The sequence below is a fragment of the Taudactylus pleione genome, unplaced genomic scaffold, assembly GCF_031769625.1.
Source record: "Taudactylus pleione unplaced genomic scaffold, aTauple2 ptg000610l, whole genome shotgun sequence".
NCBI classification, from domain to species: Eukaryota; Metazoa; Chordata; class Amphibia; order Anura; family Myobatrachidae; genus Taudactylus; species Taudactylus pleione.
Window position 1 is genome coordinate 2,555,847 of NW_028285012.1, and position 72,089 is coordinate 2,627,935.

Below are 72,089 nucleotides of genomic sequence, written 5' to 3' on the forward strand. Positions count from 1 at the left end.
TCCACTCTGCTCTGTTCTTAGCCAAAGCACAAATCGGAGCAGTAGAACAGGGAGGAGCAGGCAGCAAGCGCTATGCTCATTGACTTATTAATAGCAAGGAAATTGAGCATGGGGTGGTCCTGAAAATTGGGAACCCTCCCCACCTGAGTGTTCATCTGATGGGGCCTCCTACTTGTGCCCTATTTTACCCATATATGCCAGGATCAAGGGGAATGCGGATCCCTAATGTCAGACTTATCACTTGGTTGATAACTCATTATCAGATCTAGGCAATATGTAACCTACTGTATGTGCTATTAACCAGATAATGTGTATGCTGCAGATAGTGAGGCCCAAGGTCTAGCCCCTGTAAGACAGATAAGGCAAGATATACATCTTGGCTCTGCAAATAAGTCATTACATGGTGAACTGCAGACTATAGATCATTTATATTTTGCTTTTGCTGCCAATACACATTTCTGCCTCACTAGATAAGGAGTTTGTTCAGTATATAACCGCCTGCAATAGCTCCTGAAAATATTCTGTTTATATTACAAGCATAAAAGGAATACATATTATTTGGGCACCAGGTCATTCTGACTCCAGTTTATTGGGGCAGTAGAGGGTCATTTTACTAAGCCGTGGCTGGAGATAAAGTACCAGTCAACCAGCAACCAGCAACACAGCCTGTGTCATCGTTAGGAGCTGATTGGCTGGCAGGGCCGGCTCCAGGGTTAATAGCGTCCTGTGACGGCCGACTGCATTTCACCCATTGTCACGCACAACCGAAATTGTGGGCGTGACCTAATTAACATAGGCCACGCCCCTTATGCAACGTTATTTGGTTAAATTGGCTGGCCTGCCAGTGCCAGCCCATGAGCGCATTCACTTACCAAGCGGCGGTCGGTCTCCTCAGCACAGCCGCCCTCGTCGGTCGACGTTTCTTCTCCAGGCCTCCGCGTCCACCTAGTGCTCACTGCAGGGTGCAAACTGCAGACACCCTGAGCGCGGCCCCCACGCGCTGTTCCCATGGCCGGTGGCCATCCGTCCGCTACTACTGAAGCAGCAGCCAGTGCCCACTGCCCATCCACGTGACGTCGTCCACCGCCGCCGGAGTCAGAGACTGCGTGGGCAGAGATGGCGTGTAACGTCACACTCGGCCTGTCCAGCCCAATCTTGGAGGAGGGACTGGCTGGTGGTTTTATTATAGGGCGGCCGCGGCACTGTGTCCAAAGCGAAAGCGCAGTAGTGGGGTGGGTGGGCAGCCCAGGATGACAGCACACAGCCAGACAGTGACGGGCCAGGCCGGCCAGGGAAAATGGCGGCAGAAAATCGGCACCCACTGTAGGTGGCGTCCTTGTGCAGCCGCTCAGGTGGAACATGCCTAGAGCCGGCTATGTTGGCTGGTACTTTATCTCCATTCACTTTATCTCCATCTAAGGCTTAGTACATACACCCATGTATCATATAGGCTCTGTTTGACTTTGGAACTTAGGACTAGAGGTGTATAGTACACTAATGCCGTCTCTGCTACGTTTCTGTCCGCAGCTGCTGTGCAAAAATGTTGCAGACGCCCAGGAATGTACTGAGACGCCCACCTGCAGCTTTGCAAATCCAAGCACCTATGTACAAAGATGCAGCATCGGTGGCAGATTCTTTAATTATCGGTCTCACGAGTAACCCTATGGTCACGCAGAATGGCTGCGGTATTTCAGACGCTGGAGACATCACTCTTGCGTACAGGATCGCCGATACAGTGTGTGACACATACCCGGAATGGCCACAACATACCTGCATTCTTTACCTCCAACTCCCCATTGCCTCCCATAAACGCTCACTGACTTGATGCATGCGCAGATTGTTCTTTATCGCTGATCTGCGAAAGTATCAGCATAGGATACAGCTCGGAGTCAGGCCTTTAGATGTCCTGGTGCTCAAAATAACTGTAGCTCAATAACCTGGTGGCCAACTGGTGGAATCATATTTCCTGGCCACCAAATAGGCTGCTGTCCCAATTAACAGGAGCCCAAATAACCTGCTGCCCAAATTGTGGACCCAAATGGCCAGATGCCCAAATCAGGTGATGCAATTGTAAATAGCAACAGTTTATTTAAATTTTTTAATAATATTTGGAAACTGAGATTCGTTTTTCACCCATTTGTATATGTATCTGTCTTCGGGAGAATGCAGTAGGCCACTGTTTTTTTTTCTGAGTGTTGAAAATAGAACATACATATTTAATGTTTTAGATATTTGTCTATGGGAAAGTTGCGTCTCTCCATTTTTAATTTTCCTTAAGAAAGATTTGAGCACAAGACTTGCCAAGTTATAAGTAATGCATTTGATGACAAGCACACCTGTATAAAGATACATGTAGAATTAATTCTTATTTTTATAAATACAAGAAATTATTTTTGATTGTCTTAATGGCGGTTATTGATACATCTTATAATTACAGTATAATGCCATTGATCGAAGAGACCAATACAGTAGATGCAATTCTACAATCTTACCCAAATGGGTCCCAAAATCTTGAATATAAATAAGCTACTGTATAGCTTAAAAGACCAATTGATGTCTGCCCGTTTGTCCAATGTAAGGCATCTGCCAAATTTGTTCAATATTGTGAAGGCTTCCCCAATCCGTAAATCAGGAGATATGTTTGATTTTGCCTGCATAAAACGGTTAATAAATGCAGGTAATAGCACAAAGCCTGATATATGGGATGGGTACGGTATAACGGCACTCGGGATCTCGGCGGTCACAATCTGGACGCCAGCATCCCGACCAGGTTACAATCCCGATGCCTCTAACCCCTAACCCTACCCCTTCCTCCCCGCAGCCTAAACTTAACCCTCCCTCCCCGCAGCCCAAATCTAACCTCACCGCTAGTGCCTAAACCTAACCCTCCCGCTACTGCCTAACCATAACCCTCTCTCCCCGCAGCCCAAATCTAACCTCACCCCTAGTGCCTAAACCTAACTCTCCCGTTACTGCCTAACCATAACCCTCCCTCCCCGCAGCCTAAATCTAACCTCACCCCTAGTGACTAAACCTAACCCTCCCGCTACTGCCTAACTATAACCCTCCCTCCCCGTAGCCTAAATCTAACCTCACCCCTAGTGCCTAAAACTAACCCCCCCCCTTCCCGCTAATGCCTAAGATTAACATCCCAGTATTTACCTTCAGGATCCCGGCGGTCGGGATGCCAGTGCCAGTTTTCAAATAAGTGTCAGGATTCTCTGAATGCCAGAGTACCAGCGGTCGGCATCATGAGCGCATCCCATGATAAACATGCGGTAACAGCTGCTTTCCACATGTTTTTTGTGAAGAAAAAATACTGATATATAGGTCCACAAGGGACCTATATATTGCGTATGATATGATAGATCAACAATGTTTAGATTGACAGTAAATAGGCTGACACTAGGGGGTAAATTTAAGGTCGAATTACATCAAATGAGGTCAGTTCGGCCGTTAAATGCATATTCTGAATTTACTAAAGGCTAAACTCTGCCGACTTTGCTCCATTCGATGTCTAAAACTCTGCCGACAATACCTGTAACTTGGCCGGTAACATGTTTTCGGACACATAGACCATCGGAACAACTCGGCAGCACTTTGCCATAGAAAGCAATAGGACCTGCAAATTTACTAAGGATTCATATTTGTTTTAACGGCCAAAATATAGCGCAAATCGGCCGCAAAACGCACAAAAAAGACCCCAAATAGAAAACTAAAATAGAACACCTTTTTTCTATTCGAGTTTCACATCTGAAACTACACATATGCATGCATGGATCAAGGAGATCCGTGATACATGCATCTGTGTGTAAATAAACCCAGAAGCACGGACGGGATCGGTAAGATCTGTCTGTGCTTCTGTGTTAAAAAAATTAAAACCAGTGTAAAATTAATCAAAAAAACGGCGTGGCCCCCTCTCCAAAAGAACAACCAGCACCGAGCTTTGGAGACCCAGTACTGGTTGTGCCAAATACAGGGGACTGGAACTAAAAAAAACCTCTTTACGTTCACCACCTTTACAGACAGCAATACTATAAATCAGAGGTTCCCAAACGCAGTCCTCAAGGCTCCCCAACAGTTCAGGTTTTAGAGATATCCATGGTTGAGCACAGGTGACTTAATAAGTGCCTCAGTCAATTTGATTTAACCACCTGTGCTCAACCATGGACATCTCTAAAACCTGTACTGTTTGGGGAGCCTTGAGAACCACGTTTAGGAACCTCTGCTATAAATGAAGTGATTTATTTCTAAAAGTCATAGTATAGCTCAGTGGTTCTCAAACTTGGCCCTCAAGGTACCCTAATAGTCCATGTTTTAAGTATATCCATGCTTAAGCAGAGTTGACTTAATTAGTTCCTCAGTCACTTTGATTATACCATCTGTGCACAAACATGGATATCCTCAAAACCTGGACTGTTAGGGTGCCTTGAGGACCCAGTTTGGGAAACCATGGTATAAGGGAAGGTGAAGTTGAAATATAGATTGAATGATATAAATTGTTTTGTTTAACTATCTTCCAAATTGCTCCAGACATATAAATCCTTGTACCATTTTAGCTTGTTCGGTTTGAGTTAAACAATTGTAACACAGCATCAAGTAATGTAATACAGTGTTGTTTGGGGATGTAGTTAACATACCTACAACCGGCATCCTGACTGACGAAATCTGGCGTCAGAATGCTGCTACCCGGCCAAACACCGGCGCCGGTATACCGACAGTAGTCGACATCCCAACGCCGGAATCACGACAGCCAGGATGCAGATGTCGTAAGTATAGCGGGGCTTGTTAGGTCTTAGCCGCGGGGGTAGGGTTAGATTAAGGCATCAGGGGAGGGGGGGGTTAGGTTAGGGGAGGTTAAGTACCCCCAGGGGCGGGTTTGGCACCACTTGGGGGGGGTGTGTTAGGTACTAAGAGGGGAGGGTTAGGTTTAGGCACCAAGGTAGGAGGGAACGGTTTAGGCACTAATGGGGTGGGTTAGGGTGGGGAGGGTTAAAGTGCGTACACACTACACGATATGCTCTCTGAGCACAGTGAGCACAGCCGCTGAACGATATCATTAACGATATCGTTCAGCGAAGGGCTCTCTCCCCCATTCCCCGACATGCAGCAACCTGACGAGGGCGTCAGATTGTGCTGCATGTTCAGGCGATGGACAATGTCGGAAACGACCAGCGGGAGTGCGCATCGCTGGTCGTTTCTGACATAAAAGTACACAATTTGTGCACGATTACTGAGCGATTGCACGATTACGATGTCGTAATCGTGCAGTCGCTCAGTAATATCGCTCAGTGTGTACCCACCATTACTGTTAGGATGTAGCAGTGGCGTAACTAACACACAAAAAAAACACTTGCCTGAATCCCCGCTCCTGCTGCGCCCGCTCGTCGGTTCTCCCTATCCGCTCTGCACTATGGGAGAGACGTCATGATGTTTCTCCCATCACCCACCGCGGGAGCTGGATCCAATTGGATCCCTGTCACAGCACTTTGCGGAGAGAAATCCATAGGCTTCTATAGGGACCCCATCAGTAGATGGTGCTACCCACCGCATCCAAGCCCCTGAGAGCATTGCAGTCGGAGGCTTGGTGCATATCTGGACGTCTATATATATATATATATATATATATATATATATATATATATGTATATATAATTTTTATTAGAAACCCCCCGCGCCCCCCCCCCCCCCCCCCCCCCCGTTTGCGATTTAAAATAATAGCTTCTTATATTGTGGTAATACTTTACTTTTGCGAGAATCATTTTAAAACTGATGTTTTCTGAAGATCTCCCACAGAAATAGTTAATAAATAAGCCCCTGTATCCTTTTGTTTCTCAAGGACTGAAACTTTGAATTTAACCAGGCATCTCTGTCTGGCAAAGTTATGCTGCGACTTATAGTTCCACAGCAGTCAAAAAGGCAAAAATTGCCCACCTTTTTGTTTACCGCTGTATATGGTATATGATATAAAAGCAGCTAATAATGTATTATGCTAGATCTCCCCGCTGCTCCTCTACGTGTCCTTTAACCCACTTACTAGACACTGGCAGGGTCTGTGGATGACATCACAGGTGGGAGTGACAGTGTACTGTGCAATGCATGCCATGAGCTGGTTACTGTAGCACCCTCAGCTCAGTATTTTATGATTACTACACACTGACTCCACTCATCCACTACCGCAGGATTTCCTGCAATTCTACAACATGGCCAGACTGCTGAAAAGCCTTAGCATCCTAGTGATGAGGCAGAGGAGGCTCCCTCCTCTCACTCACTCAGGGAGCAGTGCATGGAGTAAGACAGGAAGGGTGCATACAGTTGCTGGTAAGATGCATGACATTTACTGCAAGTTGCTATATGGGGTGGGGGAGGGGGAAACTTCACTGCATGAGATGTTATGTAGAGATGATGCGTTTGACTTGAAATCCCAAAGCCTTAGTGCAATCATCTGACTGGCATGCCTTTAACTGCAGTCCTTCCTTTTATGTCATCCCCTAGTATTTTTCCATTATGTTCTTTAATTGTGTTTTATGGGATGCATATGTAACCCCAATGTTGACATCACAACTGTCGACATTGTCGCTGTCGAACTTTTGACTAAACCGCCTTATAGGGCAGAGTTGCAGACATTGTTATTACTGTAGCATCCAATCTTTATAGATTGCTGTGTCTATTGTGCAATGTGCACATCCCACTGTATGTATGGGCTGGAAATTTCCACTGAATGCACCATCTGTGGCTCCTTCCAGGGAATTACATTCAGGAGGTAATTAACCCAAATGCCCTGTGTTTTTAATCAACAAACTTCATGGTTGAGGAGATATCACTTGTACATGTACCACTGGAGATCAGTACAATGAGATCTACCTAATAATGTCATTTATTGATTATGGATTTTATTGATTTGCGGAGCCTGCATAATTAAGTTGGCTATAACTGTCAGTATTACTCAAGTAAATGATCCGGGTGGTATCTGCTTCTTCATCCATGTGATCCGTTAGACGCTAGAGGTACTTTTCAGCAGCACAGAGTGTCAAGCACATACAGTGTACAGGTAGGGAATATTAGGAATAGTGAAATGCTTCCGAATATCTTAGTTCAGGATAATTTTCAAACTCGTTGTTGCTGCTTAGAATGAATATAATAGGTGTCGTCATCATTGTCATCTGTGCACCCCTGGACTGACAACAGCTTCTGACCAAGGAATTCATCTAATGAGATGGGACCTAACTGCAGCACAATTCTTTCACCCTGCAACATCGGACAGGTGCCATGACAAATCACGCAGAAAATAAATCATACATGAAACAAATCATACAAAATAATAAGACATATATAAAAACAGACTGTACAATTCCTCTGTTTCCCAAGTCCCATGTCTAAAACTGGGTGCACACTAAACGATGTGTGTACCCAGAAATGCGAGGGACGACCCCTCGCCGACGGGCCGGCATATTGGTTGCCAGGTATACATTAGACGATCCGTTGCTTGTCGGCCCCTGCCACATCCCACTGCATGGGGTCATCAGCCGCATCATCAGGTTGGGCTGCATGAAGGGCCGACCTGACAATGTGGCTGACGACCCCATGGGAACGCGCATTGCCCGACATATAGCGTACACTTAGCAATTTTGATGATTTGTTGTTCTGATCGGTCTGAATTGGGCAAGTCGTTCAAAATATATCTAAGTGTGTACCCGTTACTCTGCCCTTTTCCTCCCTCCCCCACATTCCGTCCTTTCACAAACCTATTTTATGTGTCTCCTTTGCTGCCCCTCCATGTGTCTCCAGTCTTCATTTGCAGCCACCCCTCCTCTATAGTTCCCTATGCCAGCCGCCTCCCTAGAGTATACTTACTATAGCATACTTATATCATTGCCACTCATAGCTATCCGCTCCCCCCTCCCATAGTTTACAAAGCAGCCCCCTTTACTTACCGTTACTAAAGTTCTCCCTCCAGCGCCACGGCCGTTCCCTCAGCTCCTCTTGCCAGCGTCAACACAGGCAGCCAAGCCCAGCACACTCCCGTGTGATCACATCTAAACCGCCCGCCCCATCCCTCCTCCGGCTCCAATCAGCAAACCCTCTCCGGCGATCCACTGAAATAAAACTGACAGTAGCTTCCCTCCGGCCGCGGCACACTGGTGAATGCGCCGCAGCATCCCAGGATGCCACGGCGCACAGTTTGGGAACCACTGGCTTAGTACATTTGGGACCATTGGGAAATGCAGTAAAAACTGACGAAAATGGCATTTTCGAGGCAGATTTTTCAGTTTAGTACAAGCCGCCCCCTGGGAGCTAGTAGAACTCTCACACCCTCATCATTTTCCTCTTTGATTACTGTAATTTGCTCCTCTCTGGCCTTCCTACCTCCCGCTGTGCCCATCTCAGTCTATCCTCAACTCTGCTACCAGCCTCATTTTCCTCCCTAGTCACTCTACCCCTCTCTGCCAATCACTACACTGGCTCCCTTTACCATTCAGCATTAAACTCAAACTCCTCTCTCACTTATAAACCTCACCGCTCCTTCCTAGATCTCCAGCCTTATCTCCTCACACACTACCTCCCGCCCTCTGCGCTCTACCTACCGCCCCTCCACACCTCCATGATCACTACATTTCCATGCAGCATTTCTCCCGGGCCTCTCCTTTACTCTGCCATGCCCTCCGTCGCTCCATTAGACTTCCATCCAGCCTCCCAGTATTTCAAGTATGCTCTTAAAAAACATTTTGTTTCATTCTAGCTAATCACCCCACCTCCTAACGGGAAGCAATCGGGAAGCCGACTGCCTAAATACCGGCAGCCGGCTTCCCGACTGACTTATCCCGGCATGGGTGAAATTTCCCCAACGCCGGGAGACCGGCACCCGGCATCACGATCGTAGTGATGCTGGGCGCCGCGAGCGGACAACCGCGGGGGGGAGGGTTAGGTTTAGGGCTCCCGGCGGGGACTTAGGGTTAGGCAGCGGGGAAGGGGGTGGTTAGGGTTAGGCACTTAAAGGGGGGATTAGGGTTAGGCACTTGGGGGGAAGTTAGGGTTAGGCACCCCTAAGGAGGGTTAGGGTTAGGGGGGTTAGGTTAGGTTAGTGGATACTTACCTATCCACGATCGGGATTTCCAACGCTTCCGCTGCTTCTAACTCTGCTCCTGTCGGGCTGCCGCAGACGGGATACCGCATGGCCGGCGGTATATCATACCCATTCCCTCCTAACTACAGTCTGCTCTCCTCTACTCTACTTTCTTCTCCCCAGTGTGTCCACCCATAACCCCTATAGATTGTAAGCTCTTATGAGCAGGACCCTCTCCCCTTTGTCTTCTCTATATAAGTATGCTAACTGTAAATATCTATATGCATTTACTGCATACTTGCCTACCCTCCCTATTTGGTCGGGAGCCTCCCGAAAATCGGGTGCCGCTCCCGACCTCCCGGGAAGGCAGGCAATCCTCCCGGCTGCCGCTCACTGCTCCTATCACCCCCGCAATTACCCTTGAAACCCCCGCAGCGGGGGGAGGCGGTGTAGCGATTCACGCTGAATCGCATCATTTTGGCCCCACCCCCTGCTTCACAATGCCTGTAATATTGGCAATGTGTATCGGGGGCAGGGCCAAAATGACACGATCACGTGGCCCTGCCCCTGTCCCGCCCACAAATACTCGTAGTCTGCACGGTCCCGCCTCCTCATGCTGGCCACGCCCCCTATCATGCCGATCTGGCTGCTCCCTCCCGGAAGGAGCAGCCAGAAAGTCGGCAAGCCTGATTTACTGTATATATTGTCTGTATTCGTTTTTACTTTTGGGTCCAGTTGTCAGTATTATTCCCTTGTACGGGGCTACAGAACCTCTGTGGTGCCTTATAAATAAAATATACTAATAATAAAAGTACATTTGAGGTGTTATAGAAAGAGCTAGATATGTACTGTAGCTTTACTAGATCTACATCACTTAGCGTGATCCTATAAGAGTATCCTAGTGTGGCATCACCGGCTTCTACATTCTAATAGTATTCTCTTGAGGATGGGTTCTGTTATCAATGTTGACAAGGCGTTGCTCTATCCTTCTATGAAGGAGCTTCTGAAGCTATGCAGTATCCCCTGCAGGACAAGTCTCACTGTGCATGTGCAGCCATTGGTCACGCCCACACATATAGCCTGAACTCCTTGCCACATTGGAGCCGGGATCTCACTGGGGCTCCAAGAGAAGCCCTGGATTGATAAATAGTTATTTAAAAACATTCCATATTGCCACAATATGAAATGTTTAATGTGATGGGAACATTATGAATATTAATAAATATGCCACTTCAGTGTTCTCCCCAGAAATTTTTTCCAGCCGGGCGGCATCAAAAAGTAGCCAGGTGGGGGCCTTCGCAATTATGCGCGCGCCGGGAAAAGGGGTATCTCCTTTACCATTCCAGCCCGACAGGTCTCAGGCTGCTCCCCCACTGGCTCTCAGTCAAAAGTGCCCGTTATGCATTGCCCCCTGTAGTTTTCCCCTTTTGCAGTGCCCCCTGTAGTTTTCCCCTTTATGCAGTGCCCCCTGTAGTTTTCCCCTTTATGCAGTGCCCCCTGTATATTTGCTTTGCCCTTATGCAGTGCCCCCAGGCTTAAGTAGTGCCCCTATGTAGTGCCCCCAGACTGGCCCCTTATGCAGTGCTCCCAGGCTTATATAGTGTCCCTTAAGCAGTGCCCCCAGGCTGGCCTCTTATGCAGTGCCTCCCAGGCTTTGTGTCCCTTATGCAGTGTCTAAGGTCCCAGAGGCAGTGAGATGCATAGGAGACAGCAGCAGGGGCCAGTAAACCAAGTCCCCAGAGGCACCACTAAGCCTAGCCTGTCAGGAATAAGCCCAGCAAATGACAGCAGCGGAACCAGTGGACGGGAACAAAAAATGGCGGTGAGCGGGAGACTTCCAGCCCGGCTGAATGTGATCAGAGCAGCTGGGTGCCCTCTGGAGAAGACACACAGTCAGGCAAGCTCAGCACAGAAGACTGGCAGCAGTGTCACAGGGGAGTGCAGCACCACGGGGCAGAACTTACCTTTACTTGGTCGCCGCTCGTGCTCCCACTCCCGCTGCCTCGCTCTGACTGGATCTAAGTAGATCCAGCAGGTGCGCGGGGCAGGCTCCTCACGTCGCGGGTGATGTCATGATGTCACCCGCGCACTGCATCACTGGGAACGCTTGCCTCTGAAGCGATTGGAGGCTTCTTTAGCATCCGGTCACTTCAGAGGCCAGCGTTCCACAGCGGGGGTCGGCAGGGGAAAGTGCCGGGCGGTAGGCTGTTTCTGCCAGGCGATGCGCCCGCAGAAAACAGCCTGGGGAGAACACTGCACTTAGACATCAGAAAACCTGTCTGCATACGAACTCCAGGCTGTAATCCACAGCAGTTCTTGCCACAGTGGAGCTTAAAAACATGCAAATTAGAGTTCATTTATGTCAGAAACCAATTAACCTACCAGTATGTTTCTGGATTGTGTGAGGAATCATGAGACCCCATCGGAAGCCCATGCAAACACGAGGAGAGCATCCCTACTCTATGCAGATATGGCCTTGGTGGGTATTGACCCCAAGACCTCAGTGCTGTGCGGCAGTGGTGCTAACCACAATGCCGTGTGTTCAGTCCTATCATTTGCATTACTGGGGAAAAATATACCAATCTTTCTCTGTCTGTCTATATTCCTGTCCTACATTGTGTGCATTTCTGATTGAGAGATGCAACCAATGTCGATGTCTGATGCAGTGAAGCGATTTTTTTGCTACTGTGCATGTGCCAAAGCCGCACTGTGCAGGGATTGGTCAGCATTGGTGGTCGCAGAGCGTATTTATTTGTAAAGTGAATGACAGGTAATCAGCATTTGGGGGAGGTTACAGGGGCTGGACAGAAAAACGCAGGTGTGTCTGACCTTTTTCCTTTTTCTGGGCATGCCCTAATGAGCCACTGCAATTTCGTACGCAGCTGGAGAGGCCCCAGCGCCTTAGCTGAGACACTCATTCTAAAACAGCTTAGGCTTGCTTCAATGTGCGATCCTGATGTTTATGCTTTTCTACGTAAGCGACTAATGTGATAGAGGTAGGCGTCTCTGTGCACAAGATGGCGGCTGAGTGATTAACATATTTTTGCAAGTCCGCTGCATATGGGATCGCAGCACTAACGGGCATTGCCTACAATCAGGCCCAATGTCACTACATACCATTTTACACCTCCAGCTGATGGGCTGCTAATCTTCCAGCAGACAGCCGCTGCTTCCCCAGCAGACGGGCTGCTACAGTAGTGCTCAGGCGGCAGCCATTTTGTGGCTGAACCAGTATTCATGAGATCGTTATTGTTTACAAAAAAAAAAAAACTAGTGCATAGCAAGGAGCTCCCTGACAATAAATAACTCAACTACTGATTACCAAATGCATCAACCAAAGCTAAGATCATGATGATAAGATAAAATAACCTTTTGAAGAGGCAAAAAATCCAGATGTATAGAATTGAGGTCCAGACATGGATTATATTTAATATAGTGACTGCACAAAGTCCATACTGTGACTGAAATCCCTTCCATGGGATCCCTTCATATAGATAAAGTGAACAGCATACCTGGATTAGTGCAGGTAATATAGCAAATAAAAGAAAAGGTAAACGAGAGCACGGCCTCGGATGCAATCAGTGTTTAGTGTGTAAATTGTTTTAAAAAAATCAACGGTAGGTTCCAGTCATGTAGAGGCCAAATAGACTGTTGCCATGCAAGGTCCACTCAGCAACTGCAAACATATATTTTTCTTATATATCACTTTGCCTTTGGTTTAAGAATGTTTATTGTTTTTATATTATGCTTTGGTATGTCTATTTTAATTCATAGAATTAATTAATAGTTATTTAATATCAATGAATATGATTATGCTGGAGGAAATCTTAAAGTTCCCAAACGCGTCATTCTGGCGTTCGATATTTCCCACCATAGTGGGTCATCATTTACTGTTAAGTGGCAATATTTTCTTTGGGCATCTACATGACTGTAAACTTCCATTTTTTCCTTTAGCATTTAGATTGTCAATTTGTAGAATATTATAGGGCAGATCTATCAAAACTTGGACATAAAGTGGAGAGAGAGAAAGTGTTATCCAGTCAGCTTCTAACTGTAAATTTACAGGCTATATGAAAAATGAGAGGAGCTGATTGGTTGGTATTTTCTCCCACCACTTTTTATCTCTCCAAGCTTTGAAACATCTCTCCCTATGTCACACTCTCTTCTCGTTCCCAGGCAGCTACAGACCCTTCCTGTGGAGAAATCTGTCTGATACAAGGGGGTAGTCTCACAAGAGAGGGCTTTTGGAGTCACGTCTCATCTGTGCTATACTCTCTATTGTAGTTCTAGCTGGTTACATAAGTTTCGCATTTCATAATTTGTTATGACAAAACATGTAATTTATGTATAAACTTTAACCGTAGTCTGTGTCTAACCTGACAGTGTTATTTGCGTCCTTGCTGTACATGATCTGACACCCAGCTAAAGTGCTTCTAACAAGATCTGACCTGAAATGACTTTTGCTATTTCTTTCTTTGGAGAATAGTTCTGTACATTCCATGTTTTAACTGTACAGCTCCGGTAACCAATCAGTCACATTACATCCTACAAGTTAGTGAGTATTAAAGTGTACCAGTAGTCTTAGTATTTATTATTACTGTTATTATTGCTGTTGTGTATTTATATCAATTTATTCAGGCATAGGGCACTTCTGGCAATGACTAGTTTTAGCTAGAGAGAACTAGCCGTATTCACTAAAGCTGGCCACACAGATATTCAGCCAATAGCCAGTAAATTGTCTGATGTTGTAATATATGTGGCACTAAAATGTCCATGATGTATGAGTATGACCTACAGAAATAGAACCATTATTGGGCTTGGCGGTATGGCTTGGCCTGTGTGCGGCAATCTTCCTACCAGCCTACAGTGACATCGGTGATCCGGCACTTTGATCCCAGACATGAATGAAGAGACTTCGTCTGATCTGAAATTATGCTTGTAATAGGATTTTACCTGATTTCTTCCATGCGCCATTAAGTATTCTGCCATTGTTTCCTTTCTCTTCCTCATAATTACTTTCTCTCACCCAAGAATGCTTCTTTCAATTTAATTGAAATGTTATAATCTAAGTCTGCGCCCCGTATGTCACTGGAGTTGTGGCTAATTTCAGAAACTAACCTGCTCATGGGGATAACCTGAAACGATGTCCATACACTCCTATAGGTTAGTGTCGAGGGATTACAAGCACCCTGGCCTTAACCCCCCCTAAGCAAGACATTGCTGCTATGTCCTCTCTAGCACTGTCAGTGGGCCCTTTCTTCAGGCAGTGGGATTTACAATGTTTGCTATAAATATACTAAGGGGGTCATTCAGACCCGCTCGCGAGCGGCAGTACGCTTGCAAACGGGTCGATGTTCCCCCACTGCGCATGCGCACGACGGAGGGAGCTCCGTCGTACGCATGCGCGAGACCCGGCGAGCGACAGGCTCTCCATCGCTCCGGGTCTCGCACCAAAGGGGGTGTGCTGTCGATGTTGATTGTCAAATATAGAAAATCTGATCCCTGTGCCCACTTTACCACCCTATTTCATGCCCAAAAGCTTGTTGGCAAGGCCAATTGCAAGTGGGTCATATGTAAGTGACCCCCCTCTGTGGAGTGCAAGTGTCAAATTTGTTGCCCAAGGCTAGTTAACCCTTGCACAACTACAGCTACTTATTCAAATATAGAAAATCTGGTCCCTGTGCCCACTTTACCACCCTATTTCATGCCCAAAAGCTTTGTGGGCCAAGCAAAATACAATTGAAATTTGTGTAATAGATACCATATTTTGTTTATTCAATGTAAGCTTATTGATTCTATATAATAAATATTTTTTATAATAACATGTTCTGAATAAGAAGCTGGAAAATGAATAAGAAGCTGGAGCTCGAATAAGAAGTGAATAAGAAGCTGGAGCTCGAATAAGACGCTAACTTCAACCTCGTTATTGTTTCTTTATCAGAAGTGCAAAGACTGCCCCAGCCAGTTTATTTCAGCAGCAGGACTACACACACGTGACCCAGAAGTCGGATGCATACACAGACCAGAACGCGCGTGGAGGACAGCCGAGCAGGAGCGAGGATCATCGGGCTAAGAACACCTTAGTCACTTTGTACTGCCCCGCACTAAGTGTCTGACAAATTTGGAGCAGCCAGCATAACCAATACTCTATCTTCAAATAATCCAGTCAGATGTGATCTGAAGAACTGAGTTTATTATTCGATAGAGGATCTTGTGTGGAAATGATAAGTAATGATGAGTGATGAGTGATGATAGGTGATGTGATGATATTACAAGTGATGTGGTAAAACTGTAAACAAACAAACAATGAAAAGCAATTACTATATGTACTTGGGAATGCAAGGCAAACATATACATAACATGGGATATGCACACAACATGAAACATACAGTATGCAAAGTATAGACTGTAGTGTCACATAGTACAGCTAACATGCATAACATAACTGGCTAGCAGATCTATGGCACAGTTGAAGCTTAGAACTCACCCTCGGATGCTGTACCAGGTTGAGCATATGTAATGATGACTGTCTGGGACCATGTGAAAAGGAAAATGGCTGCTTACAGGTCCTTTGGCCCAGAATGCATTGCTAGACTGCTATGGAATGTTGAGAAGGACAAAATAAATCAGATGCTGTTCTGACCACTAGGTGGGGCTGCTAATGTGAATTAGTGCAACATAACAAACCCTATGCTGAAGGCATGACACTCCCCGTCTGGTATCGTTCATACCACAAATTTAAACTCTAAGTAGGTAACAATAAGAACAGTTCAGACACTGGTCTGAGAAACAACTTAGTCTCTCCTTGCTTACAGATCTTGATCTCAACCTTACGAACTTATCCGTCCTTGCCTCGGGTGACAATATTCAAAGGCCACTCGTTGCGTTGTGACTGACAATCTCTGACAAGCACAATGTCACCAGGTTTTAGGTTGGGTTTGGCAACTTGCCACTTGGTCCTTGGCTGCAGGGTAGAGATATATTATCTTTTCCAACTGTCCCAAAAGGTGTTTGCTAGGCTTTGAACTTGCCTCCATTGTCGTTTGAATAAGTCTTTGTTGGTGAACTCTCCAGAAGGAGCATAGATAGTCCCGGTCTTCTGAGTAAGAAGAGTAGCAGGAGTAAGTAGAAGCGGATCTTCTGGGTCATTAGAAACTGAAGTCAAAGGTCTAGCATTGACGATAGCTGAGACTTCAGCCCTGAAAGTTGTTAAACTCTCGTGAGTAAGTCTTGCAGTACCTACTTGTAGGAATATGGATTCAAGGATTCTGCGTATTATGCAAATCATCCTTTCCCATGTACCTCCCATATGAGAAGAATGAGGTGGGTTGAAAGTCCATGTACAACTTTGCTCACTGAGGTATCTCTCTACACCTTTAGTGTCGATGTTTGAGTGAATTTGTAGTTCTTTGGTTGCTCCAACAAAGTTAGTACCTCTGTCAGAGCGGATGTGTTTTACAGGGCCACGGATTGCAATGAAGCGTCTAAGGGCATTGATGAAGCTTGAAGTGTCCATCGATTCTATAACCTCAATATGAACAGCACTGATGCTCATACAAGTGAATACAACTGCCCAGCTCTTGCTGTTTGCACTTGCTCCTCTTGTGTGTCGTGTGGCGATAGTCCAGGGGCCAAATACGTCAAGACCAACGTTAGAGTACTGAGGGTCTGTACTAAGTCTGTCTGCTGGAAGATTAGCCATCTTCTGAGTTTGAGAAGTACCACAAAGTCTGCGACAGGTAATACATTTGAAAATTGTGTTACTTACACACCTTTTCGCTCCAATAATCCAGAACCCAGCTGATCGTAGAGCTCCTTCAGTAAACAGTCGTCCCTGGTGTCTAACTTCATTGTGATAGTGCTGCACAATTAAAGAAGTAACGTGATGACTTCCAGGCATTATTAACGGATTTTTCTCATTTGATGTTAAATTTGCTTCTTGAAGACGACCTCCTACTCTCAGTAAATCGTTTTCATCGAGAAATGGGTCTAGCCTTTTTAAGACGCTGTTTCTGGGAATAGGATTTTATTGCTAATGCAGTCGATCTCTCTTGCATAGGTTTGGTGCTGCACAACACGGATAATGAGGTTCTTAGATTGTTGTGTTTCTTCTGCTGTCTAAATATTTTGACAGTGATGCCAACCTTTACATTCAGTCACTCTTAGAGATGTGGCACATTTAAATGAACGGGCTATATGACTTAGGCAGGTAATTGCTCTAAGAAGTGATTTCCAAGTTGAGAATCTTTGGAATCTGTGTGGCTCAAGTTGACAATTTGAGATCATGGTTTGGATCGTTGTCACTTGTGGACGGATTTCCACATCTGTATCTGCGTCTACTACCGTGTTTCCCCGATAATAAGACCTACCCTGAAAATAAGCCCTACCCTTACTTTTGTAGCCTGGTCTAAAATAAGCCCTACCCCGAAAATAAGACCTACCTTAATCTCTTTTTGAGCTGGGAACGCTGCAGAGACCAGCGTTCCCAGTCATGACGTCACCCGCGCGCTGAGGATCCTGTGCGGCCATGCCTGCTGGATCATGTTAGATCCAGTCAGCGCGCAAGTGAGAAGGACATCCTGGACGGCGGCGACGCAGGTAAGTACCGTACTGTACTGGTGGGGGATCAATTACAGGGGGGCTTGTACTGCAATAAGGGGGCCTGCATAAAGGACACTGCTACAGGGGGGCCTGCATAAGGGGCACTTCTACACAAGGGAGGCTGCATAAGGGGCACTGCTACGGGGGGGGGGCTGCATAAGGGGCACTGCTACAGGGGGGCCTGCATAAGGGGCACTGCTACAGGGGGGGCCTGCATGAGGGGCACTGCTATAGGGGGGCCTGCATAAGGGGCACTGCTGTCAATGTTAGTTAAAATAAGACCCATCCCGAAAATAAGCCCTATGGTGTTTTTTGGAACCAAAAAAAAAATAAGACAGTGTCTTATTATCGGGGAAACACGGTAGCTCAAATGTGTCACCTACAGGATTGTTACCATTTGTTTCGTACAAGAACTCCGGTCCTCTGAACCATGAAGTGTCTTTAAAGAGACTGGCTGAGATGGCTCTTGTAGCATGATCTGCATGATTGTGAGCAGTGGATACATAGTGCCATTGTTTTGGATTGGTGGACCTCCTGATCCGTAGCACGCGGTAAACATGGAATCGCCTTGTCTCATTGCAGATGTATCCTAACACTACTTTACTGTCTGTGTAGAATTCTGCTCCCGAGAGTTCAATTGGCAACTCAGCTAATTCTACAGCTAGCACTGCAGCACAAAGTTCTAACCTGGGTATGGTATGCTCTGGAAGTGGTGCTAACTTCATTTTGCCCATGACAAACCCAATATGACACTGGCCTCTAATATCCATAGTTTTAAGATATGCAACAGCGGCAATTGCTTGGATCATCAGAAAATACACATAGTCTCTGATTTTGTACTTCTGTAGAAGCACAGGAGCATATGAACGTGTAATATAAAGGTTAGTTAAGATGGACAGAGAACTTTTCCACTCCTCCCACAAATCTCTCTTCTGAGAGGACAGTGGCGCGTCCCAGTCGGATGACTCGCAGGTTAGGTCTCTGAGCAAGGCTTTACCATGGATAGTGACAGGAGCAGCAAATCCTAAGGGGTCATACAAGCTGTTTATAACAGACAAGACACCGCTGTGGGCGTAGGGTCTTTCCTCACTGTTCACTTGGAAGGTAAAGGAGTCGGATTTTAAGTCCCATAAGAGTCCAAGGCTACATTGAGCTGGTGGAGAATCAATTCCTAAATCTAAATCCCTTAAGTCACTGGTATGATCTTGAGATGGGAAGGCTTCCATCACTCTTTTGCTGTTGGAAGCTATTTTGTGAAGCCTGAGATTAGAGCAGGCAAGCATTTCCTGAGCTCTCTTGAGGAGGCTGATTGCTGTCTCATCCGTTGGCATAGATTTTAAACAGTCATCTACATAGAAATCTTTTTTCACAAGTTGTCTAACATCAGAACCATACTCTAGCTCGCCCTCTTGAGCCATCTACGTCTGAGTCCGTAGATGGCAACTGCAGGGGAAGGGCTGTTACCAAAGATGTGTACCCTCATGTGGTACTCTGCAATGTCTTTAGAGGGGTCGTTGTCTCTGAACCAAAGGAATCTTAGGAAATTCCTGTCACTTTCCCTCACGAGGAAGCAATGAAACATTTGTTGAATGTGAGCTGTGAAGGCAATAGAGTCCTTACGGAAACGTATGAGTACTCCAAGGAGTTTGTTGTTAAGGTCTGGTCCTGTCAGGAGAACATCATTTAAGGAGATGCCTTCGAACTTGGCACTAGAATCAAACATGACTCTGATCTGACCTGGTTTCTTTGGGTGGTATACACCAAACATTGGTAAGTACCAGCATTCATCTGTGTCTTTAAGAATGGGAGCTATCTCAGCATGACCATTCTCAAATATTTTGTCCATGAAAGAGAAGAAGTGATCTTTCATTTCTGGCTTCCTGTGGAAGTTGCGTTTTAGTAAAGAGAAGCGTTTAAATACTTGTTCTCTGTTGTTAGGTAGGCGCCGTCTGTGTGTTTTAAAGGGTAGAGGTGCAACCCAACTGTTGGCATCATCTTTGACTAGTCCCTTTTTCATTATTTCCAGGAATAGATTGTCCTCTATGGACATTGCGACTTGATCATCCCTTTGTGTTCTTTGGAAGACTGTACACCCCAAATGTTCTTGGTAGCTGTCACATATGTGGTTGTCACTAGGAGAGTCTATGACAGTGCAGTGTGGTAGTTCCTTTATGAGGAAGTGATTGTGACATGGTTAAAATAGAGAAGGGTGTCCGTTTTCTAAAGTACAGGTAAGCATGCTGTTGACAGTAACTGGTTTATGCACATTTCCAAGACATACTTCTCCTATCATGACCCATCCTAGGTCTAATCTTTGAGCATAAGGAGCATTGTGTGGACCGTTAATCTGACTTTGTGGACTCGTAAAATATCTCTCCCAATGAGTAGAATTATCTGGGCTAATGGGTCCAGTTCTGGTATCAGATGTGCTATACGTTTCAAATGTGCATGATGGATAGCTGCGTCTGGTGTAGGGATTTCAGACCTATTATCGGGGATCTCATTGCATTCAGTGATAGTGGGTAAGGGAAGGCATGTCTTTCCGTGTAAGGAATCGACTTGATAGCTGATTGCTCTTCTCCCTATTGTCTCAAAACTCCCTGCACAAGTCCTTAAGGAGTATGGAGTGCTGGTTCCTTTGATGTTAAAGGTCTCAAAGAAGGTTGATCTGGCTAGGGACTTGTTACTTTGGTCGTCTAGGATTGCATAAAGTTTGACGGCTTTCTCTGGTTGACCGTTGGGATAGACTCGGACTAAACAGATTTTGGAGCAAGATTTGCCACTAATAGTGTCTTTGCAGACTTCAGTACATTGTGAAGTTATCTCTGGTATGACTGCAGTAGTGTCTCTTTGCTCCACACTGAGCTCCCCGCCATGGTCTGTGTCACCATAACTGTGTTGTAAAGTCAATGGGGAAGGTCCAGGGTGTAGAGCTGTGTTGTGTTCTGTGCTGTGACATTCTATGCAGTTAACACTAACCTTACAATCCTTGGCAAGGTGGGTTGTAGAAGAGCAGCACTTGTAGCAGATACCATTTTCTCTTAGGAATGCTTTGCGGTTCTCCAGGGACTTTTCTCTGAAGGCTTTGCATTTCAGGAGAGGATGCGGTTTGTTATGCAGGGGACACTGCTTGGCAGGATCTTTATCTTTGTTCTCTTGACGAGTAGAATAGGTAGACCTGTGGGAAGAATCTGTATAATGCGCATTAGTCTTGTGAACCGCGACTGACATTTTGCGGGGGTTAGGTAGAATAGGGGTTGAGCTAGTCAGTGTAAAGGCAAAACTAGGATCATTCCTGGTCTTAGCTTGTTGGTGCACAAAGTCCACAAAAACAGAGAATGGTGGAAATGGCACGTTGTGCCGCTGCTTATATTTGGAATCATGGGTGAGCCATTGCTCCTGCAGATTGTAAGGTAGCTTTTGCACTATAAGGTTAATGCCTCTGGCTGTGTCGAGGAAGGCAAGTCCTGGTAAGTCTCCCTCACACTTGGCTACTTGAAGCTCCATTAGTAAGTCACTTAATTCTCTCAGTCTCTGATAACTTTTGTTAGGTAACCTAGGGAAATCATCAATTTGTTTGAATAGTGCACTTTCTCTACTCTCTGGTGAGCCATAGCACTCATTTAATATATCCCAGATCATTTTAAAGCCATTCTCAGGGTGATTGATATTGATCACTCTTAACCTTCTAGCATGTTCAGCGGATTCATTCCCAAGCCATTTAATTAAAAGGTCTATTTCTTCGCTATGTGAAAGGCCTAACCCTCTAATTAGATTTTGGAAAGAGGATTGCCAGGCTCTGAAGCTCTCAGGGCGATCATTGAACTTTTGAGAGTCCGTTTTTGACCAGCTCACGGCGAGCAAGAAACTTGGCAAAGTCTAATGTGTCTTGATTGGCTCTAGGAGATGCTGTTTGTGCATTAACATGGTGAGTAAATGGTGCGTGGTCATACCTGTTAGGATTGTATGGTTCCTGTTGGCTTGTAGCATACCACTTTTGTGTGCAGGTAGTTGTGCCTTTGTTGTAGTTTGCAGATTCAGACACCTGGTGTGGGGGAAGGTTGTCCCTCTTGGGTTCCCTGTGTCTAGAATTCTCTTGTTTGCAAGTTTGCAGTTCACTGTTGACTAGTGGGGGCGCTGCGTAGTGTGTTTTGCTTGTTTCACTGACAAAGTCTGAATGCATGCTTTGTACTGAATGAGGTTTGCTGCTCATTTTGGATGCTTGATTGACATATTCTGATGTGCGTTGCAATGAATTCTGTGATCCAAGCTCTGCGTCAAGCACATTGATCCTCCTTATATTAAGAAGTTCTACAGACTCTAAGAATGCTGCTTCCGCAATAGCAGCTGCTGCCTCCTTCTCTGCAGTGAGCTTCTCACTAATTTCTTCTAGGCGTTGTTTCTCCATAACTCTTTCTGCAACCAGACGTGATCTTTCTGCTTCCAGATATGACCTCTCCATGTCTCTTTCTGCATCCAGACGTGACCTCTCTGCATCCAGACATGACCTCTCTATTCCTTTCTCTGCTTCTAAACATGATTTTTCTATTTTCAATTGCATCTCTTGTTCAGCAAAGGTGGCCCGCACTTTTGCAGCTTCCGTTTCTGCGCATGCCATTATGGCTGCATTGCTGACAGATAAAGATTTGGAGGAACTAGAGACTTGGGACCTAGTTTTGTATGAAGATGTTGTTTTCTGTGACATGATGATGGAATGGAAATGCTTGACTGTGTAGAGGCTGCTGTATTGTAATGTGCAGATAACTGAGCTGACACTGTAGCAGGTCTCTGAGTAGTCAGGGTCTTGGGACTGTTGTTAGGCTGTTTGACTGTGCAGGTACTGTTGTCTTGCCATATGCAGGTGGCTGTACTGACAGTGTGAAATTCCTGTGTAGTCAAGGGCGGTACTCCTATTGCTGAGCTGCCATGGTTAGACTGTATAGAAACCCTTGTGCTGTCATATGCAGGTGACTGTACTGACCGTATGAAATTCCTGTGTAGTCAATGGCGGTACTCCTATTGCTCAGCTGCCACGGTTAGACTGTATAGAATCTCTTGTACTGTCATATGCAGATAGCTCTGGCTGGCAGTGTAACAGATCTGTGAGTCTGTATGTGTCCCACTTGCTGACAGACAAGTTGCTGACGAAGTCAGATATATGCATCACACGCTGGGAGCCCGATGTTTTACTGTACTGCCCCGCACTAAGTGTTTGGAGCAGACAGCATAACCAATACTCTATCTTCTAATAATCCAGTCAGATGTGATCTGAAGAACTGAGTTTATTATTCTATAGAGGATCTTGTGTGGAAATAAGTAATGTGATAAGTGATGAGTGATGACAAGTGATGTGATGATATGACAAGTGATGTGATGATATGACAAGTGATGTGATGATATGACAAGTGATGTGGTAAAACTGTAAACAAACAAACAATGAAAAGCAATTACTATATGTACATAGGAATGCAAGGCAAACATATACATAACACGGGATATGCAAACAACATGAAACATACAGTATGCAAAGTATAGACTGTAGTGTCACATAGTACAGCTAACATGCATAACATAACTGTCTAGCAGATCTATGGCACAGTTGAAGCTTAGAACTCACCCTCGGATGCTGTACCAGGTTGAGCATATGTAATGATGACTGTCTGGGACCATGGTTGCTGCTATTTCCTATGTGGCTAAAGGACCTCTGTGACGTATCCACCACGTGACCGGTGCAGGAGGCTGGACCGCTCCTGCGTTACCATCCACTAGGGCATAGAGGGGGAATAAATATCTGTGGCGAGCGCAGCGAGCCAACGTGCCCGAAGCATGGCGAGCGTAGCGAGCCCGCGAGGAGACACTTTTGGTCCCCCGTTAGCATCCCCGCCCCTCCCCCTTTTAGGCCGGGTCACGTGGGTGTGACGTCCCAGCTTCATCAGCCCTCTATAGTCTAGACCTAACCCTGGGACCATGTGAAAAGGAAAATGGCTGCTTACAGCTCCTTTGGCCCAGAATGCATTGCTAGTCTGCTATGGAATGTAGAGGACAAAATAGATCATATTTAAACTGCTGCTGTCCTGACCACTAGGTGGGGCTGCTAATGTGAATTAGTGCAACATAACAAACCCTATGCTGAAGGCATGACACACATGGAGATTGAGCGGGACGAAGAGGACCGGTGACCCAGAGACGCCCGCACGGTGAGAAGACCATGCGGGAATTGTCGAGCACGGGACACGCGAATCAAGTGAACAGAGGTAAGACTCCGTTAGAGGAGGGGTCACCTGGCTGGGATTCCCCTGGAGGGTTAGTCTACGCGAGGTTGTCTCCTCCCCATACTACAGCTGCAGTCTCAACAGGACGACGGGCAGATCCTTGGGGCAGGTGACCGGCCGCCCATCCAGTTGTTTTTGGGCAGCACAGTCTGGAGACTACCCTTCTTTTCCACATTCCATAACCCCAAGTCTCAAATATACCTGCAGGGGTACCCCGATGTCCCCACCAGTGTGAAGTTTATGCATGCCAATGTTTTTCCAACTTTTTGATCACCAAATTATCATCTGGGTGCAGTTTTCTCAATTAGGATTACTGATTTAGGCCGGGATGTACAGTTTTCGGGGGTTTTACCGCATTTCCATATGTACTAAGACCCGGCCGCACTTTTATCGGTGCAGAGGATAACGCCAGAAAAACATGGCGTTACCCTACAGAAGCCTATGGGCTTCTTACCGCACCCGGCTCCCGACAATTCGCCGCCGCCCTGCCGCCGCCCAGCGCTGGCCCCCCCCTCACCTGCTGTCCATGGTCACCGGCCCGCGCTCCTCCTGGGTTCCTCCGCCTCCTCCTAATCTTCTTCCGGGTGCAGGGAGGAGGCCGGGGCTTCCTGCACAGGTCACCAGCGGGAAGCCCTCGGAGACCCCGTCACCCAGCTTCGTGCTGTACATATGCGATTAGCAAGGTTGCAGTGACTGGCGGAATGGTCACCGCAACCTTACTACATCCCGGCCTTACTCCTTTTTTCAGTCTGACGCAACATTTTAGATGTGTGGGACGCCACACCCCTTCAATTTGTTACCAATAACATTTATTATATAATACGTTTTTTTACTTATGTAATCTTGTAAATTTTGTCTAAATCTACATTAATGCTTATGTGATACACTTATCACTTATTTTTACCTTGTCTATTTTATACTACACACGTTATCCAAGTAAAAATCTAAGGCCCTCATTCAGAGCCGCTCGTTAGCAGCAGTACGCTCGTTCCGAGCGATGTTTGCACATCTGCGCATGCGTACGCTTTTTAGTACGCATGCGCGAACCAGTCAGTGCGGTCGAAAATCCTTTGTACGCAATATAGCGAGTGCCTGCTATTTTGAGTGACAGAATGAGGCGTATGTGGGTGGTAACAGGGGAAGGTGCTTGAAAATGGGGAGTGGAGATCCGAACGCAGGCGTGCTTAAAGGTCAAAACGGGCGTTTTATGGGTGTGTATATTTAAAACAGCAGCGTCATTGACCACGTCACTGGGTTATTTTATAGCCAGAACTGCACGCAAATTTGTGGTAGCAAACACCAACCACAAGAATAGCGAGCAATTCATACGCTGGTCGATGTACTCGATTAATCTAATAAATAGCGGACATGACGTAGGATGCGTGTGGCCAGGGGGCGTTTTTAACAAATAAACGAGCGTATGTTTTGCTCGTTCGTTCAGACTTAGAGGTGTGAACAGACTGCAATGTGCGTACGGATCATTTGAATAGCCACCCCTTGTTTTTAAACGAACGACCGCAAATAGCGAACGGCTCTGAATGAGGGCCTAAGACTCTATGACAGTTTTGTGTGTATAAGTTATTGTTTGTCCCAAGACATACACAAATTTTATTCTGACTACAGAGTTAATGAAGTAGAACGTGTGACACATTACAAGGTACCAACACTTACCGTATATACTCGAGTATAAGCCGAGTTTTTCAGCACAAAAAATGTGCTGAAAAAGTACCCCCTCGGCTTATACACGAGTCAAGTGTAGCGCTGACCGGACGGAGTTCGGTCAGCGCTACACACTGCCAAACACACAGCCGCCGGAGCCGGCAGCTGCGTGTTTGGTGTAATCAGCAGCCGCTGAGAGTCTGTCAGACTCTCAGCGGCTGCTGCTGCTCCCACTGCGGGAGCCATCTTCCGGCTCCCGCAGTGGGTGATGGGAGACACGTCGTCATGTCGACGTCTCTCCCATGCAAAGCGGCCGGAGGAGCGGACAGCGGCGGGACCAGGAGCGGGAGTTTAAGGTAAGTGTTTATTTTTTTTTTATTCTTTTCACGTCTCTCTCTACTAGGGGGGGGGGGACTACAGGGGGCGATGACTACAGGGGGCACTACCAGGGGGCATTATCAGGGGGCACTACCATGGGGCGATTACTACAGGGGGCACTACCAAGGGGCATTATCAGGGGGCGATTACTACAGGGGGCACTAAAAGGGGGGATTACCACTGGGGGAACTACAAGTGGGGGATTACTACAGGGGGCACTACCAGGGGGGGATTACTACAGGGGGCACTAAAAGGGGGGATTACCACTGGGGGAACTACCAGGGGAGGATTACTACAGGGGGCACTACCAGTGGGGGATTACTACAGGGGGCACTAAAAGGGATTACTACTGGGGGTACTACCAGGGGGGGATTACTACTGGAGGCACTGAAAGGGGGGATTACCACTGGGGGCACTACCAGGAGGGATTACTACTGGGGGCACAACCAGGGGGAATTACTACTGGGGGCACTACCAGCTGCTGCCATTTCCCACACTAGGCTTATACTCGAGTCAGTAAGTTTTCCCAGTTTTTTGGGGTAAAAGTAGGTACCTCGGCTTATATTCGGGTCGACTTATACTCGAGTATATACGGTATATTAATTAATTTCAGGCACAATTTGTCAACCTATTTAAAGCTTACAGATGTTGGATCACTACAATCCCCATCACATCACGGTTGCTGAATTTGATTATAACATAATTTTTGTTTTTTAAATACTTATTAGTCAGGTATGCAATCGGGAAGCCGACTGCCTAAATACCGGCAGCCGGCTTCCCGACTGTCATATCCCGGCAAGGGTGAAATGCCGGGCGTCTAGATGTAGATCGTAGTGATGCCGGGTGCCGCGAACGGACAGCCACGGTGGGGGGGGAGGGTTAGGTTTAGGGCTCCCGGGGGGGACTTAGGGTTAGGCACCCCCCCGGGAGGGTTAGGGTTAGGCTAGGGGGAGGGAGGGTTAGGGTTAGGCACCCCCGGCAGGGACTTAGGGTTAGGCACCCGCCCGGGGGACTTAGGTTTAGGCAGCGGGGAAGGGGGTGGTTAGGGTTAGGCACTTAGAGGGGGGATTAGGGTTAGGCACTTGGGGGGGAGGTTACGGTTAGGCACCCCTAAGGAGGGTTAGGGGGGTTAGGTTAGTAGATACTCACCTATCCATGATCGGGATTTCCAGCGCTGTCGGGCTTCCGCTGCCGGGATCTCTGCTGATGTCGGGCTGCCGCTGCCGGGAATCGAACCGCCAGGCCATGCGGCCGGCGGTATTTCATACCAATTCCATTAGTCAAATACTAATTTATAAAACCCAGGATAAATAAAATGGTAAGAATTGCTTTTAAAATGCAGAAAATTTGGAATTTTAATATTTGATTTTTCAGATTTTGGACACTGAATAACAGGGACATTTCCAAGGACAAATCATTAAATCCTATGATGGTCCCTGGAAATTAGGGACAGTTGGAACACATGTGACTGTAGACTGTGTGACTGCAGAGTATGTGGTCATAGCAATAGGTAACAGGTCTCACTGCATGGGATAAATTACATCAAAGCCTAGTGATGTGGTTCATCAAGCTAGTTTGGGAGGTCAAAGTTGGTGTAGTGGTCAGCATTGCTGCCTCACAGCACTGAGGTCTTGGGTTAAATTCCTTCTAAGGCCCTATATGTTTGGAATTTGTATGTTTCCCCTTTTCTTGTGTGGGTTTCCTCCAGTTGCTCCAGTTTCCTCCCCTACTCCAAAAATATACTGGTAGGTTAATTGGCTTCTGTCAATAATGAACTCCTCCTCCTGTGTATGTGTGTGCGTGTACATATGGTAGGGGCAATAGATTGCAAGCTCCAGGGACTGATATAAATGGTACTCAGAAAAAAACCTTCCATTGGCCTCGGCCAATGTGCAGCAAGTGATTCCTTTGCGGGGCACTCTATTATAATAAATTAATTTATATAATTGATATCAGGAAATATACATAGTTACAACATAACTTTTAATCAGTTCCTTCTTTAAAGAGATTGGGAATTATTTTGACTCTGAGTGTGAAAATATGACAATCACCTATCAATAAACACCCATAAATACCACAGTGTTCTCCCCAGAAATTGTTTCCAGCCGGGTGGCATTAAGAAGTAGCGGGTGGGGGCCTCCGCAATAATAAAATGTTTTAAATTCTGACCTTATAATGATTTAAACTTGAAATAAGAATTTACATATTAATTGTCTTCTTCTTAGAGGCCCACATACTGTCCCCACTTGCAGGCTACACAGAATATATTTTTTATACAGCTCTACAGATAACTGGTCCCACTTCCAGGCTCTCTTTAATCAGTTCAGGTGACCGCCTGAACTTTTATACAGGAGGAGGGATCTTTGCCATCCAGCCTGACACCGCCCCTGCACTGTGATGGACAACTACCCCCGCCCCAATGCCACATCCCCTGCTTGGCACTCTCCCCTGACCCAATGCCGTGTCCCCTGCCTGGCACCTCCCCCTGCTCCAATGCCGCGTCTCCTGCCCGGCACCTCCCCCCGCCCCAATGCACCATGTCCCATCACCTGGAACCTTCACTAACATGTCCATATTACCGGCGGACACGAAGCCTCCAATGTGAAGAACGTGACGTCGGCGCAGCTTGGCGTCGCATCCGGCATCTGTGTCCGTGCAGGGCCGGCCCTAGCCCAAATTTTTTTGTAAGCGAGTATATTTTTGGCGCCCCCCTATGCAGTGCACCTTTTACAGTTCCCCCAGTAGTGGTCCCCCCTATGCAGTGCCCCTTGTGCCCCCAGTAGTAGTCCCCCTATGCTGTGCCCCCAGTAGTGGTATCCCCTATGCAGTGCCCCTTATATAGTGCCCCTAGTAGTGGTCCCTCCTGTGCAGTGCCCCCAGTAGTAAGCCCCTTATATAGTGCCCCCAGTAGTAGCCCCCCCCATATGCACTGCCCTTTAAACAGTGGCCCCAGTTGTAGTTCCCACCCTAAGCAGTACCCCCAGTATTGCCCTTTATATAGTGCCCCCAGTAGTGGTGCCCCCAGTGGTAGTCCCCCCCATTGTAGTGCCCTCAGTCGTAGTCCCCCTCCCCTTGTAGTGCCCCTAGTAGTAGTTCCCCAGTGGAGGTCTCCCCCCATATGCATTGCCCCTAGTAGTAGCCACCCCCTTGTAGTGCCCCTAGGGGAGGTTCCTCCCCCCTATGCAGTGCCCCCAGTAGTAGCCACCACCTTGTAGTGCCCCTGGTAGTAGTTCCCCCCCTCTTGTTGCGCCCCCAGTGGAGGTAGTAGTCCCCCCTATGCAGTGTCCCCCAGTAGTGCCCCTGGTAGTAGCCATCCCCTTGTAGTGCTCCTGGTAGTAGCCACCCCCTTGTAGTGCCCCTGGTAGTAGCCATCCCCTTGTAGTGCCTCTGGCAGTAGCCACCCCCTTGTAGTGCCCCTGGTAGTAGCCACCCCCTTGTAGTGCCCCTGGTAGTAGCCATCCCCTTGTAGTGCCCCTGGTAGTAGCCATCCCCTTGTAGTACCTCTTGCAGTAGCCACCCCCTTGTAGTGCCCCTGGTAGTAGCCACCCCCTTGTAGTGCCCCTGGTAGTAACCACCCCCTTGTAGTGCCCCTGGTAGTAGCCATTCCCTTGTAGTGCCCCTGGTAGTAGTCCCCCCCCCCGAGTAGACACATGTAATATAAAAAAAAAACCACCTGAATCCCCGCTCCAGCCACCCGCTCCTCAGTCCGTCATGGCGTCTCTCCCATTACCCACTGACGGAGCCGGAAGATGATGCGGCTCCTGCAGTGGGCGCAGCAGCTAATGAGAGTCTGACAGACTCTCATTGGCTGTTAATTAGAACAAACACACAGCTGCCGGTGCTGACGGCTGTGTGTTTGTCACTGTGTATGTAGTGCTGACCAAACTCCGTCCTGTCAGCACTACACTACACGCGCGGTGCAGCTGTGTCACAGAGACACAATCTGCCCGTGGCCCGCATGGTCGCAGCTGAGGCGCCCTCCACTATGTGGCGCCCTACTCAGCTGCGTACCATGCGTATGGGTAGAACCGGCCCTGTGTCCGTGGCAACAAGGACACATTGAAGATGACCGGGAATGCGGGGGGAAGTGCTGGGCGGTAGGCTATTTTTGCCGAGCGATGCGCCCGCAGAAAACAGCCTGGGAAGAACACTGTACCATTTAATTTATATCAGGAAATGAACATAATTAAAACATAACTTTTAATCGGATCCTTCTTTAAAAGAAATTGGGAATTATTATGACTCTGATTATGAAAATATGATAGAGTCACCCATCAATAAGCACACACAAATATCCTATCCATCAATAAGCACACATAAATATCATATCCATCAATAAGCACACATAAATATCCTATCCATCAATAAGCACACATAAATATCCTATCCATCAATAAGCACACATAAATATCATATCCATCAATAAGCACACATAAATATCCTATCCATCAATAAGCACACATAAATATCATATCCATCAATAAGCACACATAAATATCCTATCCATCAATAAGCACACATAAATATCCTATCCATCAATAAGCACACATATAAATATCATATCCATCAATAAGCACACATAAATATCATATCCATCAATAAGCACACATAAATATCATATCCATCAATAAGCACACATAAATATCCTATCCATCAATAAGCACACATAAATATCATATCCATCAATAAGCACACATAAATATCCTATCCATCAATAAGCACACATAAATATCCTATCCATCAATAAGCGCACATAAATATCCTATCCATCAATAAGCGCACACAAATATCCTATCCATCAATAAGCGCACATAAATATCCTATCCATCAAAAAGCGCACACAAATATCCTATCCATCAATAAGCACACATAAATATCCTATCCATCAATAAGCACACATAAATATCCTATCCATCAATAAGCACACATAAATATCATATTAGACATTCTGTAATTGTGTATAAAATAATTACCTTGTTGTGATCATATTTAATCATTAGCAATGTATCCCCTAATGGGTAAAATAGGCAGGTTTAGCAGTTAGTACATTCACTCCCTTTCTTCATTAATTCATTTATGTAATAGCACTATATACAACCAACTTACACATAAATTCTAATTTAAACACTATAATGCTTCTGATTTGATAAATGTTGCAGATATAGTATATACATACAGGACAGATATATTCTCGATATACTTTTGTTATATGAGAGGTTGTTTTATCTCTGTCTGTCTCTCAACCATAAATGGCCAAATGGCAAGCTCTGCAGAACGGTATGGAGTCAGGAAGCCGACGGTCGAAATGCCGACCGCTGGCTTCCCGACTGTCAAATCCTGGCAGGGTTCTAATGATAGGCGTTGAAATCCCGATGCCTATTATTATCCCTACGCCGGGAGCCCGATGCCCGGCATACCGAACAAAGGTAAGCCGGGCGGTGGGCGTTTAGGTTAGGGGCTCCCGGGGGGGACTTAGGGTTAGGCTAGGGGAAGGGGGGGTTAGGGTTAGGCACCCCTGGGGGAAGGTTAGGGTATGGCTGCGGGGAGGGGGGGTTAGATGTAGGCACTTACAGGGGGAGGTTAGGGTTAGGCACCCCTATAGGAGGGTTGGGGGGGGGGAGAGGGTTAGGGTTAGTTAATGTACTTACCCTGTCAGGATCTACACTTCCGGTCTTCCGGCGTCGGGATTTGAATCCTACTGATTCCCTGCAGAACATGTGCGCTATATAATTAACTGTCAATTAATAAATAGTATTATTAGGCCATAAATAAATAGCAAACAGGAAAATGAAGCCCAGTATGATGTCCAGCACTTACTAACAAGTTGATCCTATCCCTAGTATCCAGCACACGGACAGAAGAATGGAAATGTAATAGCCTTTGTAAAAACAGGCAGGCTTGCCGGAACCTCGCTCGTACCTGCATCCCGCAGGCTATCACATTTCCCCCAATGTATTACAGCAGGGTCGTAACCAGAGGTGTGGGGGTCCCATAGCAAAGTTTACTCGGGGGGTGGCGGCGGCCCTCCAGCCCCGTAATACCTACACCCCTTCAGCCGCGTAATACCCTCCACCCCAGCCCCGTAATACATACACCCCCCCGGCCCCATGATACTTACCTCCTGAGTGCGGTGCGACAATGTCATTTTTAATCAGGCGCCGATTTCGAGGCAATCGGAACTCACAGACCAGCAGCCGCTGCTGATTGGCTGCTGGTCCGCAAGTTCCTACTGGCTCATGACCGTCTCCTAATTGAAAACGACATCGGTGGTGGCATCGCTGTACTTGGCTATAGAGTGCAGGGGTTGCTTGCTGGGCCGGCGGGCCCCCTAAGCCGCCGGGCCCCATAGCAAGCACGCCCCTGGCACCCTCTATAGTTACACCACTGTGTTACAGCTAGGTATGTTTTGCTTACAATAAGCCATGTGCTTCCTGCTCCTAAGCCAGGTAGGGAGATAAACGCAGCGTACTGACACAGGTGCAGCTGCTAATCGTACACACATTGGAAGTTGCTGTAATGACGAGCCAGCGCTTGAGTGAGCATAAGTAATCAAAACTGCGCACTGGGGACCGGTTGCCTTGGTCGGGGTGTGCTGCTGGTATTTCAAAGATTGTCCTCCTTTGTATCATAGTATAATAGTATAATATATAATACTGCGCTCAACCCCTATGCTGTATCTGATGCGCCGTATAAATAATTGTCAAATCTGTACCAAAAGGTGTGATGTATAAAGGGTATTTACTGATCAGTATCCACAAAATGTGCCGTACAAAAGAATTCAATGTTGCAATATATATCCTAATATAATACAATGATATTTGACTAGGACTGCAGTTCTAATGCTGACAATACACTAGTACGACCAGCATAAGATTTCCCTTGAACTCCCTGGCAGTCCCGGAACACACAATGACACACGATGTTCATACGATCTCACGATACGATTGATCTGCAGTTTAGGAGGGAAGGCCATTAAAAGAACACACACTTCTTCAAAGTGTAACTGAAATGACGCTGGTCGGACGCACGATGCATCGCATGCACAAATACACGACACAATCACAATAGATATGATGGGCTGCACATCTGATCATACGATATGTTTTAAGATCGGCGGTAGCGCATCGGATCGGATCCTACCTAAATACTACATGATTTCCACACGATTCATCGTACGACGCGTCGCAAATCTGGCAATCGGCCAGAAATCGCACTTGTGTATGTTAAACATGAAGTTATTATATGTGTGAAGATTGTATTCTTTTGTACTGCACGTTTTGTTATATATTGCAACATTGATTTCTTTCGTACTGCACATTCTGCTTATACCTGTGAGTCCGTGTGAACTGCAATCTGGAGCACATGCACTGGGGATCAAAGTGTGAGGAGGATGACTGATATCTGCAAGTGCAGAGATAAGCTGCAGAATGGGGAACTGATCATCGGTGTTATACAGCTGCTTTGCATACACAGTTATTTAAACCTTTGGAACCCTCAAAATGGAAACAGAATAATCAAATAGAACATTATGACAAAGGGACGATATATCAAACCTTTGAGAGAGATAAAGTGGAAAAAGATAAAAGAGCTCATTCAGACCCGTTCACAAGTTGCGGCCGCTCGCTGGCAAAAAGGGGCCAGATATTTAAATTAAGTGCTCGCACTGTGTTGCGTAAGGACGCCCTCTATGTTTTAGCGAGCTATGGCAAAGTGCGCTCGCAAGTGTATAAAGACGCCCCCTTGCCATTCACAACACACGTCATCCCCGGGAAATGTAGGATTAATCGAGAGCCATCGGAGCTGCTCGCAGCCATTGAGGTTGCCTTAACCCGCCGCAAGCACTGCGATCAGTGCTGGCTGAAATACATGCAGGTGACGTGTACAGTGATGCTGCTTTGCTAATTATGCACGCCCTTTAAACAGCGTTTTTGCAGCCTGACACGCCTGCGTCCGCAACACCACTCCCCAGTTTACAAGCACCTTCCCCAGTTACCACCCACAAACGGCACTATCTGTCACTCAAAGCAGCAACCTGATAGTGGCTTACGAGCAACCAAAAACAGATCGCAAAGACTGGCTTGCGCACGCGCACTGTGAATTATACGCATGCGCGCATGCGCAGATGGGCAAAAATCGCTCAGAGTGAGCGCAACTTAGCGACCGGGTCTGAATCAAGTCCAAAGTACCAACCAATCAGCTTCTGTCATTTTGCAGACTGTTTGAAAAAATGACAGAAGCTGATTGTTTGGTACTTTATCTCCCTCTAAGGTTTGATACATCTCCCCCAAAGATACTAATACACAAAATACAGAAGGATGCACAAACGAGTGGAGGGGGGACATGGAGAAGAATCACAATATAAGTAAATACAAAATACACACAGAAATGGTTAAGAACATAAGAGACAGCGCATCACCAAGGCGTAGGAGTCTGTAATTAGCGACAAAGGTACCAATTAGTGGATTTGAAAATCTTAAATATTTGTTCTTGAGAGGAGGACTCGAGAGGCTCTCACTCTCTCTCTCTCTCTCTCTCTCTCTCTCTCTCTCTCTCTCTCTCTCTCATTTTTTGTAAATAACTCAAAACTTCCTTTTCAAGATCAGGCATAACAGACTGTCTCTCTGAATACAGTGTTTGCAAATAAGAAGTTGTGACCTGCTCATGGAGGGGGGACGAGCATTCTGTCCATTTTGAAAGAATATGTTTCGTTAACGTTACTATAATAGTTAATAGGGGGATAAAATGCTTTGTTGATGGACTTAGGGCAGAGGTTCCCAAACGCGGTTCTCAAGGCTCCCCAATAGTTCAGGTTTTAGAGATATCCATGGTTAAGCACAGGTGGCTTAATTAGTACCTCAGTCAATTTTATTTAACCACCTCTGCTCAGCCATGGATATCTCTAAAACCTGAACTGTTGGGGAGCCTTGAGGACCGCGTTTGGGAACCTCTGACTTAGGGCAACAGCCTGATTCCTCTGTACCATGTGTCTGTCCTGTCCTTGTGCAATATATGCCCTATGAACGGTTCAGATGCCATCTCTTGCAGCTGTGCAGAGTGTAGATATCGGTAAGTGTGTTCTAAGTTACACAGAAAGTCTGAGCACTGAGTAGTAAGAGGGCAATCTGCCCACCACTCATTTCCAAATTTTGCCAAGGTCTGAGTGCAATAGGTCCCGATATATACGTTTTTTGTTTTATATGGAAGAGATTACACTAATGACAGTAATAACATTAAGGTACCAGCATTCTCTGGGGGGTTATAAACCGATAGAAGTGATTGGACATAGTTTTGAAGTTGTAAGAACATATAAAAGTATCTGTGGCTTAAACCATAGTTGTTAACAAGGTCCTGAAAGAAGAACATCTCTCCCCCAGGGGCCAAATTATCTCTAATTGCTATGATATCCCTAGCCTTCCAGATGATAAATGTATGATACATAAGGACGACCGAATCAAGGTTTTTCACAAATCTCAACATGCTTAGAGGGGGTTGGGTACAGGATGCCGGCGCTCGGGATCGCGGCAGTCAGAATCTTGATGCCAGCCTCCCGACATGTTTAGGATGCCAATACCGAAACCCAACCCCCCCCCCCTTCCCTGCAGCCTAAACCTAACCCTCCCCTAGTGCCTAACCCTAACCTCCCCCCTAGTGCACCCTCCCGGTACCGCATACATGCCTACCCTCCCGGTTTTCGCGGGAGGCTCCCGATTTTTCGGGTAACCCCCCGCACCCCCGGAAGGGTAGGCATTTCTCCCGCATTCTGCCCACTTCCTAGCGAAGTGGGCAGAATTAGGAGAATACCCGCGGCAATCGCGGGTCTCCGTGAAGGGGGCGGGGCTTAAGCTGTGATTCTGCATGAATCACAGCATTTGGCCCCACCCCCTATGTAAATTGTGCCCAATCGCGGCAATTTTACCGCGAGGGGGCGTGGCTTAATGACGCGAATCATCAAGCCCCGCCCCCGTCGGCCCCCTGCTGCTTCTCTTACCCGGGCTTCTCCTGGGAAGAGAATATTAAAGGTAGGCAACCCTGCGGTACCGCCGATACTTACCTTCGGGATGCCGGCGCTGGGATTCTGACAGGTATTGGGACTCCGGCACCTGTATTCTAAGCGACGGCATCCCCTTTGCCAGGATATTGACTATATCCCGCTTACAGGATAATGGGTTACTATGTAAGGATTTATTAATGGCCCACCATGGTATATAGGTGTCTGGAAACAATATTTTGGACATAAGATGGGAAGGAAGGAGTTCCTTGGAGACATGATGTATTGTTCAATAGGTAGATTAGTGTAGGTAGATCTTGCTAGAGGCCAGTCTGAGATGTAACATAAATGTACTGCGCCGGAAAAATCGAAGATATCAAGAACCGCCAGGCCTCCATCTTTACGTTTGTAATCTCAGTTTAGTTATAGGTATACAGGTTTTTTTTACCAGCCCATATAATATTCATAACGAACCACTGTTACTTTTGATTCATGAGCACACATTGTAAGTACTTAAATATGAACAACAGTCTCATAAATGAAGCAATATACAGCAGTATCTACGAAACTGTGTTGGAATACGCAGCAAATTTCTCTTGCCAAATTCACATTCTATCTTTTCAGTGTCATACGTGTACCTCTGGTACTTGGTCCTATCTCAGCCTATGCCCTCAGGTTACCACACCAAAAGGCCCTTATTATAAACTATCACTTTTTAAGTAATTGCAAATTCGTTTATGGGACCTGATTCAGAGACCTGATGATGGCCGATCGGCGCATGCGAAGGTTCTGTACTGCGCATGTATCGAATGGCGTCTGCGACGACAGTTGCAGTGTCCCCTACGCCGCAACTGGTTGACATGCTGCGGCCGTTTTGGGGCGGGGAGGGGGTAGCAATGGGCAGCGTCCTAGAAAAAGTAAGTCTTAAGGAAATGGCTAACTTTAGTAAATGCTTATGGGAAATTCCGATCTCCTTATATGTTTTGGTTTACTGTCAATAACTTTATTTAAAAAATAGCTCATTTGTAAGGCTTATTCTGTTTATGTTTTTCATATTTTTTTTTGTGCGCTTTCTAAATTAAGAATTTTAAAAAAATGAAAAAATAATTGCAAACTGATCTTGATTTCTCTCTGGAAGTTATTTGTCCTTGATTATGCTATTTTACCTTGATGCTAAGCATGGTGGCACAATGGTTAGCACTGCAAACATTCAGCACCTACCCAAATGTTTAATTCTAACTAGATTGCTATCTGTATTGATGAGTATTTATGTTCTCTGTTTTGATGGGTTTTCCTCTTACAGTTCAAAGACTACTGTTAAGTTGGCCATGGTGTTCCTGTGGCTGCAGTAGGAAATTAGATTGTAAATTCCTTTGGGGGCATGAACGGAGTGTTGGAGTGTTTGTGTTGCTGTAGTGGGGAATTTATTGTAAGCTCATTTGGGATGTGGACTAATGTATCTGATTAAAGTTCTCTGTTTATATAGCACCATGCAGTGCTGTACACATACTAGATAACAATAGTAACAGAATGAACAAATCCTTTTCCTATGGATAGCTTAATGCAGGGGTCAGGGAACTTTTTTACCTTTTACCCCAAAATATATTTAGCTACGCCGACGTTACCCCCTTGATTTGAAAGGAAGGAAATCCTATAGTAGTGCCCCCATATAATGCGCCTGTAGCAGTGCCCCCATAGTTATGCCCTTGTAGTAGTGCCCCCATAGTTATGCCCTTGTAGTAGTGCCCCCATAGTTATACCCCTGTAGTAGTGCCCTCATAGTTATACCCCTGTAGCAGTGCCCCCATAGTTATGCCCCTGTAGTAGTGCCCTCATAGTTATGCCCCTGTAGCAGTGCCCCCATAGTTATGCCCCTGTAGCAGTGCCCCCATAGTTATACCCTGTAGCAACGCCCCCATAGTTATGCCCCTGTAGCAGTGCCCCCATAGTTATACCCTGTAGCAACGCCCCCATAGTTATGCCCCTGTAGTGCCGCTTGTACAAAAAAAAAAAAACTTACCTTAATCCCCGCTCCTGCATCCGCCGCCGTCCTGTCCGCCCGACTGCTCCTCGGAACTATGGGAGAGACGTCATGACATCTCTCCCATAGTGCACATGGAGAGAGCCGGAAGCTGGAGTTCAGAAGAGAACTCCAGCCTCCGGCTAACACGGCGCTGCAGGGAAGGACCCGGGCGCATGTTGGTAATAACATCTCAGCAGGCGTCCGGCTTAGAGCCTCCCTGCAGCGCCGGGCTGGAGGTCACTGACGCCGGGTGCAGCGGGTGCCAGTGACCTCCATTCCTGGGGGTAATGGACGAACAGCCGGTCATGCAATGATTCATATGCATGCCCGGCTGTCCGTCCATTACCCCCAGGAATTTCAGTTTTACCCCAAATGGGGTAATTTACCCCTGTTCCCCGACCACTGGCTTAATGTCTCTATTCCCCAGTATCTGAGCTGGTATGAAAAACCAAACAAACAATTAAACAGGTATGGTGCTAGGTGTAATGCTGGCCATACACTAGTGCGACCAGCATAAGATAAGATTCTACTTACGTTTTCCCTTGATCTCCCTGGCAGTCCCGGCCACACGATTGACACGCGCTGTACATACGATCACACGATATGATGCATCGTGCGTCCGACGTTCGAGCGGCGTCATTTGGAAAGAAATTAAAAAAGACTGATGGACGCACAGGGAGATACGTAATGCATGCATCTGTCTTTAATAAAATAAACACAGATGCAGGGATGGTTCAGTGATCCGTGCATATGTGAAAAAAATAAAATGTTTTTTTGTTAAAACGGTGTGCCCCCCCCAAAGAGCAACCAGCCCCGGATTTTACTTGTGGTTCTCCAAGTACCATCATACGGGGGAGGCTGGTTCTGGAAATTACAGGGGGATCTATACATTTTTCCCCCTGTATTTCCAGAACCAGGACCGGATCAGAGCCCAGTGCTGGTTGCCCAGAATACGGGGAACCCCTATGTAATTTTTCCTCCCGTATCTTGGCAACCAGGGCTGGTTCTGACTAGCCCGGTGCTGGTTGTGCTTACATACGGGGAACCCCTACGTCGTTTGTCCGCCGTATGTTTCCCAACCAGCAATGGATCACTAAAGCCCGGGGCTGGTTGCTCTTTGGGGGGGCACGCGGTTTTATTTTTTTTAAACACTTTTTTTTTTCTCACTGAACCATCCCTGCATCTGTGTTTATTTTATTAAAGACAGATGCATGCATTACAGATCTCCCCGTGTGTGCATCAGTCTTCTTTCTTTTTTTTTTTTTTTCAAATGACGCCGCTCGGACGTCAGACGCACGATCAGGGCCGTAGAGAGCCGCGGCGGGCCCAGGTACAGAGGGGACGTGGCCTATCGCGGGAGGCGTGACCACGCCCCCTTGAGCAAAAAGAAGTTTTGTGGCACTGCGCGCTGGGGAGGGGGATGCTGTAAGCCCCTCAGCCCGGCGCAAAGCCAGGGGGGGCGCGATCAGTGTGATCACTCCCCCCCACAGGCAAAGGAGACTGCTGTGTGCTGGGCTGCTGAGAGAGAGTGAAGGGAGGGGGAGAGGTGCCGGACCCGGGTAATCTGTACCCGCTCCCCCCCCTCTCGGCGCCCCTGCGCACAATGCATCGTATTGTGTGATCGGATGTATAGCGTGTGTCAATCGTGTGTCCGGGACTGCCAGGGAGCTGCTGGGGGAGTTCAAGGGAAAAAGTAAGTAGAATCTTATCTTATGCTGCTCGTACTCGTGTATGGCCAGCATTAAGGACCTGCACTCACAAACGTCACATGAAAACAGCATAAAAGACCAAAGGTATATAGGAGGGAATTTATGGGAATGAGTAGTAGCTATATTCCTACTTGGCACAGTTCTAAAGGGAGTGCATTTATTTATCGTCATTTCATAGTTATGTAACTCCATCTTATCAACAGTTTATTGCAACCCAAGATCCATACATTTCCGTGCAGAGCCTCCAATGCCACCAGTTAATAGAATACCACTATACAGCAACCACATAAGCATACCACCATATAGACTCACATGGCATCAAATTAAATGTTCCCCAGATAGCAAAAAAAGCCCATATAGTTTCATATTTTCATACAGTATGTAGAGTCTTATGGCACTAATCATGTCACACATCATGTCCCAGGATTACTCACCCTCTCAATCTAGGTGTGGACCTTAGAGTAGCAGTAGAAACATGGTTCCTTCTAGCTGGCTTTCTTGTTTATCAACATGCAATGGTGCACGATCCCAAGCCATGTGTCATGTAATGGGACTATGGACTTGGCAGGTCTGCTGTATCTACCTCACCACAACTCGCCTTTCTCACCAACATTCTCTGTTCCCTACACTCTCTCCCTCCAAGATCTCACTGCCCAGGCCTTCCCTCCAGCTCTGTTCTGGCTTCTTTTCATCTGAGCCTCTTACTCATCTACACGAAGCCTCACTGATCCAATTGGACATTGTGAGCTGTCTGACTGTTCAGGCAGCGAATCAGTGCTCAGCGTGATCTTGTGAGATTAGATATTGTTCGGTCTCGCATGTGAAACTTATATTTTCTCATTCTAGGTGGTCTGGCTCTACACTGACAGTTCCAAGTCCCAGTAGTGGCTTCCATGGCAGCGGAATGCTTCAGGGCAATTCAGGACATAGTAGGGGATTGTGGGATGCCTAGATAGAGCTGAAATGTAAGTGGGTTAAAATATCACGCAGGGGCTGGCAGAGGATAATGTCTTCTGCTCATAGCAGTGCTGTGTGCAAACCCTAAACAGAGCGGCCCCAACATGCCTATTATAGTGGATCTGGCTACGGATTACTAAAATGTCTACTGCATCTTTTAAACTTAAAACAATTAGAGGTGGTGATCCAAAAAGTCCTACATCTACCCCATGCTGTGTGATCTTACCCAGAGACGATTCTACGTACTAGTTCTTTGATGGGCACTTACATGATTCCTTCACTAATTCTCTTTGACATAATGTTATGGCACCATGTAGTCCACCAGGGTGGGGCCTCTGCAATTCACCCACATGTTGTCTTCTCTGTTGTCTATACCAGAAGCAGGTACTACTGACCATGTAAGGATTGTAGTGGACATCATACATTTCTGACAGAGGTGCTATTTGTACAGGACTTTCCTGGCAGCAATGTGTTTTATAAATCATTTTACTTGTCAATTAAACAATTAACTCAAAGCTTTTTACTATTAATAAATGGTAGATATTATACACAATGCATAGGTGGTAGATATAATGCATGAGGCATAGGTGGTAGATATAATACATGAGGCATAGGTGGTAGATATAATACATGAGGCGTAGGTGGTAGATATAATGCATGAGGCGTAGGTGGTAGATTTAACGCACAAGGTATAGGAGGTAGAGATAAAATCGCCAAGCATAGGTGGTAGATATAATGCACGAGGCATAGGTGGTAGATATAATACACGAGGCATAGGTGGGAGATATAATGCACTAGGTGGTAAATATAACACAAAAGGCATAAGACTCGGAGGTTCCCAAATGCGGCACTCAAGGCTCCCCAACAGTTCAGGTTTTAAAGAAATCCATGGTTGAGCACAGGTGACTTAATTAGTGCCTCAGTCAATTTGATTTAACCACCTGTGTGTGCTCATCCATGGATATCTCTATATCTGAACTGTTGGGGAGCCTGGAGGACCGCGTTTGGGAACCTCTGGCATAGGTAGTAGATACAGTGTACACGGCATAGGTGGTAGATATAAGTATGTAGATTTAATTATGATGCCATCTAGTAATGGTTCCCTGCGGTAGAATATATAAGATCTTCTCTACATACAACGCCGTCTTACTTCAATCGGACTTGAGTCTTTGTAGGGTGTGAATATATATTCAATTCCATACCACGCACCGAGTCTCTATTTAGATTTGCCTATTCATTTAGTAGCTATATAATATGTCAGCCTGCAGGAGTATATAGAGATTTCAAGTTTGTATTTTCCATTTGGACTACTGCAAAAAAGAATATTCCCAGTGGATTTATAAAGCTGTAAACAACATTTTGGGGATGAATATACAGTATATCTCAATACATTATGGGGTCTGTTCACTAAGCCCTGGAGCAAGATAAAGTACAGAGAGATAAAGTGCCAACCAATCAGCTCCTGACATTTTTTCAAATATAGCCTGTAACATGGCAGTTAGGAGCTCATTGGTTGGTACTTTATTTCTCTCTACTTTATCTCTCTCCAAGACTTAGTGAATAGACCCTTATATATGGAAAATATTTTGTTCATACAACACTTTACCTTATTTATACACAATATAAAAGAAGTAATGCAACTTTCCCATCTCTAACTAACGCTGTCAAGCTGCATCTCTACTCTGTTGTTGGTCGTAGTCAGAGACATCTGTGCACATGACGTAGAAATACTGCTATGTTTTCAGATGCACTTAATTCAAGATATGTCTGACTCACAATATATAAAACAACAACTTGTAAGACAGAATTTTGACACTTACAGTTGGGTTTCAAAATGTGTAGATCTCTGATTTAGGCCCACAGTGTACTTGTCAATATTTCAATGACAAATTATGTAACCATTTCTTTTTAAGGCAGAGGATCACTTACAAGATATGATGAAACTGTTGTCTCTACTGACTGGCAAGAAAAACTCACCTCGGAGCAGTACTACGTAACCAGGGAAAAGGGCACAGAGCTGGTAAGTGGCCTGAGATAAAGACAACTTCCTTGTATATAAACAATGAGCAGATCTCATCCATTGGTCCTCATGCTGGTAAATTGGATCTAGGGTCTGTTTAAATAGTAACTGTTTAGAAATCTTAGTAGACTGTTCTTAAAAGACATAGGGCCATATGTATCAAGCCTTGGAGGTATATTTACTAGTGCAGGTTTTTTTGAAGTGGAGATGTTGCCCATAGCAACTAATCAGATTCTACTTAACATTTATCTATCGCCTTCTAAAAGATAATCTGCTTGTTTGCTATGGGCAAAATCTTTACTTCTATAAACGCGCACTTTAGTAAATATACCCCCTGGAGCGAGATAAAGTGGAGAGAGATAAAGCACCAACCAATTGTTATGATACATGTGAATAATGGCACGAGACCCCTAGAACCACGCTACAGAAGTCTTTGCCTATAACAGCCACCCTTATCCCCATTGAGAGAGATGCTCTCAATGTTACCAAGATGCCACCAGGACTTCACCAATTAGCATGTAATCTCAGTGTTAAAGCTGGAGTACCTGGATACATTATGTGAGTATACTGAAGTTGTATGGTTTGACACGTGATTTTAATAATAGCAACTGAAGCTGTATTACAAAAGATAGCTTGGTAATGGTAACTGCAGACAAACAGCACTTTTCCCAATAATGAGAACTGAAGCTGTATAGTTTAAACAAGTAGCTTGATAATGTTAATTGCATACAGCACTTTTCAAAGATAAGTAAACCAATACTAAACAACACAGTGATGCAAAGAATAGGAGGCCATAGACCAGACTGGACGTGCACAAATGAATCAGGATACCAGCAATGCAGAGCTTCTCCAGACTTCAAGATCAGCAGGCTAATCACCAAGGCATGAAGCTATGACTGACAAGGAAGTAGAAGCCTGTCAGTCTTTTACTACACACACAGACCAATCACAAAGCATCAACCAAAACAATCCCCCTGCAAGTGAAATATGCTACAGGTGAGCAGCTAGGTGAGTGTCCCAGCTAATTGACACCAGCTGCATGTATTCCTGTGCAGCCTATGTTCAGTTTCACAGACGTTCCAGTCTCCTAACAATGACTGGGACCAGCATTCAAAGCAGCTGCTGACACTGGTGTTCAGATCTCCTAGCAACCAGCGGAATGCCGCACTGCCCACCGCAGTTACTAACACCAAACACCTCCTAACAGTAATTTCTCTTTCATCCACTAGGGGACACTGGAGGTGCTTACGCTGGGGGTATAGAGGCGTGGATAGCTGGAGCTGGCACTTTAAAATTTAGAAGTGTGACGCTCCTCCCCCTCTATGCCTCACCAGCCCTCAGTTTAGAAAATGTGCCATCGGAGCTGGTCACAATTTGCTGTGCTCCAGCATCTCATCTAATTTATTTCTTTTATTTAACATTATTATTTATTTTTTGTTTTATTATTTAAAACATCTTCTAGATTATTTTTCAAGTACCCTTCGCCACCTCTATGAAGCTGGGGTCCGGGTTACTGGCACCCTGTTAACCTCCTGGGTTACAGGAAGGAGTGTGCAGTGCTTCACCAAAAGCATCTGACAGCTCCTTAATGCCGCACACACACATAGCGCAGTCTGCCTCCAGGAGGGAGGAGAAGTGCTGTTCAGAAGAGCCATCCAGGGGAGCGCAGTGAGTACAAATCACTTGCACTTTCCCCGACTCCTGCCCCGCCGCCAGCGCTGAATTCAGAGAGCGCTATAAGCGCTGCTCAATGATTTATGCATCTCCCCTCTCCCCGCTGATGAGCGCAACTAGCGGCTCCTTCTCAGCGGGGCTAGCGCAGGGGGGAGGTGATAACTGCAGCGAGGTGGCCATTTTACAGTCCCTCGGACTTGAGAAAGGGGGCGGAGCCTAATAGTGCGGGCTCCCTGTCTAATTAACGCGGCAGTGTCTGTTAGAGCAGCGTGTTACTTGCCTGCATCTCTCCACTACAGGTACTGTGCAGGCACATGCAGAAGGCTGATTCTCCTGTCTACATCCCTGGCAAGAGGCTGTGAGTAACACTGGCGTGTCAGTGCAGGGAATCTAATCTATGGGAGGGGGTACCTCTTCCTCTGTGTCCCAACCAGCCTTCTGTTTTATTTCTAATCACTACTGTGTCTATTGTGTCTGGGTGACTGTTGTTTATCCATGTCAAACAAAACAAAAGCGGCTCAAAAGATGTTTGTCTGTTCTAAATGTAACCACAAACTATCTAAGCCGCATGCCACCGGGTCCACGTTATGTGATGCTTGTATAACAATTGATCCACCGATGGCGCTGACTCAGTTGCCCTGCCATGGGCCGCTGACATGGTAGGAGTTATGTCAGTCTTAGCGTCAGAGTTAGCTGAGGCACGTAAGTCTCAACCTCCCTGGGTGGCAGGGCTAACTAAGTCTCTAGACACCTTGGTACAGGTTATGGGCACAGCGGCATCCGCACCCTGCACTTCCTACCAGAGACCGACACAGAAGCGTAGTCTGACGACTGTTCTCCAGTCAGAGGAGTCGGAGGAAGAATTCCTTACTATGGAGGATACCGAAGAAGGGGAATTGGAGGATGCGTTACAGGACAATACCCCTCAGGAGTTAGAGTCCACCTCTCCCGGGGTGGAATCTTTAATTTTGGCGGTCAGAAAGACTCTGAATTTACCTGAGGATATAATTCCTCCATCACAGGAGTTTTAATTATTTAACGAACAACCGAAGAGCTCTGCAGTTTTTCCGTTCTCGCAGCAACTTCAGCAACAGCTCTCAGTAGCTTGGAAACAGCCGGATAAGAGGTTCCAGATTCCGCACCGGTTTTCATCTAGTTACCCTTTTCCTTCATCCATGATGGAGAAGTGGGAAACCCCTCCAGTAGATGCGTCTGTCTCCCGTCTCTCAAAGAATACCAGTACCGGGAGCTACAGTTCTAAAAGATCGGTCGGATCATAAATTGGAGACAACACTAAGATCTATTTATACAGCAGCGGGTGCTCAACCACCGATTGGGTTAACAAGGCGGTGGTTTCCTGGGCCGATCAATTGATTACAGAATTGGACTCAGGTAATTCCATAGCAGAGTTACCTCTACTAGCAGAACACATCCGTGAATCTGCAGTTTACATGGGAGAAGCTTCAAAGGATGTCAGTCAGATTAGTGCTCGCATATCTGCTTCGGTGATTTCGGACCACAGAGTCCTCTGCAAGCTGACGCAGAATCCAAGCGTGCGGTGGAAAGTCTACCATTCACTGGCGACATGCTGTTCGGGCCAGAATTAGACAAATGGATATCCCAAGCCACAGGGGGTAAGTCTTCCTTCCTCCCGTCAGCTGCAACGGCTCCCAGAAGAATTTACACTGGACCTTCGTTTAATTCCTTTCGGGCGCCACATTCCTTTCGTGGTAGGACCAGAGGTGCTCCCACGCAACCAAGAGGTGGCAGAGGTAGAGGTCGTCCACACACGGTTGCTCGTAGACCAGAGCCTAAACCAGCTGAGAAACAAGTGGCATGACGGTCTTCCGTCCCACCTGGGACCATCTGCAGTGGGAGGCCGCCTGCAAAGATTTCAGCAAGTTTGGAACCAGACTTCTACAGAACCATGGATCCGAAGACTAATTACCCTGGGGTACCGAATAGATTTCGAGACCTCCCCTCCACCTCAGTTCTTCACTACAAGTCTGCAAATACAGGCAGAAAGAGCCAAGGTTCTACAGGAGGCTATCCAGTCTCTAGTAGTATCTTCTGTGATAGTTCCAGTTCCGGAACTTCAACGAGGTATGGGGTTTTACTCAAACCTGTTTGTAGTACCCAAGCCGGATGGCTCGATCAGGCCCATCTTAAACCTAAAGTCTTTGAACCGGTATCTGAAGATGTATCGTTTCAAGATGGAGTCTCTAAAGTCAGTAATAGCGAGCTTGGAGCCAGGGGAGTTCCTATTATCCCTGGATATCAATGATGCATATCTCCATGTTCCCATTTGGGAACCACACCAGGCTTTACTGCATTTCGCCATTTTGAAGGATCATTATCAATTTCGGCATTGCCGTTCGGGTTATCCTTGGCTCCCCGCATCTTCTCCAAACTCATGTCAGTCATGATCACTCTCCTTCGGTCATCAGGAGTGAACATAATACCTTATTTGGACGATCTGTTACTCAAGGCTCCATCGGTGCCTCTTCTATCAGATCATGCCTTACTGACATATCACATTCTAATCCAACATGGTTGGATAATCAACTTCAAGAAGTCGAATCTCAATCCGTCCCAGAAACTTTTATTTCTGGGCATGATATTGGATACGAAATCTCAGAGGATTTTTCTTCCAACAGACAAGGCCAAGGATATCCGAGTGTTAGTTCAGCTGGTCCTCAAAACAAAGACTGTGTCAATGCTTCTTTGTCTGCGCCTCTTGGGGAAAATGGTAGCTGCTTTCGAGGCACTACAGTTCGGCCGGTTCCGCTCCAGGGTGTTTCAGCTGGACCTGTTAGCACAGGGGTCAGGGTCTCATCTGTTCTTACATCGACAGATCCGTCTGAGCCCGGTTACCAGAGTAGCCCTTCTTTGGTGGACACAATTCAGCAATCTGTTAGCGGGAAAACGATTCAGAATGTGGGACTGGATCATCATAACCACGGATGCCAGCCTTCGAGGATGGGGCGCAGTAGTCCTCGATTATCACTTTCAGGGTAGATGGTTCCCTCTAGAACAGAAGTGGCCCATAAATGTGTTGGAATGTGTTTACAATGCTCTGATAGAGGCAACAGAGTTGCTAAAGGCTCGTCCGGTAAGAGTTCAGTTCGACAACGTGACGGCTGTCGTTTACATCAACCGCCAAGGAGGGACTCGGAGTCGCATGGCTATGCGAGAGGTAACTCGGATCCTCCGGTGGGCCGAGAATCAGTCAATAATCCTATCAGCGGTATTCATTCCGGGTGTGGACAACTGGGAAGCAGATTACCTAAGTCGACAGGATGTCCATCCCGGGGAATGGAAGCTTCATCAAGACGTGTTCAACGCGCTGATACGTCGATGGGGATGTCCTCAGGTGGATCTCATGGCGTCACGATTGAATCGTCGAGATCCGCAGGCAGAAGCAGTAGACGCTCTGACAAGACTTCGTTTACCTTTTCCCTCCGATTCCACTTCTTCCTCGTCTTCTAAAAAGAATAAAACAGGAGTCAGCCTCAGTAATTCTCGTGGCCCCGAACTGGCCTTGGAGAAGTTGGTTCTCGGACCTTCGGTCCCTATTATCAGACGATCCGTGGCCCCTTCCTCTGCGCCCGGATCTTCTACAGCAGGGCCCTTTCATACACCCCAACTTAGCGCATCTACGTTTAACGGGGTGGCTCTTGAAACCGATATCCTAAGACGTAGAGGTATCCCAGACGCGGTTATTCCCACCATGCTACGCGCCAGGAAGCCAGTTTCGGCTGCGCATTATCATCGCATCTGGCGTGCTTATATCTCATGGTGTTCCAGTCGGGATCTTCCGTCTAGGACCTTTCGCTTATCCCGGTTTCTGCTTTTCCTTCAGACGGGTCTGGATTCTGGCCTTCGTCTAGGAACCTTAAAGGTGCAGGTTTCTGCCCTTTCCATTTTCTTTCAAAGGAAATTGGCCCTCATTCCTGAAGTGCAGACGTTTCTTCAACGGGTCTTGCGCGTGCAACCTCCTTTTGTACATCCAATTGATCCCTGGGACCTTAATCTAGTTCTTCTGTTCCTTCAGTCGCCCATGTTTGAACCTTTGGAGGAGGTTGATCTTAAGTACCTATCTTGGAAGACGGTCATCCTCCTGGCTCTCGCTTCGGCTCGTAGGGTTTTCAGAATTGGGGGCTCTTTCCTATAAACCTCCTTACCTAGTGTTTCATGCGGATAGAGCGGAACTCCGGACAATAGTCGCCTTCCTTCCTAAGGTCGTGTCGGCTTTCCATATCAATCAGCCTATTGTGGTACCATCGTTGGTGGAGGACTCTGGTTCTTCTACCTTGGATGTGGTTAGGGCTCTCCGCATCTATGTTGACAGGACTGCTTCCCTTCGTAAGTCTGAGTCGCTTTTTGTCCTCTATGATGCGGTTCGGAGGGGTTGGCCATCGTCTAAGCAGACTTTAACAAGTTGGATCCGGCTGACTATTTATCAAGCTTATGTTAGTGCTAACCGTCGGCCTCCTTCGTCAATTTTGGCTCATTCCACATGTTCTGTGGGTGCGTCATGGGCGGCCGATAGAGGAGCATCTACGTCACAATTGGGCCGTGCGGCCACTTGGTCTTCAGTTCACACGTTTGTCAAGTTTTACAAATTTGATACGTTTGCCTCTTCGCCGTCCCGTTTTGGCTGCCTTGTTCTGCAGGCGCCACAGAGCACTTCCGCCCGTGGGGATAACTTTGGGACGTCCCCAGCGTAAGCACCTCCAGTGTCCCCTAGTGGATGAAAGAGAAAATGGGATTTTGGTACCTACCGGTAAATCCTTTTCTCTGATTCCACAGGGGACACTGGACGCCCATCTCTGCGCTCTATGCCTACCTGTTTGGTTTGTTCTGGATGTTGTATGATTCAGTTATTGTGTGCTCTTCTCTCCTTTTCACTCCGCTTGTTCTCCACCTCCTCTCGGTCTTCATTTTCTAAACTGAGGGCTGGTGGGGCATAGAGGGGGAGGAGCTTCACACTTCTAAATTTTAAAGTGCCAGCTCCAGCTATCCACGCCTCTATACCCCCAGTGTAAGCACCTCCAGTGTCCCCTGTGGAATCAGATAAAAGGATTTACCGGTAGGTACCAAAATCCCATTTTTCAAACATAGACCCAGATTTATCAACAAGTGATATTCTTGTTATCACTTGTCACTAATCTTAAATGGTGCTCCTACCAATCAGCTCCTAACTGTCATTTTTCAAACACATGACAGTTATGAGCTGACTGATAACAAGAATGACACTCGTTGATAAATCTGGGCCTGTGTTTGAAAAATGACAGTTAGGAGCTGATTGGTTGGTCCTTTATCTCTCTCCACTTTATATCTCTTTAAGGCTAGATACATCTCCCCCATATTGTGCCTTTGAGTCAGGTTGAATTAATAGCCAATCTGTTTCCTTAGCCTTTCAGTGGCATCTACCTGAACAACACAGAAGAAGGAATGTATCATTGTGTCTGCTGTAACACCCCGCTGTTCAGGTAAAATACAGTTATTTGGCTGATTGCCGCTCTCTCTCCCCAGTTACTTCTCAGATTACTGCAATATGAGCACACTGAGGAAGTAATAGAGAAATAAAGACCTGGCTGTAACCATAACCATTCTGTCAGAATCTATACCTCTGCGTTATTTGCTGAGAGGCAACAGTTAGACAAGTTAAACCCATTTTTACGCCTTCCCGTATAATGTATCTAATGGAGTTCTAAAGAAATATTTGTAGCAGCATAAAAGTAGGGGAAGCTGCGGTAACAACTGCTACTAGGCCCCAGGGACCTCCTCTATGGTACACGGACTCCGTACTGACTGTTTCCTTACCTCTTTGTTTGGCCAGTATTAATTGTGTAGGAGACTTTCTAAGTTGGAAGCTTCCAGGTAGGCAATGCAGATAAAGTTTAGGGTTGGGAAAAGATTTGGGGTGGGGGCAGCTCTGTTTTACAGCGGACACCAAAGATCTTAAAACTATGCCTCCGTGTGTACAGAAAGACTTTATGTACAGTATATGCTGCCCCAGTGCCTGCCACTTGCAGGAGATAGTCATTAGTAAATCAACCATATGAAGCACGGACATTGCGCTAGTTGTCTTTGTAGGCTAGGGGGCAAATTTACTAAAGGTCAGTTTCAATGACGATGTTGTTTTACTGGGGCTGAATTGCACATTTACTAACAGACAGTTTTTGATTTTGTTTTTTAAGTGTTAGTAAATATGTTATTTAGCCTCAGAAATAAAACATCGATTTAGATCGATTGAAATCGTCCTTTATTAAATTCTTCCCTATATCCTAATTAATTATCCTATCTTTTCTCTAGTGTTTTGTGTAACATTTCTTGTACTGGGCATTTGTACAATTTGCTTCTGTCTTTGCATTTATAGGAGGGCCAGGAGCTTTCACCTAACAATGTCAAATTGCTAAAAAAATGGTACCTATATGATTAAATCATGCAATTTTGAGTTGTGTTTGAAAACAAGTAGAAATGCTAAAAATACTAAAAAAAAAAAGTCTATTTTATAATGATCGGCTCAGTTGTGGCACCTTTGTGAGCTGGCTGGATAAAAATGTTACCTAAACCAATGTTAGATAGAATTTTTTTTTCTATTGCCTTTATTTCAAATCTCTAGCTCAGAGCAGTGATTCACGATAGATAAAAATCTGCGCTTCAACCACGGGTGCAGCTAAACATTACCAAGGTGACCTACACCAAACAAGTAAATCAAAAACAGGAATTTTTTTTATATAACGCAACCTTCAGGTCACAGATCAGTTTTATCACCATTTATATGTATATTCCAATAGTCTTTATATTGTCCAGAATTCTAGAGTAATTGGAGTAAAGTTCCATCCACATCCACATTTAATACGGTCCTTCTGGTCTCCTTAAACTAACATTGGATAAGTATCATTCCATTTATACATAGGGGAGAAAAAGAAAAAGGATCCGCAATAGTGAAATACCATTTATTTTTCTTAAAGTAGTGGATAAAGTATAAACAAATTTTAAAATATAAAATGTCACGAAATCACACCTTATATACAGATAGGGTATTGTACCGGATTGTGTGGGCGCACACAGCACACCTATGCTCGCGTAAAAGTGTCCAAACACCTCCCGGGATCAGGAGTCTGCGGTAATCATGGTGTCCAAATGTTCCCCAGATGCGTGGCCACCAATCCAGTACCTCCTTCTGTCAATCCACCAATGCATTTCAACTCCGTCTCAGTCTTTGTCGATGTGTAATTAAATGGTGGCCAGGTCCCTCTAATATACTTTAAGAACTATTCCTTGCCAAAAGGTGTATCAACATACGTCCAAAATATCAGGATCATCCAGTCCAGACCCACCAATAATTCCAACCTACACAGCGTGCACTGGAGCAGTGTTGTGTCTATCGGCTACTGTGAGATGACACAGATAAAGTGAACAGTGAAAAGGTACCAGCCAATCAGCTCCTAACTGCCATGTAACAGGCTGTGTTTGAAAAATGACAGTTAGTTGATTGACTGGTACCTTATCACCATTCACTTTATATCCTAACAAAGCTTAGTAAATAGACCCCACAGAATGTTAGAACAGCCCCAGAGAGGACGGCAACATAATAGAAGATCGATTTCCTTCTAATAATAATTAATGGCATTAGCTGCAAATGGATTAAACAGAATTGCAGAGCAGTTATGGATAGGATGGCAGTTTAATAAACGCTGCAGGTGGCCAAAGCCCAACATCTCTTTAATAATACAAGAAATTGGCAGATGCAAATGAAACAAACAGAAAAGGCAGACGAGATAGTATTTTTCTTTTGAAACTCTTGAACCCCTACTATTACCTTTCTATAACCCACTTACAAAGTGCTCTCTCACTATGAAGTCCTTGGCTGGGTTCCTTCTGGTATTTTCCCCATTCATAATGAGCGTTCTGAAGCTGCCAACAAGATTAAATTAAGAAATTGTTAGAGAAAAAAAAACATTTAATAATCTATTATGTTATTATCCTGAACCCTGGGGTATTCTCAATTTCTGTATTTTATTTATTTTTACCGTTATCTATAGTTCAGACAAGAAGTATAATTCTGGGACAGGTTGGCCCTCCTTTTGGGAAGCCCACGGCACTGTTGAAAACAATGAAAGCAACACAAATGTACTCAGGCGGCCGGATAACTCGCTGGGATGCGCCGGAACTGAAGTTATTTGCAAAGAGGTAAACATCACGGTTTTGTGTATATTATGTTATAGGGGACTTTGGGCTTGATTCTGACCCGCTCGCGAGCGCTGAGCGCTTACAAGCGGGTCGATGGTGCCCTAGTGCGCATGCGCACGACGGAGGGAGCTCCGTCGTGCGCATGCGTGAGACCCGAATAACGACGGGGTAGCCGTCGTTATGGGTCTCGCACCAAAGGGGGCGTGCTGTCGATGGTGAGTGACAGCACGCCCCTTTTGGTGGGTGTGCAAGGGGCATGGCTGCCAGACGGAGGCGTTCCCATGGGAACTCCTACTGTCTGGATCCGGCCCCACTGACATCACTAGTGATGTCAGTGGGCGTGATTTTGGCTCTGATAGAGCCCAAATCACTCCAGGGCTTGTGGCAGCGAGACCCTACCGCAGGGTCTCGTTGCAAGCCCGATGGTCGCGATGGTCTTGACCATCGCGACCATCATCATGGACGCTCGCATAAGCTGTGGGTGGTAACCCACAGCTATGCGAGCGTCCAAGAGGCCGCTCCAATGTTAGGTAGGAGGGCCCTGATTCAGAGCGAGCGCTCTGGTCAGAGCGTCCGGCTCTGAATCAGGCCCTTATATAGCTGCCGTTGTATATAAGTAATGTCATCTTTGTGTACAATACGTTACCTTTATTATAAATGAGTATATATCTGGGACTGGTACATCTCTGCCATTTGGTTCCAGGAGGACAGGTCTTGTTTCTGCTGCTACAACTTTTGTCATCTTGGATGATTGCTCTTATAACGTGCAGAATATGCTGACACATAAAGGAGATTTCCAGCTTCCTTACAGCTTTCCAGTAATTCTTCTCACCCCGCCTAAGTCAGTAAAACCTTGTAGGTCACTGAAGTTAGAGATCTTCCCTCTGATGCGCCCCTGCTCGGTCAGTGCTCCAGTGCCTGGAGAGTAAAGAGTTAGGGGTTGTTGGGGCACTGCTGATAGGACAAGCTGTAGAACATCATAGCTGTCCAAGCAGCAGCTTCCCTACAATGGTCGCAAGCTCTGCACATTTCCAGCACCTCCATGGGCTTATCTTGGCTAGTAACTGGTAATATACTACTCTAGGCCCAGACAACCTTTGGCTTTCAAGGTGTTGTGAAACGACAGGTCCCAGAATACCGTCATAGCCATCAGTTATCTGACAAGGCATGCTGGGGCTTGTAGTTTCAGTACATGCAAAGATCCACATATTGTGCAGTCCTGCGCTAGCCAAGGAAAACTAAACTCCCCCCAAATATTCAGAGATCCAATTTAGAAGCCAGGCTCTTTCTTTCTTTTTGTTATGCTTTCTTTATATTTGTTAAATGTTTTTAATATGAATAAAAAATAAGCATATTATGAAATGCTACTGAAATGTTCAGACAGCTATATAGCAGATATACTCTTGGTCCTGTATGAGGTCCGCTCGGTGCAAGCCACAAATTGCTGTCATGTTGCAGTCGACGGCTACAACATGATAGCAGTAAGAAAAACAACCCCAACTCACTCATCCCAAAATGCCCCAATATACTCACTCCTCAGACTTCTCAGTTACCACAAATGCTCCCTCTAACCCAGGCATGTGAAACATGCAGCCCGAATCAACATTTTATGCGGCCCAAATATATATAATATGCGGCCCACACCCCTGCCCCCCTCCGATCGGGCAGTGTTACTTTATTTAAAACTTGCAGCACTGGTCTCTGAAGCGATCAGAGACAGAAGCCTATAATCGTTTCAGAGGCCAGCGTTCCCAGTGATGCAGCGCGCGGGAGATGTCATGACGTCACCCGCGATGAGAGGAGCCTGCGTCTGCCGCTCTGGATCTAATTAGATCCTGTCAGCGTCTATGCAGGACGGTGGGAGTGATGACAGCGTGGACTGGAGCGGTGCCCAGCGGCCATCGTGAAGAAAGGTAAGTACTGCACAGGTGAGTGGGGCCTGTTCTATACTGGGAGGGGGCACAGCATAAGGCGCACAACATAAGGTGCACTATTAGGGGCATTACTGGGGCACTTCATAAGGGGCACTACTGGGGGCTCTGCATAAGGGACATTACTGGGAGCACTGCATAAGGGGTATTACTGGGAGCACTGCATAAGTGCACTACTAGGGGCATTACTGTGGGTACAACATAAGGGGCATTACTGGGGGCTCTGCATAAGGGGCATTACTGGGGGCTTTGCATAAGGGGCATTACTGGGCGTACAACATCCGGGGCACTACTGGGTGCACTGCATAAGGGGCATTGTATAATGGGCACAACATCTGGGGGCATTGCATAAGGGTCTCCAATACAGGGATGAATTGCATAAGGGGCACTACTACAGGGGGCACTGCTTTAGTTTCTATTAATAATAAACTTTTCAAAATTGCATATAAGACTTTTTCCTTGTTGCGCCCACACACTTTGATCTTCATGCATGCTTTAACCCAAAATGTGCACCACATGCCCTTAGATCGTACATGTACTCCAAAACTTAATTCAGACTCCCACCTACCCTGTCATACTACTTAGAACTGCTCCACCTTTTACTGGGAGTGCCTGCAGTTACTAAGCACTAATCTAATGGCCACTAATAATAGTCACTAATTACTAATCAGGGCTGTGTGTCCTTTCTATGGGCCTGAGTCATCACGGATCGCAATTGCAGCCGCGTACGCAGATGGGCCGATGGTGCGTACTGCACATGCACATTTGCGCAGGTCAACATTGCTGTCACGTACGCAGATACAAAGCCATCGCGGAGTAATGGGACATCAGTGTTTGGGGGTGGTGACAGGGAAGTGGTCGTAGAAACGTAGGCCTGCCTGTCCATTTGAACGCTGTATCCTGGGCGTGCATAAATTAGCCACTGCGATGGCATACGCAGCCTGAGTACTCACTGCGTGTGACGAGACTTGCAGTTTCTGAGACAGGTCAGAGCTGCTGTCATTCTGCGTGAGGGGCCGATGTTACCGGTGTATAGGCAGGACTGCGAGGTATTATGGATGTGAGAAAGCGGTGGTGGGAGTCTCTATGCTGGCTGGGCGATTGCAAACATTAGCATATCTTCGCAGTACAAATGCGTGCGTAATCGCAGCTGGCATCACAATAGCGATCCGTGTTGTATCAGGCCCTATGTTGTGCAGAGGAAATGTGATGCAAAAGTCGACTGCTCTGGTCATGTTGAGTGTTTTTCTCATGTTTTATGACCAGCTGATCATCAACTGTGGTCTTATGTTTTATTCAGTAAAAGCAGGGTTTACAGGTGAAGATCTGTGGGCCATACAGCAGGGAATAACGCTGAGTAGGGGGAGTAAAGCTGAATTGTAGGCCGTGAATGAAGTCCGGCAGCCTGAGGGCCATCTGTTACCCATCACTTCCCTAGTTGGATTGCTTCAAGAGCAAGCCTACACCTCTGTATACCAGATGTGGCTTATGGGTTTGTGGGGATGCAGAAATATCAGACAAGCCCAATACCCTTACACAAACATACCAAATAATTTGGTGTTACCTGCAGAAGCTTGCAATCTAAGATAGATGCATACAGTATATTTATATATTTTTACAGATGTGTTTCTCCTTATTACTGATTTACTAATAATCGCGGTACTGCCGTGATTATTAAGGTTCCGTATTCGGGGGGGGGGGGGTAATTTTTATTGACAATATGCCCGCTATGTACTAAGAGAAACTTGGAGGGACAGAGGAGCTTATTCAGACCCGGTCGTTAGCTCTTCGAGCTCGCGACCGGATCGATGTTGCTCCAGTGCACATGCGCAAGACAGAGCCGGCTCCATTGTGCGCATGCGCGACATCCGGCTAACGACGGGTGATCCGTCGTTAGGGGTCTCGTAGCAGACGGGGCGAGCTGTCGATGTTGATTGACAGCTCGCTCCATTTGCTGGGCGGGCCGGGGGCGTGCCCGGCCAAACGGAGGCGTTCCTATTGGAACGCTTGCCGTTTGGGGGCGGCCCCACTGACATCATCAGTGATGTCAGTGGGGAGCTCCCTGCTCAAACAGAGCAGGAAGCCCCCTGGGGCTTAAGGTTGACGAGACCCTACCTTAGGGTTTCGTCGTAAGCCCCGATGGTCGCGAAGCCCCGATGGTCGCGACCATCACCCTTAGCGGTCGTTAGAGCTGTGGGTGTTAACCCACAGTCTAACGCCCGACATGGAGGCGGCTGTTCAGGATGCAAGCGGACGCCCTGTTTCAGAGTGACCGCTTGCATCCTACAACCGCCTCTGAATGAGGCCCAGAGTTTGCGGAAACTGCAGTTTCTACATTATATATTATGAAAAAAAAGCTTGATAAATAGGCCCTTAAATGTGTTATTGATTAACTTATTTTAACAAATTCATGAATTAATTTTGTTGTGTTTTTTTATTTCTCTTTAGTGTGACGCTCACCTCGGTCATGTGTTTGATGATGGCCCCGCCCCTTCTGGTCAGAGATTTTGTATCAACAGCGTCGCACTTACATTCAAGCCAAGTTAAACAGGACGTTCTGGCAATATACTTATATTTTTGTTGTATTAAATAATTGTTTTTCTTCATGTGTATTTTGTATTGACTGTGTTGCCCATTTGTTAATGTACCTTTTTTATACATATATACAGCAACCGGACTGCAAATTATGGATGTAAATTTGTATTTTGTGGAAATAAGCATTTTAATTAATGTTTTATAGGCTTGGCTAATAATCCTAAGAATGCAGCCGATCAATGTACTAGTGACATCACTGGAGCAGGCGGCCCCCATGATGTCCCTGCTTTCTAGTGATCTGATTGGCTGTGGTGTCATGATTTTTGCCTCAGGCTACTAAATGGATGCCTGATTCAGAGGTGGACGCTAATCCCGTCGCGGCTGCTATCCCGTAGTCAGCAGTACTGTGAAAATGTGCAATTGCCGCAGCGATGTGTAGTTACACCCGTTGACTGTGTCTCAAATCCGCCGCTTGCGTACTCAGACGCTCCATTGTTCGCACATCTGTCTCAACATCATACATCTGAGCAAGCCTATGGTCGGAAGTAAGCCGCCAGTGTCATTATGACTGCGCACGAAGACGCAGTCGGAGGCAGAGACACGCCGCTGTAACAATCACGACACGTCTGCGTTTCACTCTCCACCTCCCGTTACCTCCCACAAATGCTAACTGTCAATTACTCTGCGTACAAATCCTCTCAGCGACCGCCGTTGGCGATCACACTTGGCGCACTTGTGACTTAGGCACATGCGCTTTACAAGAAAATTGCTCAACTGCAAAACATCGTCATTGTGTCGACCTCTCAAATCAGGCCCTAAATCTCTTCTCCGGTAACTGAAAGGGATTATTATTTGTATAACTGTTCTACTGTAACTATCTAGTATAACACGTGTCCATCACTTGCTGGACATACATATCATCATTTCCTGGCAGCAATAGGCTGAAGCTGGATGAGGGGAGGGGGTTGTTGGGTGTAAAAAATAAGGTTGGTTCATTTATAAGTTCCACAATAGCTGTGGCCAAAAAAATCTGTCCGGTGTTTCTAATTCACTGCAAATGTCTTATGTTCTTTATTGTGTAACAAATCATAATGTTCTTTATTGTGTAACAAATCGTAATGTGGACAAATAATTTTCATTCCGTCTGCTCTCAGTGCTTCAGAATTATAACCCCCCAACCCACTGATCAGTAAAATTTGAATTTTATTACACAAGTTTGTACATTATTTCAAAGGTAAAGGATGACTACACAGGAAACTGGAATTGCCATAATTTAATTATAAATGTAAAATATCAATTACCTGTGTTCCGCCACTTCCCCCGCGTCTAGTAGGTCAGAGATGCTGCCATCGCTCCTACTAGCAGCACGTTGTGGTTGGGCAATAAGCTGCCTATGTGACGGTATATAACACTGGTATTCTGGTTTGCTGTCATTCATTTCAGCACAATTATAGGATCTGGACGGTAGAACTTAGGGCCTGATTCAGAGCTGAACGCTCTGACCAGAGCGCTCGCTATGAATCAGGGCCCTCCTCCCTGAAAATGGAGCGTCCTCTTGGACGCTCGCATAGCTGTGTGTGACCACCCACAGCATATGCGAGCGTCCATGATGATGGTCGCGATGGTCTTGACCATCGCGACCATCGGACTTGCGACGGAAACCCTGCGGTAGGGTCTCCCTGCCACAAGCCCTGGAGTGATTTTGGCTCTATCAGAGCCAAAATCACTCCCACTGACATCACTAGTGGGAACTCCTCCGTCTGGGCAGCAACGCCCCCGGCACGCCCACCAAAGGGGGCGTGCTGTCAATCAACATCGACAGCACGCCCCCTTTGGTGCGAGACCCGGAGCGATGGAGAGCCCGACGCTCTCCGGGTCTCGCGCATGCGCACGACGGAGCTCCCTCTGTCGTGCGCATGCGCAGTGGGGAACATCGACCCGCTTGCGAGCGTACTGCCGCTCACGAGCGGGTCTGAATGACCCTGTTAGACCTATTGTGCTATTTATTTCAGCCTTACTTACTATGTATGTTACATGTTCTGCCTAGTGTAAGTTATATACATATAAGACGTTATAGGGGTAAATTTACTAAGATACGTGTTGATCCGAGATTGCTATCTCGGGTGAAAATATAACTTTTTTGCTAATCAGGAATTTACTATCATTAAACTCGGGTGAGTTTTTCATCTTTTGAGAGTGAAATCGGGTGAGTTAATGCCGCAAATTCGTCTGTTTCTATTACTAGAAATGAATTCAACATCAGCTCAAATCGGAAGTACTCTTCATTCATTTCAGCCTAAGGCCCGTATTCAATTTGAGCTGAGCCGTGATACTTTTTCGCATCCCGCACTTCTCGCCTACATTGCGTGTTTTGCAGGCGGAAAAGTATGGCGCGCGTGCTAGCGTATCGCCGTATTCAATTTGAAAGTAAGCGAAAACGGGACCCGGCGAAACTTAAGCAACAGGAAAGTACGGTCAGATTTGGGGAAATCAGTCTGACACCCCCCAAAAGATGCTCTGACATGGGGGTTTCCTATGATACTCCCCGATTTGGCTTGCTGAAGGTATTTGGTGTTTTTAAACGGGCTCAATAGCTGCTAAATTACGTTTTTGTATAAGTGGCGCAGAATAGTATTCAGGAGTTTTTTTGCAGAAAATAACTTATCCCAGCAAATTTGGGGTACTTCAAAATGGGGGTCAGCATATTTTAAAGTTGGTAAAGTTAAGTTTAAAAAAATTTGAAAAATCCACCTGCCGCAAACCCCTGCAATGAAAAAAACACCTGGGGCATACTTGGGGACCCCCCCAGAGTCAAGTTCGCTAGTTTTTAACTTTGTCCCCCAACATTTTTTTTTTGCCCCCAAATTCAAAGTGATTTTTTGGGGTGTCCTTAAATGTTTTTTTTAAAAAATTTGACGCAGATTACCTTTGGGGGACTGTCTGAAGGCTGCATGGGGGTTCCCGCAACATTGCACCCCAAAACCCCAATTTTGCACTTTTTTCCGCCTGCTATTCATAGGCAAAACTTTTTCGCCTATTACATTGCATTGACATGCCGCCTAGGCGGAAAGACTTTCAAATTGAATACGGTGATACTTTTCCGCTGCGCGAAATGACGTCATCACCAAACAGTTTTTGCCAAAAACACGCAAAAACGGCTTTTTGCTAAAAATTGAATACGTGCCCATATCGGGAATTTACTGTTATTCGTTTTGCTATATTCGCCCGTTTTTACAGCCAAATCGGGGAGTCAATAGAAGTTTCAAATGCACCTCCTGAACTGCGAGATTCAATCAAACATACATAAATCAGTGTGATTTGTGTATGTTTAATAATGGAAAGTGTGTTTTTTAGTTTTTTTTTAAATTGACGTGGGGTCCCCCCCAAAAAGCCATAACCAGCCCCAGACTGGTCAGCCAGTCCTGGTTCCCGTGGCTGGGACCCACGTGTAACCAGTCAATGAGCGGTCGCTATATGTAAAGTGGCCTCTGATTGGCTGGCAGACCGTGGGAATTCCCGAGGAGGCCCGTCAGCTGTCATTCGCGAAGTATTGCTCTGTGTGACTATACACATAGCAATACTTGTCCGTATGGAATAGTTTTTTCCGGGTTGTTATTTTGCCAAGACTCCTGGATGCTACGGAGACCAGCGCGAGGATGGAGGTGAGTATAAGATCTTTTTTTCAGGTACATCCAAGCGGATTGTCACAACCGGGCACTTGGGATACCTCTATTGAGGTAGCGAACCGGGGGCTTAGGATAAGGATGACTAAATGACAGGAGGGACAGTAACTAGGCCTCCTAGTTGCGGCCAAACCCAGGTTTGGCTAGACCTGCCCAGAGGCGCGGTGTTTAACTCACTTGGTGGTTTTCTCCAGTGACCCCCTCCAATTGGGATTTGGTTTTCGCCGCACCAAGTGATCAGGTCGCGGCCCTCTGGACAGGTACCTGGGAATGGCAGAAGACCAAAACAAATACTAAACTGCAAGGACTGGAAATGAAGAACACTAAAAGATTACTGAAAAGGAATGACACTTGAAACACTAGGAGAAGATAATCCAGAGATAAACTTGTATTGTGATTCGGGTAGAAAGTGCACAGTGGTTAGCTTGAGTCGCACTGAAGGTGCGGGCATAGACTTGTACTGAGATCTGGGTAGCGAGTACACAGAGGGTGGCTTGAGATACACTGAAGTTGTGGGCACGGTCTTGTACTGAGATCCAGGTGGCGAGTACACAGAGGTTGGCTTGAGATGCACTGAAGATGCGGGCACGGTCTTGTACTGAGATCCAGGTAGCGAGTACACAGATGTAGACTTGGGACACACTGAAGGTGCGGACACAGATTTGTACTGGGATACTGGTAATGAATACCAAGGGTTAACTTGAGATGCTCTGGAGGTGCGGACACGGACTTGTACTGGGATACTGGTAACGAACACACAAGGGTTAACTTGAGACGCACTGGAGGTGCGGACACGGACTTGCACAGAGACACTGGTAACGAATACACAGCTGACAGAGTTAACACAGACAGTTTAGCTTGGAGACTGAACAGCTACATTAGAATTTCAGCATGAAGGGAGAAACTTGGAAATCTTACAGTCAGCTACAGAGGTGAGAACTGTTAACACAAAGTTCAGCTAAGGATCTGAACAGCACACAGGAGAGAGTATAGCTGGAAGCCACTGGAGACAAGAAGTACTGAAGGTCTTGAAAGAACAGCAGTGTTATGTCATATAGCGAAGTTGAACAGCAGTTTCCTGTTCCTGGAGTCAGACTTAAATACCCCTGGGTAGCTAGTCATTGGATCAGCTGAGTGACCACAGGGCTGCCATTGGAGGAGACTGATCAGGTGAGAAGAACCAACATGGCTGCGCCCATGCCTGCTAACACAGGAGTCAGGATGCACGCATGGATGTCCTTGCAGACCCGGGGAAAATCCTCAACCCTAACCCACCACTACAACTAGCGTCTGCTAGTTATCTCACCAGCTCAGCGGTGAGCAAAGGCCTATCCCAGACACAGACTCTACATGGGAGAAGTGGATGTGAACATCTGGCAGCAGGTATTTGTGTGTGAGTGAGGTAAGTGTCTAAAAAAATTATACAATGTACGGTGTGTGTGTTATGTTTTTTTTTAACTATTTATTTTACAATGGGGGTACGGGTGCTGGCCGCCTGCTGGCACTTGTAGTTCCACAAGTGCCAAAGGGCAGGCATGCTGGCACCTGTAGTTCCACTGTAAAATACAATAGTTTAATACTAATTAACACTTTATTGCCCCTGTACCCACCGCTCCAGGGGTGCAGGGAAGAGTCCCGGACTTCAGACCAAGTCTGGGGTTTCGGGAGACTGGGGATCCCTTTTTTGGGGGGTCCCCATCTTCCCTGAGATCCCTGGCTTGGCCTGACCGGCTTGGGGTGAGAATGCTTTGGCCATGGAGACCCAGTAATAGGGTCTCCTGGTTGTGGCATTACACCCCGGTCGGTTTGGGTCCGGTGCTGGTTTTAAATATAGGGGGACCCTTACGCATTTTTTCCCCCTATATATAAAACCAGCACTGGCCCTGCAGCCAGGTGCTGGTTCCTAAATTATGGTGGAACACTACATGTTTTGTTCCCCGTAATTTTTGGAACCAGGACTGGCTGACCAGTCTGGGGCTGGTTAGGATTTTAGGGGGGGACCCCACGTAAATTTTTCCCAAAAAATGAACCATTAACATAAAAAAAACAAGCAGCTTGCACATATGTGCAGCCTACTTGTTCGGGAGAGAAAATCGGGCAGGGAACTTGGGGCTTCAACATGGACAGGATTGATCAAATACACCATCAAACAAAACGATACTATCAAAATCGGGAGCTTGGTAAATTTCTGATTTTTAAAGTGAAAAAACGGTTGTTTTTGATCAACCCTAGCCGAGTTGAAAAACGGGACATATCAGGACCAACGCAAATCTTAGTAAATTTACCCCACAGAGTAGTTCTGTAACCTTACTTTTATACAGTTCACAAAGTTTAAGGTGAGGTTTCTATTATCTGTAGTGATTTGCAGTAGGTGGTGCTTTATTCCTTATAAAAACCTAAAAATGACAATTGGAGGGGCTGACCATAGCAACCAATCATATTGTTGTTATGTTATCTAGTACATTGTGGAAAATAGTAGCTCGGATCTGATTGGTTGATATGGGCAACACCTCACTTTTTAGAAGGTTGATAAATCCCTCCTTGATCACCTATCACATCCTCCAGCAGTCACTGTGAGGAGCGGAGCACCCCATATCGAACTATTCCAGCATCCCGTAAAACAGGCTAAAATGTGCTGTAACTCATTATACTGTACTATAAATGAACATATCTCTTATACAGAAAACTGAAAGTCTGAAGCATTATAAGGTCCGATGCCTGTTTACTGTATTGTATTTTATACAATAAAATTATTTGAGTAATTTCTGCTAGACCAAGATGGCTCCATGATGTGAAAACCTGAAATGTATATTGGCTGCAGGGTCCTATTACATGGCAGGTGTGGGTAACGCACTTAGTATGTCACATAAAATGCTCCCTTATTCTATTTTACTGAGATGGCATTGGTTCTTGCCACAATCCTTGCTTAATACAGAAATTAATATATTGCTTGCAATCATTAAATTGTAATGCCGCGTACGCACTACGCGATATTACCGAGAGATTGCACGATTACGACATCGTAATCGTGCAATCGTTCAGTAAATCGTTCGCAAATCGGGCAGTTAAAAGTGAAAAACGACCAGTGATGTGCGCGCCCTCTGGTCGTTTTTGCCATCTATCATCGCCCGAACATGCTGGTCAACCTGACGACGTCGTTAGGTTAACCATGTTCGGGGATGATTGATGTGCCTACACTGAACGACTGAACGTTCAGTGTAGGCACATCAATGACTGTGAAACGACTGCACGATTACAATGTCATAATCGTGCTCTCATTTCACAGTCTGTAAGTGGATATGCACCTGAAAGTCTTCTAGCTTTACAGCTACAATTGAGGCTATGAGCGCTATACAGGCCTGGACTGGCTACTGTGGCATTTGCCAGAACTATTGTGTCTGGGTTTATCAGTGGGGTGATCTGGGATGCTACACTTTGTTTAACTGGCCTGGTCAGCCTAATTCGGCCTCCTAGTTAGCAAATAGAATTCAGCACTTTAAGCTGGGTACACACTGACAGATGCATTGGCCAATTGATCAATTGATCTCCCAATGTATCTGCTGCCCGTCGGCCAGTGTGTACCCGCTATATGTCGGTGAACGTAGGCGTTCACCGACATATCGCATTGGTTGTGCTGCACAGCCGATGGACAGATGTCTGCAGACACACACAGCGGCAGCTGCGGGGAGGGGGGCGCGACATGCCCATCAGTACACACCCCCTGGTTGCCGGGACACGCAGCAAGACACAGATGATGGCCGTTCAGTGTGTATGATATATCTGCAGATGATGGTCGTTCAGTCAGGTGTGTACCCACCTTAAGGCCTCCAAGCGCAACAAAAACAGTGCTGATAATTAAACACTGATTATAGATTTATTACATGCATGTTAAACATCAAACTGCTTCACATATACTGACACTAATCAATAAAAGAGGTAGCCACCAATGTCATTCATATATAGGTTGGTCACAGGGATATTTATGATCAGTGAAGTATTACTCTCAAAATGTATAGTTGAGGCTCAGTGTTGAACTTTGCATTCTGTAAGGTCTTTGCAAGCAATGATGTCAGTGAAGCAGAAATGTGGCCGTCAATCCCTGACGCGTTTCAGATCCATAAGGTGCGTTTTCATCAGAAGGTGATTACTAACCATATGAGTGAATTGTTTTCCAGTCAGGAAAATGTTGTTCCAGGTGGGAGATAATGAGGAAAATTACTCCTTCAAGTTAAACAGTGCTTAATGCATTAAAAAAATATATTAAAATTGACTAACCTGAGTGTTTTCACGTATTCTGGAGACTTGCTCCCCAACTATTTTGCTAAAAGATCAAGTTCTTCACTTGCGGTAATGTTCAGTTGTTGATTGAGTTCTTAAAGATGGACCTCCTCGATCTGTAGTTCTCTGGACGGTCATCAAAGTTTGGAAGCCCTGTGTTAACTAGCTCACGGCAAACCATAAATTTAACAAAATCTGTCATCTCTGATTTAACAGCCTGTGTATGATGAGGTGTATTTAGGATGTTGTGATTCAATGTAAGAAGGTTTTTGTTCTTGAATGCAAAATAGCGTATCCTTCGGCTGATTTACATTTGTAGGTGAGCCTGATGAAGGGAATTTGCATGTGAGAAGGTTTGTAAATCACTGCAGAGACCGCCAATGTGCCTGTCGGATTGTATATGTTAAGATTCAGTATTTACAACTGGTTCCTCATTGTTAGAGCAGAGTAAGCTGCTGTGTTTACTGGTATGACTTAGTAGATATTCTCTGGTGCATTTATCAGGGTCTTCTGAGATAATTTGGCTACTTAGATCCTCGCTGCTATCTCGGTTTATGGCTGCTTCAAGGGCCTGTGCCACAGAAGCAGCTGCTGCTTTCTCCTGACACAGTGCATCTGGCTTCTAAACGTGCTTTTTCTCATTTTAATGTGATCTCCATTTTTGCGTAAGAGGCTTGTGCTTTTGCAGCATCAGTGTCTGAATGTGCTTTGATGGCGGCAGCACTCATTGTGGATATATTGGAATGCAATTATCCTTTTTTTTGAATAATGGCTGGATAAACTAGAGCAGTGGTTCTCAAACTCGGTGCTCAGGACCCCACACAGTTCACGTTTTCCAGGTCACCCAGCAGGTGCACAGGTATATTCATTACTCACTAACACATTTTAAAAGATCCAAAGGTGGAGCTAATTATTTCACTTGTGACTGTGAGGAGACCTGGAAAACATGCACTGTTTGGGGTCCTGAGGACCGACTTTGAGAACCTGTGAACTAGAGCGTTGGGACTGAACTTCCCTCAAGCGGTCTAATCTAGTTTCTGCCTCTGTGACTGCATTACATATAAAGGTGCGTATCCCCTTGTAGATAGTGAAACGACAGTTACAACATTGTAATCGTACAGTTGTTCCTCTTCCCCTGCAGTGCCTACACTGAACGATATGTTGTTCAGTGTAGGCACCCTCCTTCATCCTTGAACATGGTCAATCTGTCGTTATCGGCACACTGCCGCTAACGACTGATTGACCAGCATGTTCATGCGATGATAGATGTCGGAAACGACCAGTGGAAGTGATCATCGCTGGTCGTTTCCGACATTTTCATGTCCGATTTGTGCACGATTAATGAGCGATTGAACAATATCGTTATCGTTCAATCGCTCATTTTAATTGGCAAGTGGATACCTGCCTTTAGACTTTCACGTCCCTGATCAATGTCTGTCTATATGTTACGTTCCTTAAAACTTTCTTCCACATTTGTTTTGGTTAAAAAGGTGGGATATTTCTCTGACTGCAATCTATAGGTCACATAACTGAGTTGATCCAATGTATTTTGAATTTGTTCCTGAACCTTCCTTGCATTTGACACTTTAAGCACATCGGTTTCAGGGCCCGATTCAGACCCTCTCGCTAAGTAGCGTTCGCACGCAGACTGCCGTTGTTTCCATTGTACGCATCACAGTGCACGAACCAGTCCGAGCGATCGGGAAGCTGCCCAGCTGAGTGATTGACAGGAGCAGCCATTTGTGGGTGGTGACAGGGGTTGGTCGATGAAAATGGGGGAGTGGAGGTGCGAACGCAGACGCGCCCGAGCGTCTTAACACCGTTTTAGAGGCATGCATAATTAAGATGCAGCGTCATAGTACACGTCACCTGGCTGGATTTTACACTGAAGTGATCGCAGTGCTTGAGGTAGGGTATGGTCAACCCAGGGCCGGATTAAGGTCTGTGGGGGCCCCTGAGCAACAAACATGTGGGGGCCCCTATCAATAAAAGTTGAAATTATATATATTATACACACATGCATATAAATATTTTTTTTAACACACATACTGTATATACCCAGACACTCCCCTCATTCACCAATTACTTCCCTCCTCTGTCATGCACCAATGACACCCCAGCAGCACCCAATCACCCTCTGACATTCATCACCAACACAGTCCAGACACAACCCTCGTCATTCACTATCAACACCCCTGCAGCACCCATCGTCATATACTACTACTAATACATCTGCTGCACCCAGACAACCCCTTATTCACTACTTTATTTACCATCATCACCCCAAAAGCAATCAGATATTCCCCTATACACTACCAACACCCAGACACTCTTCTCATACACTACCAGCACCCAGGCACCCCCTCCTACACTACCAGCACCCCCTTCTATACTACCAGCACCCAGACACTCTTCTCATACACTACCAGCACCCCCTTCTATACTACCAGCACCCAGACACTCTTCTCATACACTACCAGCACCCAGGCACCCCCTCCTACACTACCAGCACCCAGGCACCCCCTTCTATACTACCAGCACCCAGACACTTCTCATACACTACCAGCACCCAGGCACCCCCTCCTACACTACCAGCACCCCCTTCTATACTACCAGCACCCAGACACTCTTCTCATACACTACCAGCACCCAGGCACCCCCTCCTACACTACCAGCACCCAGGCACCCCCTTCTATACTACCAGCACCCAGACACCCCTCTACTACACTACCAGCACCCAGGCACCCCCTTCTATTCTACCAACACCCAGACACCCCTCTACTACATTACCAGCACCCAGACACCCCTCTACTACACTACCAACACCCAGGCACCCCCCTCCTACACTACCAGCACCCAGGCACCCTCTACTACACTACCAGCATCCAGGCACCCTCTACTACACTACCAGCACCCAGACACCCCTCTACTACACTACCAGCACCCAGGCACCCCCTACTACACTACCAGCACCCAGACACCCCTCTACTACACTACCAGCACCCAGGCACCCCCTCCTACATTACCAACACCCAGACACCCCTGTACTACACGACCAGCACCCAGGCACCCCCTCCTACACTACCATCACCCAGACAACCCCTCCTACACTAAAAACACCCAGACACCGCCCTACTACACTATCAGCACCCACACCCCCCCTTACTATACTACCAACACCCAGGCACCCCCCTACTGCACTAGCAGCACCCAGACACCCGCTCCTATCTACCAGCAACCAGGCACCCCCCTACCTTCCGGCTGCAGTGTGCTGCTCATGCTCGCTCCATGGTGCCCACTGACCAGAGCAGAGGAAGCAGGTCCCGGGCCCTGGCCGTCTTGTGTGTGGGCGGAGAAGAAAGGAGCCGATAAAGGAGGTAGGAACATGCGTGCCCGGTTAGTTTGGAAAGGAGCGGAGCCAAATCACGGGTGGGGCGGGGCCTAATTGCGGGCTGCGGCACCGTTAAAAGATTTAAAAAAATGGTTTATTATGGGGATGTGGCTGGGGGCAGTGTGTGGGGGCCCCCTATGTGTGGGGGCCCGGGACGACCGCCCCTGTCGCCCTGCCCTTAATCCGCCCTGGGTCAACCACAAGCGCTGTGTTCACTTCCGATGGTACTCTGTTACCGATGGTTGTACACACTTCCTGGAGATGACGTCCGCAAGTGGGCATCTTAAGACAGGCTGTTGGGCGTCTGCATACACAATGTGATCGCATGCCAAGAGAGTGGGCGTGCTTTTGCCTTGCTGTGCGATCGCCTGCCTTGCCGAATTTGCATCGTATCTAACGAGCAGGTCTGAATCAGGCCCCCAGTTCTATCCCATGCTTTTTCTAGTCTTTCTTGGTATTCATCTCTCTCACTGATGTATTTATCCCTGGCCTTTTGCGGTAGCTTAACTGTACGTATAGGTGTAGTGCCATCTTGGGGCTGTGATGGGATTTCATCATCTGCATTTTTAGCAGTTTCTGCATTAGAGTTATAGGAGTCTATTTAGTATGAAGTGTTAGGAGACAAAGTGAAATGAGATAAGGTACCAGCCAATCAGCTCCTAACTGCCATGTCACAGGCTGTTTGAAATATGACAGTTGGGAGCTGCATTGGCTGGCACCTTATCACTTTTCACTCTTGTCTCCTAACACTGCTTAGTAAATAGACTCCATAGTCTGCCATGATGCGGTGTTTGCAGGTGTATGACTGATGATTATCAGGATATGCTCTGCACGGCATACACTTACTTGAGTTCTGTGTGGTGAAACACAACACACCTTAGTGCGACAACACACCTTAGTGGATCCAAGATCAACTGCACGTGTCGTTGAGTCCGGAGCGAACTTGTGGGAAATTCCGGCTGTATGGACGTAGTCACCGGATCGTGGATCTGTAATGGGTGAGATTACACCAGCCTGACTGTAAGTCTGTAAAGCTTGAGCCCACAGAAAGGTGATCTTCTTACTATTCTGACCCTTATTACACGTAAGCAGTGTGTAACTATTCAGATAGCTAAAGCAAGTTTATCTCTTATGGTGCATACCATACTTACCTACATTCCTGGGCAGCTTTCCGGGAGCAGCAGGAGGGGACCTGCTGCTCTCCTCTTCGGGGGGCGGGGCCAGACGATAGACAGCATTAGGCCCCGCCCCCTTTACAGAAAACCCCCGTGATTCGCGGGTCCGTGAGGAGGGGGCGGGGCTAAATGACGCGATTTGCCTAATTTAGCCCCGCCCCTTCCCGACGGACCCGATAATTTCAGGTAAAATCTCCACATCCTGCCCACTTCACTAGGAAGTGGGCGGGATGCGGGAGATATGCCTACTCTTCCGGGATTGCGGGGGGTTACCCGAAAAATCGGGAGCCTCCCGCGATTCCCGGGAGAGTAGGCATGTATGGTGCATACACACTAGACGATATGCTCCCTGAGCGATATCGTCTAGTGTGTCCCCGGCAGGCTGTGCTCAATGTCGTTCATGACATTGAGCACAGCCGCTGAACGATATCATTAACGATATCGTTCAGTGCCGGGCTCTCTCCCCCTTTCCCTGACATGCAGCAACCTGACGAGATCGTCAGGTTGGCCTGCATGTCAGCCCGATGAACGATGATGACGAACGACCCGCGGGAACGCGCATCGTCGTCATCGTTCATCTTTTTGGGCTTAAAAATGGACGATAAAGTGGACGACTGAACGATAACGATATCATTATCGTTCAGTCGTCCACTTTATCGCCCAGTATGTACGCACCTTAAATCCGCAGACAATGAGATTTCTGGAACTTTCTACCTGTTATTAATGCAGACTGGAATGATTGTCTATATAATACAGCTGTAGTTCTGCAGAGTAGGTCACTGTACATGTGGTGGCAAATAAAATAAGATAGAATACACAAAGTGTGTGAGTGTGGTAAAAAGATATAAGCCTATAGGGTAGTGGAGACTTATGGTGCGTACACACGGTCAGATTTTTCTTCAGATCTGAACGATAACGATTTAAAAATCGTTCAATCGTTCATATCTGAAGGAAAATCTGACATGTCTGAACGATGAACGATGCGCGTTCCCGATGGTCAGATAACGATATCTGACATATGATGTGTTTGCAGTCTGACTTGGACAATTCCATTCATCTTAATGCAGTCAAAAATCATTCAATCGTTCAAATCTTTGGTAAAATCGTTCAAATCGTTCATCTGACAGGTCTGACAAATCTGACTGTGTGTATGCTCCATTAAGCTGCATACACACACAACGATTTTGTTACCAACGATTTTATGAATGATTTTATGAACGATTTTCTGTCAGATTTTTTAAAGTGTAATGAACGATTTTTTTGAACTACAAACGTGAGCGCACATGAACGATAATCGTTCATCGTTTTAACTCAGAAAGTGAACGATTTTTAAAACGATTGAACGATAAACGATATCGTTAATGATAATCGTTCAAAAAATCGTTGTGTGTGTGTATGCACCTTTAAACACAGCCTCTCAGCAACTCATACAGACTAACTGCACAGTAGGGATGGACATCGGACATCGATGGTTAGTAACCATCTATGTTTTTTTTTTAATTGTAGTATTTTTACCATTAGATGGTGGCTTTCCGATGTTTGACACCATCAAATGGTATTCAGTCGATGGTGTTTCAATGGTGTCTTGTTTTCTTTAGATCCTATTAGCTATGCCTTCCCTGGCTCCTTTCTGGCTGTTGTATGCTGTGTCTGCATCAGAGAATCTTCATGCTGGGTTTGTTGGAGGCTGTCTCTCACTGTCTCAGAGAGGTGACCCTCAGTCCCACTCCCTCCCTACCCTCTCTAGGCTGCTAGGCAACCGGGCATATTGCTAGCTCTGATTGGCTCTCACTGTCTCAGAGAGCCAATCAGTGTGCAGCCCTTGACTTGCAGCAGCAGTCACTCACACAGTAGCACAAATACACACACTCTAGGGATGGCCATCGGTATGGTAACCATCGATGGCAAAATAGCAAGTGGTCATCGATGGTAACCAACTATGCAATGGATGACCATCGATTGTTTCACCAACTGATGGTCATCCCTGTTCTATGACTGACTGGCCCGTGGGCCAATCAGAACCGGGGTGTGTGGCTTTGCATGTATCGGGGGGCGGAGTTATGCTCCATGTCTCGGCACCATGTAAAAAAACGATGGAGGCAAACCATCTGGTTCTCCCAATTGATGGGAAAAACAGTTGACATTGGTCATAAACCATCGATAATTATGAATGGTCGATGGCCATCCCTAACACACACTCTCTAGTCCTGGGTTCTGCTGCTGCACTGTCAGTGTCAGCTGTGACAAAGCAGCAGGGGCAGTGTCTCTCTCTCTTCTCCTCGCTGCCTGACTCAGCTGGCTGTAACACCTGTGCCGGGCATGCTGGACTGTCACTGTATATTACTATGTATATTTAGTAGTGTATACCTGCCCTCCAGTCCCCGCAGCACAGCGCGGCAGCAGTGCTGCTTCATAGAGAGGACAGTACTGCACCATGTGTAGGTAATGGGTGCCCTTTAATGGAATTTCTTTCTATAAATAAATGAACTAATTTATTCACCTTCTTTTAAAGCAGGGGTGGGGAACCCTTTTTCTACCGAGGGCTA

At 46.4% G+C, this 72,089-nt stretch overlaps 1 protein-coding gene across 1 annotated transcript; it reads left to right on the plus strand.

The window, feature by feature from the left end:
* The first annotated feature begins 6,070 nt into the window (after window positions 1–6,070).
* LOC148480562 (methionine-R-sulfoxide reductase B2, mitochondrial-like) lies at window positions 6,071–57,087 on the plus strand. Its single transcript, XM_088454219.1, has 5 exons — window positions 6,071–6,321; window positions 42,565–42,671; window positions 49,764–49,840; window positions 52,403–52,550; window positions 56,930–57,087. The coding sequence occupies exons 1-5, from the start codon at window positions 6,204–6,206 to the stop codon at window positions 57,026–57,028; spliced, it is 549 nt and encodes a 182-aa protein (XP_088310345.1). The 5' UTR covers window positions 6,071–6,203; the 3' UTR covers window positions 57,029–57,087.
* Window positions 57,088–72,089: the final 15,002 nt, after the last annotated feature.

Bases quoted from the DNA above. Each gene is read 5' to 3' on its own strand.
- LOC148480562 (XM_088454219.1), top strand. From the start codon at position 6,204: ATGGCCAGACTGCTGAAAAGCCTTAGCATCCTAGTGATGAGGCAGAGG. The intron at 6,322-42,564 runs GTAAGATGCATG...TTTCTTTTTAAG, and splicing joins AAGGGTGCATACAGTTGCTG to GCAGAGGATCACTTACAAGA. The intron at 42,672-49,763 runs GTAAGTGGCCTG...CTGTTTCCTTAG, and splicing joins GGGAAAAGGGCACAGAGCTG to CCTTTCAGTGGCATCTACCT.